This window comes from Prinia subflava, chromosome 34, assembly GCF_021018805.1.
Source record: "Prinia subflava isolate CZ2003 ecotype Zambia chromosome 34, Cam_Psub_1.2, whole genome shotgun sequence".
NCBI classification, from domain to species: Eukaryota; Metazoa; Chordata; class Aves; order Passeriformes; family Cisticolidae; genus Prinia; species Prinia subflava.
Window position 1 is genome coordinate 45,063 of NC_086280.1, and position 69,093 is coordinate 114,155.

The window sequence follows — 69,093 nt, forward strand, 5'->3', positions numbered from 1 at the left end:
CAGAACCTGTTTAATTAGCAGCTCTTACCTAAATATTTTAAGTGACCTTCGCAAGGGTTTAATCTGTTTATTTTGGAAGGGGGTCACTTCCTTTTGCTCTTTTCGCTGCCGTTCTCACTTTCTTTTTTTTTTAAAAACCCCAACTTTCGGTAAAAATAAAAAAAAATATAATAACAATAATAAAAATTAAAAATAAAGCGGCGCGCAGGGTTTAAAATAATAATAAATAATAATACAAATAATGCTCCCCACGGCTGCGGCTGCTGCTGCTGGCGGTAATCGAGGAACGCGGTCATAAAAAGTCAAAATTCCCCCCATTTCATAGGCCCATAAAGTTCATTTTACAGCCCCGGCTCGCCGGGGCTTTCCCGGGAGCTCTCCCGGAACCTGCGGAGCCGCCCCGGGGTTGATTTTTCATTTTAATATCTCCGGGATGACCCGCGGGCGTCACAAAAATTCGCATTTTTAGGGGTTTGTTTTTTATTTTTTGATTGTTTATTTTTAAAGGGGTTTTCGCGCCGCGCTGTCGGGGCCGCGGCTTTGGGGGATTTGGGATTTTTTGGGTTTTTTGGGGTTTTTTGGGGGGTTTTGGGTGTTCCTGGCTGCCTGGGGAGGTTTTTTCACCCCAAAATTTCCCATCCCGGGGGGACCGGGCAGAGCCGCGAGCGGAGCCCGGGGGTGTCACCCCCAAACCCCCGAAAGTGTCCCCAAAAAGGGCCCAAAATTGCCCCAAAAATGTCCCAAAAACGTCCCCAAGGGTCCCCAAGGGTCCCCAAATCGGCCCCAGCCTCCCCTCGGGGTTTTGGGGCGATTTCGGGCGATTTTGGCTCTTTCCGCAGCGCCGTTCCCTGCTCGCTGCCCCTGCCAGGGTTCGGGGTTTTGCTCATTCCTGCGTTGGGATTTTTGGGATTTTTGGGGTTTTTTGGGGTTTTTTGTAGGTTTTGGGTTGTTTTCCTCTTTAAGTTCCCTCCTCCCTCCTCCAGGGTCCTGCGCTCGCCGCCTGCTGCCCCAAAATCCCGATTTTCCTCCTCATTTCTGCCTTGCCCCTCTCTCTCTCCCCAGGCTCGCACCTTTCCCCTCATTCCCACGTGCAGGAGGAATTTTCATTTATTTATTATTTATTTTTTATTATTATTATTTTAGGAGAAGGTGGAGGGGCAGGAAATAATTCAGGAATAACCGCGCGGCCGGAGCTGTATATTGATTTTTGCAGGAGATAAAGGGGAGACTCTGGGTTCACCCCGAGAGTTCCCTTCCCTCCCTAAAAAAAATAAAAAATAAAAATAAAAAAGGAAGAAGGAAAAAAAAAACAAACCCAAATCCACCCCCGCACTGTCGCTCCCGGGCAATCCCGAACTCTGCCCTGTTCCTGGAAAGTGGGAATTTTTTTGGGAGCCAAAAGAGGCTTCTCCCTCTGCTTCACCCCCCCGCTTCTCGCACACGCACGCTCTTCCCTTGGAATTACTTTTAATTAATATTATAATAATTAATATTATTATTTTTGTTTAGTTTTCTCCACCGGTGGAGAGGGGAGGGGATCAAAGCAGCCCCTGAGCGGGATTTAAAAAATTTAAAAAATGGGGCAAAAAACCAGAGAAGAATAAATAGGTGGAGGGGGGTTTAAAAATAATTTAAAAATAATAAAAATAATTAAAATATAGTAATAAAAGAACCCAAAAGAGCCCGGAATAAAGTGAAAAAAAACCAAACCCAGAGCCTTCCAGCGGCTCTGGAGTTTTAGGGTCGCGCTCCTCTCCTCGCCTCTCCCCTCCAAGGTAATTCCATTTTATTGAGCGGGGTCCCGGCCAGCCTGCAACGCCTTCCGCGGTCGTAAAGAAGAGAATGACTGGGACTTACTGGGGTCTAATTCGAGCTTCTCCTCTTTGTGTTTGCCGCCGGCGGCCGCCTCGCACTCGGGGGAGGCCGCTCCGTTGTGCGCGCCGCGCTCCCGCAGCTCCCCGGGAGCCGCGTACACGAACTCGGCGAAGCCGCGCCCGTCCGGGGCCCCGCACTCCGCCCGCCCGCGGGCCCCGAAGGCGTCGGCGGCTTTGAGGCCGTAGGGCCGAGCCCCGAAAGCGGCGGCGGGGAAGGACACGGCCCCGGCCAGCGGCTCCAGCCAGCCCCGCACGTAGCGCGGGGGCTCCGCCGCCTGCGCGCCGTAGGGCGCGGGGCCGTGCGGGTGCGGGTGCGGGAAGCCCACCGGGGGCTGCGGGGCCACGGGCGCCCACGAGGCGGCGAACACGGCGGGTTTGGGGGCGAAACTGCACGAGGGGAAGTCGGAGCAGTCGGGGACGAGCGGCGCGGGGCGGGCGGCGGCGGCGCCGGCGAAGCGCGGGGCCAGCAGCTCCTCGGGGGTCTCGGGCCCGAGCAGGGAGTCCACGAAGTAGTTGGAGATGGGGCCCGACGCCGACATGGTGGGCTCGGCCCCTGTTTTGCATTCATCGGGGTTATTGTACGGAAGTGGATGTGTACTTTTTATCTGCTCATAGAACAATCAGGGCAGGTAATTATTTTTTTCGGCCGGCTCCCACCGCGCTATTGGCTGCGGGAGCCTCACGTGATTGTATTTACCCAAAAATATCGCCCGGATCAATCCGCAGCGCGGCTTTTTTTCTTTTTTTTTTCTTTTTTTTTTTGCTTTTTTTTTCCCTCCTATCCCCTTCTCTCTCTTTTTTTTTTTTCTATTTTCTTTTTTTTTTTTTTAATTTAATTTAATAACGCCGCCCGGCTTTTCCCTTAAAAATAAATAAATAAAAAATAAAAGCGGCTGGAAACGGGGGCGGAGATGAGGAGGAGGAGGAGGAGGAGGAGGAGGAGGAGAGGAGGAGGAGGAGGAGGAGGAGGATGCTCGGCTCGGCCGGGGATGCTCAGCCCCGCGGGCGGGGAGGGGGGAGATCCTCCCGCGGCTGCAGCGAGAGGCCGGGGAAGGTGAAGGGAACCGCGGAGGTGTTTTAGGAATTATTTCTGCCCTCGATTCATCTCCATCCTCCCCTCTCCTCTCAAAAAAAAACCCAATTTCGGCGGGACCCCCCTGCTCGCAGCAGCGGAGGGGGAGGAAGAGGAGCGAGGAGAAGGAAAGAGGAAAAAAAGGGGAAAAGCGGCTTTTGTCATCCTCGGCAGCGCCGCGTCCTCGCCGGGGCCGCCGCGGGTCCTGCTCCGAGCCAGCAGGAGAAAAAATCAAATTATGGCTCATTCCGGGCGGCTTCAGAAAAAACAGACGGGAGGGGAGATAATTGTAATAATAATAATATTAATACAAACAATAATAACAACCCCCCTGCTCTATCCCCCCCAAAAAATCACAAAAAACAACCAAAAAAAAAGAGAAAAAAATGAAAAATCCGCGGAGGGAAAGCTGAGCCTCTCCCGAGGCAGAGGCTGCGGCGCGGGGCGAGGAGGAGCCGGGGATGTTTTTTATGTCCTTCAATAAAATTTTTACGAGGATCATTTGATTGTTCATAAACGCGTCGTTCATTAAATAAAAAGCGCAGGACGGAGCTCGCAGCCCGGGGAGGGGGGACACGGAGGAGGCAGCACCGGGAGGATTCTGCGTTTATTTTTGCTTTTTAAAATTATTTTCTTTTCCTTTTTTTTTTCTTTTTTTTTTTTGGCGACTCTTGGAAACTTTATTTTTTATTTTTTTTATTATTATTATTTATTTGTTTTTATTTTTCTGCACCAGAGCGAGCGGAGGAGTTCAGAAATCCCCGGCTGCGTTTTGAGGGAATAACCCTGGTTTTGTAAGGCAGGTAGGTGAGGAGCTCCCGCCCAGAGCAGTCCCCTCAAAAAAAAGAAACTCGGGAGATTTATTTGGGAAAACAAATTAAAATAAAATTAAATCCCTAAAAAATCATCTCTCAGCATTTTGTTTTATTTATGACAGAATCTCCTTGAAAAAAAAAAAAGGATTTTCTGCGTTCTGCAACCCCTGGGGTTTCCCAAAGCCGGGAGGGAAATGGGGAAAATCGGGGAGGAAAAGGGAAAAATTCGGGGAGTCCCCAAAGGCACCGCTGAGAGCGGCGCTGCCGCAGCCCCGCACCCAAAACCCCGCGATTTTCACCCATTTCGGCCCCGCTTCGGGCAGCGCCGGAGCCGCGAGCAGCGCGAGGGGAGAGGGGAGAAAAATAAGGGGGGAAAAGGAACCCAAAATCGGCGGAAAAATCCCCAAAAAAAACCCAAATCTGCCCCAATCCCCGCGGAGAAACCAAAAAAAATAAAATTAAAGGAACGGGTGTCCCAGAGGCGCTGGAAAAACGGGAATTGCGGCCAAACCCGGGAATTCGTGTGGGGAAATTCCGGATTTTTTCCTTCCCCAAAATCCGCCCCGGCCTCGCTGCCCCCACGCCAGAATTTCTCCCTTTTCGGGGCTCCCGCGAGTCCTGAAAAAGGAAAATATTCCAAAATATTCCCGCGGTGCTCCTCGGCCTTTCCCAGCCGCGTTTACCGCTCCTCACCGGCCTCGCTCGCTGCTTTATTTTTTTTTGCGTGTGTCGACGAGAGGGTTAAAAAAATAAAAATAAAATAAACAAAAATAAAATAAAAATTAAAAAAATATTCCTCGTTATTCTTTCATTTATCCCCATTTCCCAAACGCTTCCTCGGCGGGGAGAAGAGGCGGGGAGGGGGATAAAAAAACAGCCTGGATTTATTTTAATTTTTTTTTTTTTAATTTTTGACCCCTCATTTTAATTAATTTTTTTTTTTTTGAGGAGGAATCCTCGCAAAAGCAGCTGGAAAAAGAAATTAAAAAAGGAAAAAGAAAAGGAAAAAAGGGTGAGAGGGGAGGAAAGGAGAGGAACAGGGAGGATTTTCCAGCGAAAAACCGGGAATTCTGCCGGGAAAGCCCCCGGGGAGGAGCGGGACCCAGGCAAGGTCACGGGACGGAGCCGGTGCCGCACAAAGGCGCGGATTCCTCGGAATTCCACGGGAAAAAAAAAAAACGGGATTTATCCACACCCCCCTCACCCTCCCCTCCCTCTCCCTCCTCCGGAGCGGGCCGGGAAAAAAAAAAAAAAAAAAAAAAAAAAAAAGGGAATTTTTTAAAGGAAAAAAATCCCCGGAGGAGCCGGCGGAGCGCGGGGGATGCCGAGGATGGAGCGCGCAAACCCCGCGGGGCCAAAGCCGCGGGTTTGGGGCAAAACCAGCGGGTTTGGGGCAAAAAAGGCAATTTGGGGTGAAAATCGGGGTTTTCGGGGTGAAAATCCGGGGGTTCCGGGCCAAGCACGCGCGGTTTGGGGTTAAAAATGGGGATTTCGGGTTAAAAATTGGGATTTTGGGGGCTGAACACGCGGGAGTTTGGGGTAAAAATTGGGGTTTGGGGGTTAAAAGCAGCGGTTTGGGGTTGGAAATTTGGGGTTAAAAATTGGGGTTTTGGGGATAAAAACTGGGTTTTCAAGGTAAAAACTCGGTTTGGGGTTAAAAGCACGGCCCAAGGCAGATTTTCCCCTGACGATGGGAACCACATAAAATTCAAACACCCCCCGAAAATCTCTCCCCATGAAAACCTTATAAAATTCCTATAGGCCCTAAAAAAATCCGAAAAAAAATCCTGATAAATTCCCGATAAAATCCCAATAAATTCACAATAAAATCCCAATAAATTCACAATAAAATCCCAATAAATTCACAATAAAATCCCAATAAATTCCCGATAAAATCCCAATAAAATCTCAATAAAATCCCAATAAATTCACAATAAAATCCCAATAAATTCCCGATAAAATCCCAATAAAATCCCAATAAAATCCGGTCCTTTTCCGCTCGCCGCGGTTTAGGGGGAGAAGTTCTGGGGGTCTCGGGGGGAGCAGCGAGCCCCGGGAAGGTTCCCCCTTTTCCCGGCGGGAATTCCGGCTCCGGGGTGGTTTTTGTTGCAGATTCCCTCGGAATCGAGGGTGAGACCGGCGGATCCCGGGATCCTTCCCTGCTCAGCTCCCCTCGGGGAAAAAAAAAATTTAAAAAATATAAAAAAGGATAGAGAGAAAAAAAATAAAAATAGAAAACTCCAACAGCGCCGAGCGAGCTCAGCCTGCGGGTTCGCAGATTTATTATTTCCTGGCGGAGATAAGAAATAAAAATTCGACTGTAAAAGAATAACAATAAATAATAATAGCAATAATAATAATAAAAACGAAGCAGGGAGCGGAGCAGCAAACGCAGCCTTTGTTCGAGCCCCGGCTCGGCCACTTCTGGAACATTTTGGGTGCTCAAATCCCGCCCTGGTCCCCCAAAAACGCTCCCGGGCCGGGCTCTGCCCCAAATCCTCCAGAAATTCAGGGATGGGGACAAAAAATTAACGCAAATAAGAAGTAATTTTAAAATAAAATTAAAATTAAATTAAATAAAGGGGAGGGGGAAAAGGCAGGAGGGAAAGGACGGGGAAACCAAAGGAACGAACGCGCTCGTTCTGCTGGATGAAGCCGCGGCTTTTGCGGGGACTTTTTTGCTTTTTTGGTTGTTTTGGGATTTTTTTTTTTAATTTTTATTTGATTTGATTTTGCGGGGAGTGGCGGCCGGGCAGAGGCAGCCGGAGCCGCCCGGGATTTTGGGGGGATTTTGGGATTTTTCCCGTTTTCCAGGCCCCGAGCGGGGTCCCCGAAACCCCCGGGGGGGTGGGAACAGCGCAGGGGGGGCGGGAAGGGAGAAAACCCCGAATCCTCAAATCGCGGTTCAATCCCCACAGTCAAGGTCGGGATTTGCCCGAAATCGGAATTTTGGCCGCTCCGGCCCCTCCGGGGAGGGGGAAACGCCCGGGGGGGCCCCGGGGCCGCTTTCGCTGCCCGAATCCCGAATTAAATTCGCTTTTTCCGCCGCTCTTTGTCCCTTTCCCGTCCCTTCCTCTCCTCTCTCCTGCCCAAGTTCTCGCTCGCTCCCTTTTGTTCCTCCTTCTCCCCCTTTTTTTCCTTTTAAAACCCCAAAATCCGGGAATATTCGCCCACAAAGGCGGCACAGCCCTGCGCTTATCTCGGGATTTTCTCTCGCAGCGAAGAAATTTTGGGGAAAAGGGAAAAAAAAAAAAAATCAATTCCAGGCCGTGCGCGGATCTCTGCCCTTCCTTCCCCACTAAAACCCCTCGGAACGCGGCACCAAAACACCCAAAATCGCGTTTATTCCACGGAAAAACCGAGAATTCCCCGCTGGAAACGGACACGGAGGTACCGAAAATTCCCTTTTTTATTGTTGTTGTTGTGTTGTGTTTGGGTTTTTTTTTAATTCCTCGGGGGGAGCTGTTTTGTTCTGTTTTGTTTTGTTTTGTTTTTATTTTTTTACCTGCTCTGGTGCCTCTTCCCCCCCTCCTCGGCTCCGAATTCCCGAATTCCTCCAGCGCTGGAGCTACCGCGGGCGCGCAATAAATTCCGAGCCGCAATTAAAGCCCCTGAACCATTTCTGGGCTCTTTTTCACCCCCGCCAGCAGCGCCAAAACACCCAAAATTTCCGAGGAGAGGCGCAAAATCCGCGCTTTTCCCTTCCCGAGGTTCTCCCGGGATTAAATCATTTTAAATTTCTATTATTTATTTATTTATCGAGTGCGGCGGGTCACGAGAAAAGGAGAAAAAAAATCATTACAAAACCCTAGAAATAAATAAAAAATAATTTAAAAAAGAGATAAAAAGCCCAAACAAAAAGCAGAGACAGCTGACAAATGAAGAGAGGAGGGGAACAAGCCCGGACCCGGCAGCGCCTGCAGAAACATTTTTCGCGTCCTTTCCGCCGCCGCCGTTTATTCATTTATTAGCCCCGCGCCAGACAGGCTGTAATTAGCGTAATTAGCATAGATAACCACGGGCGCGAGTTGTGTCTGCGCCACCGCATTGTCTGCGCACCCTGCCCGGCCCCGAAGGTGTTTGGGGCAGCGCCCGGAGACAAAACAACCCCAAAACAGCCCCAAATCCACCCAAAACAGCCCCAAATCCACCCAAAACTGCCCCAAAAACGGCGCCGGGGGAGGGCGGGGGAAGGGCCGGGCTCGGCAGCTCCGGCCTGCTCAGAGCCCGCTGCTTTCCTCCCCAAAAAAAGGGAAAAAATTCAATTTTTAAATGAATTTCCCACCCGGTATGGTGTTTTTTAAAATGAATTTTGCATTCAAAATAGGTTTTTTAATTAATTACCCACCCGGAGGTTTTTTTTTTTTTTAGGGATTTCCCACTCGAAATAGATTTTTAAAATGAATTTCCCACCCTGGGTGGGTTTTTTAAAAATGAATTTCTCACCAGAGATTTTTTTTTTTTTAGCCATTTTCACCCGATATGGGTTTATTTTTAAAAGATTTCCCACTCGGGAAATATTTGGGAATTTTTTTTAGGTATTTTTCCACCCGAGATTTTTTCATTATTATTATTTTAAGGATTTCCCATCCAGGATATTTTTGGGATTTTTTTAAAGCATTTTTCCACCCGAGTTTTTATTTTTATTTTCAGCGATTTCCCACCCAGGATGGGATTTTTTAAAATGAATTTTTCCACCCGATGCTGTGGCGTTTTTAGATATTTGCACCCGATATGAGCGGATTTTTTTAGGTATTTCCACCCGGCATGGGGTGGGTTTTTTTGGGTTTTCTTTTTGGTTTTTGGGGTTTTTTTTTTGGATTTCCCACCCGGGATTTTTTGGGGATTTTTTCTGGATTTTCCCACCCGGGATTTTTCCCATCCCCACAAATTTCTCCCGTCCCAGGTCGGTACCGGCGCGGATCCTGCGCGATTTTGGGTCATTCCCGCTGGACTTTCCCCACCATTCCCAGAATTTTCCAGCCCCTTTTCCCCCTCTTTTTTCCCTCTTTTTTCCCCTCTTTTTTCCCTCTTTTTTCCCTCTTTTTTCCCTCTTTTTTTCCCCTCTTTTTTCCCTCTTTTTTCCCTCTTTTTTCCCTCTTTTTTCCCTCTTTTTTCCCTCTTTTTTCCCCTCTTTTTTCCTTCCTTTTCCCCTCTTTTCTCCCCTCTTTTTTCCCTTTTTTCCCCTCTTTTTCCCGGCTCCTCTCCCCAAACTCCTCTCGGGGATTTTCCCCCCCGGGGAAGCCCCAGGAGGGTCGGGATTGATTCAATCCCCACAAACGGCCCCAAAACCGAACCTGAAACTCCTCAAAAATCCCCAAATCCCCCCAAAAGCGCCACCTGGGTGGGGTTTTCCTCGTTTTGGGATTTTTTGGAGGACAAATGTGGTTTTTTAAAGTGGTTTTTAACATTTTTTTCCTCTCTCAGAAAGGAGAAAATCGAGCCCGGGGCGAGAAAACCTCCAGGATTTTCGGATTTTGGGATTTTGGGATTTTGGGATTCCACCTGCCGGGAGCGCGCCGGGAAAAGCCGCCAGGAGAAAAATAAAAATAAAAATAATTTTTGAAAATCGGACAAAATCGGAGATATCGCCGAGATTTCAGCCCGAGAAAGCGGAACGAAGGCGGAGAACGGAGCCGGAAAAAACCAAAATAAATATAAATAAAGAGCAGCGTGGGGTCCCCCGAGCGCTCCCGTTTTCCATAAAAAATCGGGAAAATCCCCGAGCCATAAATCCGCCCTCCCCTCCCCCCCGCCCCTCCCGCCGCTCTTATTTCATAATTAAAAACCAGGGGGGGAGATTTTAACTTTTTTACGGCTTTTCTGGGCTTTTTTTTTGAGTTTAATTCAAAATACGCCGCTTTTTAGAATTTTAATTAATATTTTATTTTTTATTCCCTCTCCTCCCTCTCTTTCTCTCTCCAGGGGTGGCTCGGAAATAAAAATCAATCTTAATATGCAGAGAATAAAACTCGGTTTTTGTCTGGTTCCCGCTGTTCAGAAAGGGAAATAAAAAAAGGGGAGAAATCCGCGGATTGTTAATCCCGAGAAGGCGAAACTCGTCATAAATGTAATGAATCCTTTCAATCATTCAATTATCGCAGCGCTAATATCAAATAATTATGATTAAACCTACCAGTAATCAACCTTGTCCCTGCTGAAATATTAATTTAAAGCAGCGCGGGGTCGTTTGTTTCTTCTCTCCTTTTCTTTTGTGGTTTTTTTTCTTCTTTTTGACCTTTTTAGCGACTTTTGAATTCATTTTTTTGCCCCCCCGGAAGATGAAAATGCCCCAAAACAGCAAAATCAGCGACATTTCACTCATTTTCCTCCCGTTTTGAACACCAAACAGAGCGTAAAAAGCAAATATTCAACGATTCATTTTATTCTCCTTTGGCTCAAACCCCCAGCCCCGGTTTGAGGAGAAAAATCGCGATTTTGGCAATCGGAACCAACTCCTGCCGCAGCAGCCTCGCCTCAGGAGAAGCCAAAATCGGGGGAAAACCACAAAAAATCCAAATCCAGCAGCCAAAACAACACCAAAAATTCACAATTCCGAACCTCAACGCGCGCTGCCAAATCCCAAATATTCCCAAATTTGGGCTCCTCAACCCGACTCCAGCACAATCCGGATTTTTGGCATGTCCGGACGCACAAATCCACCAAAAACCAGCGGGAACAGCCCCCGAAATTCGCATTTTCCTTCCCAAATTCGCCTTCCCCTCCCGCATTTCCAGCCCTCCCTGTTCTCCCTTTCCCGGCGATTTTTGCTTTTGTTTCACTCCTCAATTTCCCCTTTTTTTTCCCTTTTTTTTTGCATTCCAACGCTTTTTGGCACAACTTTCCCAACTTTCCCAGCGCGTTTTAAGGAGAAAAAGGGGTAAAAAATTCACTTTTTCCCCCCTCCCTCTACTCGTGCTCCGTGAACTCCCGGTTTCCTCCAGCCCCAATCCCTGTTTTCTTTTTCTTTTTTTTTTTTTTCCGTGTTTTTATCCCAAAAGAATTCCCAATCCAGGCTCCACAGAGCAACCGGAAATCCACATCAAAATTTGGGATTTAGGTAAAATAAAGAAGGAATTTTAAATTTAATCCCAGCCTGGAGACCCGGGGCAGCAGGGGGAGGTGAAATCCCCCAAAATCTCCTTTTTTTCCCCTTTTTTGACCTCCCCTAAGCGCTGGGAATTTTGGGGTTTTTTAGGGAATCATCAGGAAAAGCGGGACCAGCACCAGCACAAACCCCCCAAAAACCCCAAATCGCCTTCAGAGCTCAAAAAAAAGAGATTTTAAAATAATTTCGGAATTCAGAAGCCGCCACGGGGAGGGAGGAGAAGGGGGTGATTTTTAACTTTTATTATTTTTGGTATTATTAATAATAATTTCCCATTTTCCCTCATTTTTAAAGGCATCGCCCCTCTCTGGGACTCTGCCGATCATCGCTGATAATTTGGGGTGAAAAAGCGCAAAAAAGGCGCTGCCTTTGTCCTCAAAATCCCAGCAACAAAAAGGGGGGAGGGAGGGGGGAAAGGGGCCAAAAAATGAAATAAAATGGGGCCAAAAATGAAATAAAATGGGGTCAAAAAATGAAATAAAATGGGGTGAAAAATGAAATAAATGGGGTGAAAAAATGAAATAAAATGGGGACAAAAATGAAATAAAATGGGGACAAAAATGAAATAAAATGGGGTCAAAAAATTAAATAAAAGGGGGTAAAACCCGAATAAAAAGGGGGCTAAAATGAAAGGAAAATGGGCAAAAAATGAAGGAAAAAGGGCAAAGCTCCCCGGGAGGGGCGCAGGTTTGAGTGGCGGTCCCGTCAGGACGGGGATTTTGGGGAGGGGGTTTCGGGGTGTGTGCGCTGCGGGTTTTGGGGTGTTTTTTTATTTGAAATAATTTTATTTTTAGGGCGCCCGGCGGAGCTGCGGGTGCTGCCCTTGATGAAGACGAACTGACGTAATTAAGGCAGTTTCTTGTTGCCGAGCCTAAAGCCCATCCCAACAACATGAAACTACCTAAACCACAGATCAGCTGCGCTGGCGTCCACGCGATTCTGGCGGAAAAGGGCAAAAAAAAAATCAAAAAAATGAAAATTTAAAAAAAAAAAAATTTAAAAAAAAATCACCGCAACAAACCCGGGCGGAGCGGAGGAGGAGGAGGAGGAGGGGAAATGGGGATGGGAGGAAGGCGGAGAGGGGGAAAATAATAATAAAAGGAGGGGGAAAAGGAGGAAAAAAGGAAAATAGGAGAGAAATTTCTCCCCTTTGTTGCTGTTCCTTGGCCGAAATTGGCAGCCCGGGGAATGTTTGGGAAGGGGATGGGGAAGGAGGGAAAATCTCCCCAAAATTCAAAATTCAGCGCCCCCCCCCCGCCCCGCAGCGGCGCTTTTGATGTGCGAGTTCTCTGGCGCGCTGCCGGATTTTGGGGAGAAATCGCCCGGAAAACGCGAAATTCTCGCTCCTTCCTTGCCAAAGGCGCCAGTCGCGACCGTCCCCGCCTCAAACCGCGCGGATTCAGCCCAAAAATTCCCAAAAATTCCGTCCCCGAGCGCGCGCGGCTCCGAAATCCGCACCCACTCCGGGCTCCGCATCCCCCGCGCCGCGGCGCGGGCACCGAATCCTCCGCAATTCGCCCCAAAATCCCCGATAGTCGCGATATCCCCGATATCCCCGCCACCCCCGCCTTCCGCCGAGCCCCGAGCTGCGGGGTTTGGAGGGAAAAGGCGAATTTGGGGCAGGAGAATCGGGGGGAAAATCAGCAATATCGGCGCTGCGGCAGCGCGGAAATCCCGCAGCGCGGAGCGGGGGAAAAACCCCAAAAACCCCGCGGGAAAAATCCGCAAAAAACCGCAAAAAATCACCCAGGAAAATCCATCAGGAATAAAGAAACCTCCGCTCTTACCTTGCGGCCGCCATCCCAAAATCCCGGGTTTTAATTCGGTGTATTCCAAAGCAGGGCGAGGCTTTTCCTCCTCCCCAAAATAAGGCGAAAAAAGGCAAAAAAAGGCAAAAAAAGCGGCGCAGCCCCGCGGAGGGAGCTGCGCATCCCAAGGTCGCCGCGCCGGCTCTGCCTCCTCTCCCTCCCGCACCGTCACCTTTAAATGCATCTCTTTTTTTTTTACTGCTGCGGCGCACATTATATTTGCAGATCATAAAATCCACCTCCGAGGCTGTCCTGACATCGCTGTTTTATGACCTTGACTTATTGTGGTCACCTGGATAATATTTAAATCAAACCGTTGTGGGGGGGCTCGAGCTTAAATATGAAAATAAAAAAATAAAATAATAAAATGAAATGAAATAAAAATCTCCCTCCCGTGATAGGAGAAAGATCGTGGAAGGACTGGAGAGGGTGAGACTTGAGGAGGGGGGAATAATAATAATAAAAAAATCACCTAAAATTTTATATAGAGAGAGGGGGAGGTGGGGAAGGAGCGACTCTTCACCCCCCCTCACCCACCCAACCCCCCCAACCTGGGGAAAAAATAAAATAAATAATTTAAATATTAAAAAAAGGGATTTTTTTACACTTTAAGGAACCCACTCGTCTGCACGGTTCTATGAAATTTATTATTTTGGCTCCGCAGAGGAAGATACATGCACAGGGTCACACGTACAGGAGGGATTTAAATACCACAGCCACGAGAAATTCACTTTTTTCCCCCTTTTTTCTTCCCTCCCCACCCCCCCATCACTCCTTGATTTTTTAATTATTTTTCCCCTTTTTTTTAACACCCTCTCCCCCCATTTTTTCCGTTCTCTATTCCCCTTAAGTGTTTTATTTTATTTTATTTTATTTTATGGATGGCATCGCTTTCCCTGGGAGGAGCTGGAGATGTCCCCACTGCAACTTGAATTTACAGACACCGACATCAAATCCATCTTTCTCCTTTTTCTCTTTTTTTTTTCTCTTTTTTTCTCTCTTTTCCGCCGTTTTTATTATACAATAGGCAAGCTACGCTAGGATTTGAGGGAAAAAAACCAACCCAAATTTTGGGATGCGTTTATTCCCTCCTAAACATAAAAAAAACCAAAAACCACACCTGGGGGAAAAGTCCTTCAGCTCGGAAATAACTTAAATATTTGATCAGGTCGTGATTTTGGGGCGTTTTCTGCGTTTTTAGCGACCGTCTCCACCTCTGCTTTTCCCTCCGGGAAACCGCGGGGTGCAAAAATCCCCTCGGGGCGCTCCGAGCGCCAAACCCACGCCAGGTCCTTTTATTTTATTTTATTTTGTTTTGTTTTGTTTTATTTTGTTTTATTTGTTTGGTTTTCTGGGATTTTTGCGGATTTTTGAAGGATTTGGGGGTTCGGAGGGGGCGGCGATCGGAACAAACCGAGCCGACAAAATAACGAGGAGAAAAAAAAAAAAAAATATATATATATATAAGAAATAAAGTGATGGAAACGAAATGATAAAGGTAAAATAATAAAAGTAAAAGAATAAAATAAGAGAAAAATAAAAAGGAAAAAATAAAAAGGAAAAACGATAAATAAGAAAAAATAAAAATAAAAATAAAAAATAAAAAAATAAAAATAAAATAATAAAAATAATAAAACCCGAAAGTATAAAAGTAAATTAATAGAAAATAAAAGAAAAATAATAAAATGTAAAAGAATGAAAATTAATTAAAACAAAATAATACCAAATAAAAATAAAAGGATAAAAAAAGAAAATAATAAAGAATAAAAGAAAAAATAAAATAACAAAAAGAATAAAAAATTAAAAATAATAAAAAATTAAAGAAAAAATAAAAGAAAATGTAATAAAAAGAAAAGAAAATATATCATAATAAAAGAAAAACAAGAAAAATAACAAAAATAAAGAAAAATAAAAGAAAATATAATAAAAAGGAAAGAAAACTAATAAAAATAAGAGAAAAATAATAAATAATAAAGAAAACTAATAAAAATTAAAGAAAATTAATAAAAATTAAAGAAAATGGTAAAAATTAAAGAAAATTAATAAAAATTAAGGAAAATGATAAAAATTAAAGAAAAATAATAAAAAATAAAGAAAAAATGATTAAAATGTAAAAAAAATTAAAAATAAAGAAAAATAATAAAAATTAAAGAAAAAATGATAAAAATTAAAGAAAAATGATAAAAATTAAAGAAAAAATAATAAAAATTAAAGAAAAATAATAAAAATTAAAGAAAAAATGATAAAAATTAAAGAAAAAAATTAAAGGAAAAATTAAAACAGTCAAACTAAGACTAAAACTAAATAATAAAAATAAAAACAACTAAAACAACAACAAAAATCCCAATTAAAAAGAGAAAAAAAACCCCAAAAAAATCAAAATCCTAGGTGGGGACAGCGGGGCGGTCCCGGGGGGGAGCGGAGGTTCCGCCCGCGCTCAGCTGAAGCCGAAGCCGGCGCTGAGGGCGCGGCCGCGGCTCTCGCGGTTCATCTTCTTGAGCTTCATGCGGCGGTTCTGGAACCAGATCTTGACCTGGCGGTCGCTGAGGGCGATGCTGCGGCTGATCTCGAGGCGGCGCTCGCGGGTCAGGTACATGTTGAACAGGAACTCCTTCTCCAGCTCCAGCGTCTGGTGCTTGGTGTAGGGACAGCGCTTCTTGCGCCCGCTGCGCGCCGTCAGCCACGTCCCGCCCGCGCCCCGCGCCGCCTCCGCTGCCGGGGAATACAGCGGGTCAGAGCCCCGAAACCGGGCTTAAACCGGGTTAAACCGGGTTAAACCAGCGCCCCAAAAATCCCGGGTGAAATCAGGTTAAATACGGTTAAATCAATCGGGAACACAGCGCCGTCAGCCACGTCCCGCCCGCGCCCCGCGCCGCCTCCGCTGCCGGGGAACACAGCGGGTCAGAGCCCCGAAACCGGGCTTAAACCGGGTTAAATCAGGGCCCCAAAAAAACCGGGTTAAACCGGGTTAAATTGGGAACACAGCGCCGTCAGCCACGTCCCGCCCGCGCCCCGCGCCGCCTCCGCTGCCGGGGAACGGGGTGAGATCAGTGCCCCGAGCCGGGCTTAAACCGGGTTAAATCAGAGACCCGAACCGGGCTTAAATCAGGTTAAATCAGAGCCCCAAAACCCGGGTTAAATCGGGAACACAGCGCCGTCAGCCACGTCCCGCCCGCGCCCCGCGCCGCCTCCGCTGCCGGGGAACGGGGTGAAATCAGTGCCCCGAACCGGGTTAAACCGGGTTAAATCAGAGACCCAAACCCGGAGTGTCCCGGGGTTAAATCGGGTTAAATACAGTTAAATCAATCGGGAACACAACACCGTCAGCCACGTCCCGCCCGCGCCCCGCGCCGCCTCCGCTGCCGGAGAACGGGGTGAAATCAGTGCCCCGAATGGGGCTTAAACCGGGTTAAACCGGGTTAAATCAGGACCCCAAACCCGGGTTAAACCGGGTTAAACCAGAGCCCCAAAACCCGGGGTGAAATGGGGTTAAATCAATCGGGAACACAGCGCCGTCAGCCACGTCCCGCCCGCGCCCCGCGCCGCCTCCGCTGCCGGAGAACACAGCCCAGTCAGACCCCCGAAACCGGGCTTAAACCGGGTTAAATCAGGGCCCCAAACCGGGCTTAAATCGGGTTAAATCAGCACCCCAAAAACCGGAGTGTTCAGTGTCAGCCACGTCCCGCCCGCGCCCCGCGCCGCCTCCGCTGCCGGAGAACACAGCGGGTCAGACCCCCGAAACCGGGCTTAAACCGGGTTAAACCGGGTTAAATCAGGGCCCCAAAAACCGGAGTGTTCCGGGGTTAAATCGGGTTAAATGGGGAACACAGCGCCGTCAGCCACGTCCCGCCCGCGCCCCGCGCCGCCTCCGCTGCCGGGGAATGGGGTGAGATCAGTGCCCCGAGCCGGGCTTAAACCGGGTTAAATCAGAGACCCGAACCGGGCTTAAACCGGGTTAAATCAGAGCCCCAAAACCCGCGGGGAAATGGGGTTAAATCGGGTTAAATCGGGTTAAATCAATCAGGAACACAGAGCAGTCAGCGCCCCAAAAACCGCGGGTTCCGGGAGGAAATCGGGTCAAACCGGGGGGTTTAGTGTTGGAAATCGGGGTTGGAATAAAGGTTTTTATTCTGTTCAGAAATCGGGTTAAATAAGGGGGTTTTAGCCTCGGAAATCGGGGTTCAAATAAAGGTTTATTCGCCTCGGAAATTTGGTTTTGTCAGGGTTTTTTTAATGCTCGGATATTGGGTTAAATAAGGGGGTTTTAGCCTCGGAAATGAGGGTTGAAATAAAGGTTTATTCGGCTCGGAATTCGGGTTAAATGAGATTTCTTTGGGGTCGAAAATAGGGTTGAAATAAAGGTTTATTCGGCTCGCAAAAGGGGATAAATGATTTTTTTTTTCCGCTCGGATATCTGGGTTAAATTAGGGAGGGTTTTTTGTACAAAAATCGTGTTAAATGAGGATTTTTTTTTTCGGGCCTGAATTCTGGTTAAAATAAAGATTTCTTCGGCTAGAAAATGGGGTTAAATTAGGGTTTTATCGGGCCGAAGATATGGTTGAAATATAGATTTATTCGGCTCCGAAAACGGGTTAAATGAGGGGGTTTTGCCTTGGAAATCAGGGTTAAAATAAAGCTTTATTCGGCCCGGAAATGGGGTTAAATAAGGGGTTTTTTTTCGGGTCTAAAATGGGGTTAAAATAAAGGTTAATTCGGCTCGGAAATGGGGATAAAAAGGGGTTTTTTTCGGGTCGAAAACCGGGTTGAAATAAAGGTTCATTCTGCTCCGAAATCGGGATTATATGAGGGTTTTTTTACCTCGGAAATCAGGGTTAAATACGGCTTTTTCGGCACAAAAATCGGGTTAAATGAGGTTTTTACCGGGTCGAAAATATGATTAAAATAAAGGTTTATTATATTATATATTATTATATTTAATTCACGGTTAAATCAGCGTTTTTTCGGCACGAAGATAGGGGTTAAATGATTTTTTTCCGGCACAAAGCTGGGGTTAAAATAAAGGGGTTTTAGCCACGGAAATAGAGTTGGAATAAAGGTTAATTCGGCACGGAAATCCGGGAGAAATGAGGGTTTATCGGCTCGAAAATAGGGGTTAAATAAGGGGTGTTTGACACCAAAATGATATTTGAATAACGGGGATTTCTGCCTCGAAAATAGGGTTAAAATAAAGATTTTTCCCCCCACGAAAATCGGGTTAAAAGAATCGGGATTTGGGCCCCAAATCGGGTTTTAATAAAGGTTTATTGGGCCTGAAATTCGGGTTTAAATACAGATTTATTCGGCCCAAAACGGAGTTTAAATGAAGGTTTATTGGGCCCGAAATTGGGGGTTAAATCAAGGCTTTTTCTGCCCAAAACTCGGGTTTAAATCAAGGCTTTTCCTCCCCAAAATTCGGTTTATTGAAGGCGTTGGGGCGGTGCTGGAGGCGTTTGGAGCTGCAGGGGTTAAAAAAAGATGCGAGGCTGCGGTTCCGAGAGGGGCAGGGGGGAAAAATCGGATTTTTTTGGGAAAAATCGGGGGTTTGGGGAGAGAAATCGGGATTTTGGGATGGGAATTGGGGTTTTGGGGAGAGAAATGGTGATTTTGGGGAAAAGAATCGAGTTTGGAGGAGATGACCCCGGGTTTGGGCGAGATAAAGGGGGGGTTTGGGGAGAGAAATTCGGATTTTGGGGAACGAAATGGGGTTTTGGGGAAAAGAGTTGAGTTTGGAGGAGAAAAATCGCGGGTTTGAGAAGAAAATGGGAATTTTTTGAAGGGAAATGGGATTTTTTTGGAGGAAAATGGGATTTTTTGGGGAGAAGCATCGAGTTTGGAGGACGAAAATCGGGGTTTGGGGAGGGAATTTGGATTACGGGGATAAGAACCGAGACTGGAGGAAGGAAATCTGGATTTTGGGGGAAATCATCGAGATTGGAAGAGGAAAATCGGGGTTTGGGGGATGGAAATCAGGATTTTGGGGAAAAGAATCGAGTTTGGAGGAGCTAAATCGGCTTTTGGGGAAAGAGAATCCGGGTTTGAGGAGAAGAACGGGGTTTGGAGGAGATAAATCAGGGTTTGGGGAGAGAAATGGGGATTTTGGGGAGGGAAATCAGATTTTTTGGGGGGTGAAGATTGGGGTTTGGAAGAGATGAATCAGGGTTTGGGGGGAAAAATGGGGATTTTGGGGAAAAGAACCGAGTTTGGAGGAGCCAAATCGGGATTTAGGGGACATAAATGGGGGTTTGGGGTGAAAAAAGGAGATTTTATTGACTCAATCGTGGAGCCCGCGAAGGATCTCCCGCCACCCCCAGGCCAATTAACGCCGCTAATTAAAACCCCCGCGAGGTCAGAGAGGAATTTGGGGTTCGCCGCAGCCCCGGGGGCTTCCCCAGATCCCCCCAAAAACCCCAAAACTTCCTCGGCGCTTCCAGGGCCCAAACCCGCGCGTTTGGGACATTTTGGGGTGAAATAAATCGATTTTCGCAGCCTTTCCCTCCCGCCAGCTGCCAGGGCACAAACTGGGGGGAATTGGGGGAAATTCGGGGAAAGGTTCGCAATCCCTGAATAAACCCAGGCGGAATCCTTGAATTTGGTCATGAGGAGGAAAAAAATCTGAGCTTCAATCTGGGGGAAAATCCGAGAGAATCGGAGCAAATCCCGGCCCCACATTTGGGGAAATTCCCTCAAAATTCGGGGTCGGCCCCCGAGCCTGGAGTGACCCCGAACCCGGGAGCGCTCAGCGCCCCAAACGCCGAAATTCCACCAGAAATTGAATTTTTAAATAAAAACCACCCCCAAACAACCAAAATTCGGGCTCGACTGAAACAAAAATCGCAGCTCGGAGAGGCCTGCGGGACCCGAATCCGCCCGAATCCGCCCCAAATCCGCTCCGAGAGCCCGAACCGAGACTTTTCTCCGAAAACCTCAAAAAAAAAAGCTCCAAAATCCGCTCAAAGCGGCGCTTCCGCCCCAAACCCGACCCGCGAGCGCCGAGACCTTTTTTATTTCTTGACATTTCCACTCTTTCCGCCCACAGAGCGAATCCTGCCCAAAATAACCTTTTTTTTTTTTTTTTTTTCTTTTTTTTTTTTTTGGGTTATCTCCCACCAAAACCTCTCCCGGCGCCGGCGTCGAATTTTGCGGGGTTTTGATAACCTTGACTTTGCTTTTTTTTCCGCTTTGTTTGGGTTGGGTTTGTTGTGGTTTGGGTTTTTTTTTGTGGGATTTTTTGGGTGTCATCGCGGCTCAGCCCTCAGATAAAATCATTTCCCCTCCGGCTGCCGAGCCAGAAACGCGAATTATTGCCAGAAATGCGAATTATTGCCAGAAATGCGAGATATTGCCAAAAATGTGAATTATTACACAAAATAAAGCGGAGATGGAGGGGAAAAAGGAGAATTTCGGGGTTCTGCTCCCCTCAGGGCCGGTTTTGGTGGGGAGAGGTTTTGTTGGGGATTTTTGGGGTCCGCAGGGGATGAAATTTTGGGATTTTTTAATCCCCGCAGCACAGGCAAAGCCAGGCTTAGATCTGAGCGTGATTTTGGGGGTTTTTTGGGGGTTTTTTACCCCAGAAAATCCAATCGATCCGTCCCCATCACCCCGCTGGCCGAATCCGCCCCTGGAATTGCCCGGTTTGGGGTTAAAAGGGGAATAAACCCCGAATATCCCGAATTTTCAGCCTCCCCGGAGCTTTCCGTGCGCGCCCGGCCTCGGGAACAAACCCCAAACCCAAAACATCTGCTCAGCACAACTGAAACGTTTTTGGTTTTTCGCCTCCTCAAACGAGACCTCGATTGGCCGGGAACAAAACAAATTAAAAAAAAAAAACTTCAATAGAAAAAATTAAAAAGCTTTTTTATTCTTTTCCCTCTCCCGGAGCCTCTTCCCAGCCCTGGAAGGAGCCGCAGTTCCCGCCTGGAGCTGCGGATTCCGCTTTCCATTTTTCATCATTTTCATTTTAATTCTGTCCTTTGTTATTTTTCTTTTTTTTTTTTCTTTTTTTTTTCTTTTTTTTTTCTTTTTTTTTTTTAATTTTTTTGAGCCCGAGCCAGCGCCAGACCAAACCAATTCTCGCCTTGGAAAACAAAAAAACAAAACCAAAACGGGGCGAAAATCGGGGTTCGCCCCTCCTGGGAAAAAACCAATCCAAGCAGCGCTCCCCGAATTTGGGGTTCCCCAAATCCCCGCGATTCCACAGCAAAACCGCGCCGCAAATTCCAATTTCCAGCCTTGTTCTGGCCCCGCGCTCCCTGCTCCATTTCCTCCCCACTCATCCCCACACATAAATACACATTTTTAACACCTCGATTTGAGGGAGAATTTGGCTTTTTTGGGTTGGTTTTGTCGTTTTTTATTCCCCACAGAGCGGCCGCGCTCCGGGTTCATTTTAACCCCGAATTTCCGCGGGGCAGGGAGCGCGGTGCCGACGATTCCCCGCCAATTTCCGCTTATTAATCATCAAAATTAATTAAAAATAAATGACAAAAAAAAGCGGCGGATCCTCCCCTACCTTTGGCCTCGCTGTCGGAGTTGTCGGTGCTGCCCGCGTCCGCGCTTTTCCCGCGCTCCTTCTCCGCCTCGGCTTTGCTTTTTTCCGTCTTGATCTCCCCCTCCTCCGCCGGCTGCTGCAGCTCCTGCAGCTCCTGCAGCTCCTGCAGCTCCTGCAGCTCCTGCTGCCGCTGCTGCTGCAGCTCCTGCAGCTCCTGCTGCCGCTGCTGCTCCGCGCCGCCGTTTTGGGGGAAATTCGCCCGGAATTGGGGCTCGGCGCTGCCGGGGAAGGGGAACTCAGCGGGCTCGGGGCTCCGCTCCAGGGCGGGGTAGCGGAAGAAGCCGGGCCCGGGGGGCTCGGGGGGCCCCGGGCAGGGCGGCGGCGGGAACGGGGCGCGCTCGGGGGAGCCCCCGGGGCGCTCCCCGGTACCGAACATGCAGCAGCCGCTCTCCTCCTTCACCGGGAACGCGCAGCTCGGCCGGCCCGCAACAGGTTGGTCCAGCCTAAAGGCGCCCTTAGGCTCGGCCCAGGCGTCCAGCGGGGCCAGGTAGGGCTGGAAGGAGCCCGGCCCGGCCGGGTCGCGCTTGGCCAGGCCCGGCACGGCCCCGCAGCTCCGCAGGGCCGCGAGTTCCGCGGGCTGCGGGAACAGCGCGGGCTCCATCGGGAAGGAGCCCGCGGCGGGCGGGACGGCCCGGCCCGGGGCTGACATCTCCTACATCTTCTGAGCGAGGGGGGAAGGACGAGACACAGAGAGAGAGAGAGAAAAATTAAAAACCCGCAGCGCCGTAATTGCCCGCGCGCCGCTTTCACCCCCCGCCCTCCGCCGGGGTTTTTTTTTTTAATTTTTCCCCCCTTTTTCTCTCTCTCTCTGTCTCTTTTTTATTTTTTTTTCCCTTTTTTGCCGTCCTTCGCCCCCCGCTCCCCACGTGACGCCCAGGCCAATGAGGAGTGAAAATGGCCTTGGTGATTCAGACGGCGCGGACGTCACGGGGGTCAAGGTGTCCCCCCGGGAGCGGCTCCGCGGAGCAACAGCGACCTCTGCCCGCGCCGCGCCGGGACCTTCACCCTGAACAAAGCCCCCGCCGCGGCTCTGAGGGGAAACCCAAAAAAAACCGCAGGAAAAAATTCCATTTCTTACCCCAAATTCGCCCCCCCGGGTGCGTCTTTATTGTCGTGATGAACGGGAGAAAATTTGATTAAAAAAATTTAAAAATTAAAATTTTCCTTCTGTTTTTTTCTTGTTTTTATTTTATTTTATTTTATTTTATTTTATTTTATTTTATTTTATTTTATTTTATTTTATTTTATTTTATTTTATTTTATTTTATTTTATTTTATTTTATTTTATTTTATTTTATTTTATTTTATTTTATTTTATTTTATCTTGCTTCGCTTTAATTTAATTTAATTTAATTTAACTTCGCTTTTATTTTATTTTACCTCAATTTTATTTAATTTAATTTTACTTCGCTTTTATTTTATTTTACCTCTATTTTATTTTATTTTATTTTATTTTATTTTATTTTATTTTATTTTATTTTATTTTATTTTATTTTATTTTATTTTATTTTATTTTATTTTATTTTATTTATTATTTTACTTTAGTTTTTTATATTTTTAGTTTATAAATTTTTCATTTATTTTATTTTTATTTTTATTTTATTTTGGTGGGTTTTCTTTTATTTTAATTTTTCATTTCATTTCATTTCATTTCATTTCATTTCATTTCATTTCATTTCATTTCATTTCTTGTTTTATTTTCCTCCTAATTCTGCCTGCCCTGCCTCGGTCAAAATTCCGCTTTTTGAGCTCCTAATTAGAGGGGGAGGTTTAATTATCGCTCCCAACTCCCCCCCTGCTCCTTCCCCTTCCTCCCTCGGCCGCTCCTTCCTCCTCCTCCCGAATATTTTGATTTTTATCCCGTTTATTCGGGGCTCCGCAGGGCCGGGGAGGTTTTGGGGACGCGCTGGGTTTTGACCCTTTAGGAAAAAAAAACCGGGACTGGGCTGGGGCAGAGAAATTTGGGGAAAAAATCCCAAAATTCCTCACCCGAGGATTGGATTTTCCCTCCTGAAGGAAAACGATAAAATCCCGATTTTTGTTTTATTTTCCCTTTTTTTCTGTTGTGTTTTTATCGAGTTTAAATCCTTTTTTATTTGTTTTTTTAATTCCCTTTCCCAGCCGCGCAGCAGCTTCGCCTCCCCCCTGCCCCTGCAGCTTTTTTTAATTATCCGCGCTCATTCCCGAACTCTCTGGAATTTCTGGGATAAAACCGCATCGGGGGAGGGAGGGGGGAAAAAATCCGGGTGGAGAGAGGGGAAAAAAGCCGAGATTTGGGAAAAAAAGGAGGAATTCGGAGCGCGCCAAGCGCGGGGCTCCGCTCCCGCTTTTTATCCGCAATTCTCCCATCAACAGGAAAAAAAAAATCTCTTTAAAGCCAAACTCTGCGGATTCGGGAAGGTTTTAATTTATTGAGTTTTCACTTTTCCCCTGTATTTTTTTAAATTGAGTTTTCCTTCTTTTCCCGCAGCGAATTACGGAGTAAAGTTGAAGTTTTGGGATTTTTTTCCTTCCTGATTTTTTTCCTCTCTGCTTTTTTTCCGTGGCGCGATTCTCATGGAGGGCAGCTCAAGCTGAGTTTTTAAAAATTTTAAATCTCCCAGAAAAGATTTAAAGCCTAAACCCGCCTGAATTGGAGTTTCCAACTTTATTTCCTTTATCATCCCTAAAATTGGGATCCAGGGGGTTTTCCATCGTTTGGGGGTTGGGAAAATGGGGAAAAAATGGGAAAAAATGGGGAAAAAATGGGAAAAAAATGGGAAAAAAATGGGAAATAGGCCGGGAATTTCAAGATCATTACGGGGGAGAAAGAGGCGGGTTCAGAGTCACTTCCAAGGGAAACAAAAAGAAATCGCAGCGCTCGATTTAAAAAGAAAACAAAACAAAAACCGGGGGAGAACAGGAAAAAATTGAGGAAAAAAAAAGAGATAAAGAAGAAAAGCGAGGAAAGGACAAAGAAAAAAAAGAAATGGAGGGAAAGAAAGAAAAAGAAATCGCGGGGGAAAGGGAAAAACAAAACCCCGAGGTGGAACTTGACCCTTTGGGGCGATTTGTGACGCTTTAGGGCAAAGCCGTTCCCACGGCCGGAGCTTTCCCAAGGATTCCCCAAATTCCCAAAGATTCCTCCAAAAATCCTCAAAAATCCCCAAAATCCGCGGCTCTGACCCCCCCCCGCCCGGAATGAGCCAAAATTGCGATTTTTAGGCCCAAAAGCGGCGATCGCGAGGGGCGGGAGGGCGAAGCTTTCCCGGGGCTGCGGCACCGTTTGGATCCCTCGGGAAAAAATGGGAAAAAAAGGGAAAAAAAGGGAAAAAAGGGGGAAAAAAGGGAAAAAAAGGGAAAAAAAGTAATAAAAAAAGGGAAAAAAGTTAAAAAAATAAGAAAATAAAAGCGATTTGGGCTTTATGGCCTCAATTTGCGGGCAGCTTTGACAGGAATCGTTCGTTTTTATGGGATCCGGGCAAAATTCCGGATTTTATCGGCGCGGGATAAAAGTTTAGAGCGCGCTCCTCCTTTATGGGCGATGAAACCAAACCCGGCCCGGGATTTGCTTTTATTCCGCTTTTTTTCCCCTTCCTGACCCCGCTTAATTTTATTTTTTCCCCGCTGTTTTAATTTTTATTTCATTTTCCCCCCGTTTAACTTTATTTTTTCCCCCTACTTCAATTTTTATTTCAGTTTTCCACCCCCTTTAATTTTATTTTTCCCCCCTGCTGATTTCATTTTTATTCTCATTTTTCCCCGTTTAATTTTATTTTTCCCTCTGCTTTAATTTTTATTTCATTTTTCCCACATTTAACTCTTTTCCCCCCCCCCCCAGCTTTAATTTTTATTTCCATTTCCACCCCCTTTAATTTAATTTTCCTCCTCCCGGACTCGTTTGATTTTTATTTTGATTTTTTAATTCTTCCCCCATTTTTTCCCACCCAAGAATTTCCGAGCCCAAATTTGACCCCGCGTTCTCTGCCTGGACCTTAAATTGAATTTTTTCCCCATTTTTTCGCTCTCTATCCCGGAGTTTTTCCCGGTTTTTTCCGTCCTCATCGCGGCTTGAGTGAAATATAAAAAAACCGCCCAGAGCGACTGAAATAATTTGAATTTTCTCCTCCTCGCGGGAGCATCCCGAGCAGAACTCCAGCAAAAAATGGGGGAAAAAAGTGCTGAAAACTTCATTTTTTAGGGAATAATTAAAGGGGATAAAAACCCGGATTTACAGCAGATTTTTGAGCAGATTTCCCCATTTTTGTGAAGGTTTTAAGGCCGCGATTCCCGATCGGCGTCTCCGGGCCAAGGAGCGAGGGATAAAAAATAATAAAAAATCAAATTATTGGGAAATTACGAGCTGGGAGTTCCTCGGGATTGGAATTTTTGGTGGAAAAAAAAAGAAAAAAGGGAGGGAGGGGAAATCCCCGCGAGAGGAAATCTTGATTAAAATCCCCAATAATTAAAAACTCTGATTAAAAAATGAGTCATTAATGAGGGGGAGAGGATAAAATTCATCAGCCTAAGTGGGACCCCCGTGGGGAAAACGCGGGAAATAAACCCGGGAAAATCCCAAAAAAGGAGCGCGGGAATCGCGGGGGGGTTTTTGGGAATTTCGGGATTTTCTGGGAATTCCGGCCCTTCCCAAACCTCGGACCCCGGCGGGATTTGGGGGCGGTTTTGGGACAAAAAAACGAAAAAAAATCTGTTTTTTTTCCCCCTTCTTCATCCCCCTGGAGACGCGGGGCGGTTTTGGGGCAGATTCCGGCGGGTTTGGGAAAAAAAAAAAAAGGGAAAAATGAGAATTTTCCCCTTCCTCGCCCCTCTGAGGTTGAGGAGAATTTTGGGGCCAATTCAGGGAGATTTTGCCAATAAATCCTGAAAAAAAATCGGATTTTTCCCTTCCTCACCCCCCTGCGTTCCGGGATAATTTTTGGGGCGATTTCAGGGACTTTTGGCCAACAAAGCCAGAAAAACAAATCGGGGATTTTTCCTTTCCTCTGAAACAATTTTGGGGCAGTTTCGGGGTTTTTTTTGGTCCCATGAACTCGGGGCATTAAAAATGGGAATTTTCCCTTTCTCGCCCTCATTTTGGGTCATTTCAGGACGATTTTGGTCCATCAGACCCTAAAAAAAAAGAGAATTTTCTTTCCCCTCCTCACCCCCAGGGCCGGGGCCACTTTTGGGGTCACTTCGGGACTTTTTGGGTCCTTTTAAAAAAAGGGAATTTCGCTTTTCCTCGTGCCCTTGGGGGTTGGGAACCCAATTTTGGGTCGATTTAGGACGAATTTGGGCCAAAAAAACCACAAAAAAATCAAGATTTGGCTTTTCCTCTCCCCCTTGGAGATGGGGCTCATTTTTGGGGCAGTTTGAGGCGGTTTTTGTCCAATTAACCTGGGGAAAAAAAGGATTTTTTTCCTTCCTCACCGTCCCTGAGACAAAAAAATCGGAATTTCCCCCCAAAAATTTTCTCATTATTGAACTCGGAATTATTTCCCGAGAGCTCTTTGGGTTTGTTTTTTTTCTCCGCCGATTTTCCCCGTTTTATTCTTATTTTTTAACGGCAAACTTTCATTATTTCCTCCGTTCTAGGCGGTGTTTGTGTGCCTTTAATAATCACATTAAATTCTGGGGTTTCCCCCCTTTTATTCTGATTTTTCACGGCAAACCTCCATTTCTAAGCAGTTCAAAAATCACATTAAATCCGCATTTTCCCCCCCAAAAAATCCCTTGATTTATTCTGATTTTTCTCCCGAATTTCCCCCGTTTTATTCCCATTTTTTAGTGGCAAAATTCCCTTTATTTCCCCCCTTTCTAGGAAGTTGTTCCGCGGATTTAACGATCACCTTAAATTTGTATTTATTTTTTTTTTTCCCCAGCACCGGAAATAATTCTGATTTACGACCCGGGGGGAGCGAAGAGAACAAAAACAGCGACGCCAAAAAATAAAAATAAAATTAAAAAAACCCTCAACGCCTTTTTTTTTTTTTTTAATTTTATTTGTTGGCTCAGAAACTGAAAACTCTCAGCACCAGAAATCCATCAAATTTTACAATCGCTCCTTCCTGCGCCGCCGGGAATCCCAAATCCCGGGAATTATGGATTGATTTTAATGGGATTTATTTGGATTTATTTGGATTTATTTGGGGTTTATTTGGGGTTTATTTGGGGTTATTTGTACCCCCCACCCTGCACTGGATCCCCGCGTTTATCCCCCCCAAAAAAGCGGATTTTTGGGGGGGTTTAATCCCGATTTTGCTGAAATAAATGAATTAAAATTTGATTTATTTTGGGGGTATTTTTACTCCCGATGGAGGTGGAGAAAGGCGGGCGGGCCCCGCGGGAATCGTTGGGAAATTCGGATTATTCGGGGGTTTTTGGGGATTTTATCGAGCTCAAAAATCATAAAATGGGAGGAAATCAAATAAAAACGGAGGCGACGAAAGGCAAAAAAACCCCGGGAACGACGAGGAAAATTCCCTGCCCTGGGAATTGAGGAAAACTCCAGAATTCCCATTTTTCCCCCGAATAAAATGATTTTTTGGGGGGTTCTTTTGGTTTTTTTTTTACCTTAAAATCCTCATTTTCGGTGCCAACCCCAATTTTGTGCCGAAATTCCCGAGACGCCCCAAAAACCCCTCGGAACGGGAAAAAAATCCCCAAAAAATGGAATTTTCCCACCTTTACCGGGCTTTGTTACCCCTCATCACTGCGATTTAATAATAATAAATAATTATATATATATATATAATATATATATATATTAATAAATAATAAGGCTGCGATTTAATGGGAATAAATTGAATTTCGGCCTTTTCAACGCGCGAAAAATCCCATTTGAAGGCAACATTTGATTTTTTTTTTTTTTTTTTTGAGTTTTGAAGGAGAAAATTGAATTTTTGAAGACGTAAATCTGATTTTTTTTTTAATTTAAGGGAGAAATACGATTTTTTTTAACATCTGAGGAAAAATTTGAATTTTCGAAGGGGGGATTTTTATTTTTTTTTAAGATTTGAGAGGAAAAATTTGAATTTCTTTTAAGATTTGAAGGGAATGATTGAATTTTTGGAGGTTTCAAGGGGATGATTGAACTATTTAAAGAAGATATTCCATTTTTATTTATATTTTAAATATCTTTTCCCCCTTCCCGAGGCTCCCCCGAGGTTTCCCTGCGCTCGCAGCCGGTTCCCATCAGGAACATCTTTGGAGCAGATTTTGGTATCAAAAGGCGGCGGGGAGGCCCCTTAAAAACCATTGAAAAATTCAAATAAATTCCGATTTTCCGCGCCCCTCGCGGCCCCCGCGTTCCCGCCGCCTCTCCCCGCTGTAATTTCATTTTTGGGGTTTTTTTTTGGCCCCAAAATTCGCTTTTTTTTGCTGGATTTTGCGGGGAATTCCCGATGAAAGCGCCCGGAGCATTCCAGGCGCATTCCCGCGGTTTTGGTGGAATTCGCATCTGCGGAGCATCCCCGGAGCTCCCGCGCCGCCATTTTGGGGTAAAACCCGCGGAAATTCGCATTTTTCACCCATTTTTAACCCCTTGTAAATGCCGCATTTCCCTCCCCAAAACCTCCTTCATTTCCTCTTCATAGTTCTTTAATTTTGGGGCTGTAAATTGATTTTTTGGGGGCCATAATTTCATTTTTTGGGGGGTGTATTTTGATTTTTTTTGGGTATATCTTTATTTTCCGGGCCTATTTTCTGGTTTTATTTTGTATTTTAAGAGGCGATTTCTCTTTTTATTTGAGGGGAATTCTTTCCTATTTATTTCTCTATTTATTTCCTATTTATTTCTCTATTTATTTCCTATTTACTTCTCTATTTATTTCTCTATTTAATTATCTATTTAATTCTCTATTTCTCTATTTAATTCTCTATTTCTCTATTTAATTCTCTATTTCTCTATTTAATTCCCTATTTCTCTCTATATTTATTTATTTCTCCATTTATTCATTGATTTCTCGACTTATTTCTTCTTTTTTCCCCCACCTATTTATTTTATTTTATTTACCTCTTCCTTTATTTAATTTTCCATTTATTCATTAATTTTCCACTCTCGCCTCTTTCTTCTCCAATTTTGAGTCGGATCATTTTTAATTGGGGTGAAAGCGCTTTAAAAATTGAATTTTGGAGTTTATTGAGCCCCAAATCCGGGATTTTCTTCCCCAAAAATTCCCTCTCTTCTCCTTTTATTAATATATTTTATTTTTAATTTTTTTTCCCGGTGGATTCCCAATATTCCAGCCGCGAATCTCCTCAAAAAAACCCAAATTCGCCGCGATTTCCCCCAAATTCCGAGGCCAAATTCCATTTATCCCCAAAATCCCCAAATCCCTCCCAGCTCCCCCAAATCCGGGAATTCCCGCAGGGATCCGCTCAAAAAAAGCGATTTTTTTTTCCCAGAAAAAGCGAATTCCGCCCCAAAAAAAGCCAATTTTTCTCAGAAAAAGCGATTTTTTTCCCCAGAAAAAGCCATTTTCCGCCCCCAAAAAAGGCATTTTTTCCCAGAAAAAGCGATTTTTTCCCAAAAAAGGGGAATTTTTTTCCCTTTTTTCGCCTTTGCCCCGTCCCAGCTCCGGCCGGGAAAGCTCCGAAAATCGGGAATTTTTAAATCCTGAATTTCCTTTTTTTTGAACCCAAACCTCCCCCGAATTATCCCAAAAAATTCAATTTAATTCCCCATTTTTCAACCCAAAATCTTCCCCCGGAGCCGCTCCCTCCCAGGAACTTTGGGGTGGAAAATCCCCGCGGATCGGGGCGGGAATTTAGCGGAATTAATTGATTATTAATTAATTAACGCGGGGTTAATTAACGCAGGGCCCAGGCCCAGGAGGGAGATTTTTGTTACGATGAGAAAAGGCCCAAAAATGCTCTGGGAAAGAGGGAAAAATAAATAGGAATTAAAAAATAAAGAGGATTTTTGAAAAATAGAAATTTTAAAAAACAGGAATTAAAATAACCGGGGTTTAAAAATAAAATAAAAATGGGAATTGAAAATAAATAGGACAAAAAACCCAAAGAAATTAAGAATAATAGGATTAAAAAGGATTTATAAAACGGGAATTTAAAAAGAGAGGGATGAAAATAGGAATAAAATATAGGAATAAAAAAGGGAATATTTAAAAAATAGGAATAGAAACAGGAATAAATAAGGAATAGAAAATTGAATTTAAAATTAATTTAAAAATAATAAAAATAAGAATAAAATAATAAAAAATAAGAATAAAAATAATAAAAAATAAGAATAAAATAATAAAACACAACAATAAAATAATAAAAATAATAATAAAAAAATAATAAAAATAACAAAAAGGGAATAAAACATGATTTTAAAATTAAGAATTTAAAATAATATTCAGAAAAAAAATAGAAATTAAATAAAATTTCAAACCTAGGAATAAACCTGTCAGGAATAATAATTAAAAATAATAATAAAAAAGCAGGGAAATCCCGAAATTGATAAAATTCGCCTGTAAAAGTTTTACACCGGCCCGAGCCATAAACGCGGTTTTATCCCCAACGCCGAGGTCAAGCCCGGGGGGGAATTTTGGGTGAAAAAAAAGCGAATTTGGGCCCCCCCGGCCGGGGCGGAGCCTCGGGGGTCAAAGGTGACGGACTTGACTCCCCTGAAGTTCAAAGACACCAAAATTCCAGTTTTTCCCACCCAGAATCGCGGGAATTCGGAGAAATTTGACGTATTTTGATTTTTTTTAATGTTTTTTTTTTCCTCTCTGCTCCCGCTTCTCCCCAGCCCGAATTCCCCTTTTTTCCCATTTTTCCCCATTTTTTTCCCATTTTTTCCTCATTTTTTCCCCTTTTTTTCCCCTTTTTTCCCCATTTTCCCATTTTTTCCCCTTTTGTCCCCCCATTTTTTCCCCATTTTCCCCATTTTCCCCATTTTCCCCTTTTTTTCCCATTTTTTTCCCATTTTTTTCCATTTTTCCCCATTTTTTCCCATTTCCCCCCTTTTTTTCCCCCCTTTTTTCCCATTTTTCCCCATTTTTTCCCATTTTTTTCCCATTTTTCCCCATTTTTTTCCCATTTTTCCCCATATTTCCCCTTTTTCCCCATTTTTCCCCCTTTTTTCCCATTTTTTTCCTCATTTTTCCCCATTCCCCCCATTTTTTCCCATTTTCCCCATTTTTTCCCATTTTCCCATTTTTTCCTCATTTTTTCCAATTTTTCCCCCTTTTTTTTCCCCATTTTTTCCCATTTTTCCCATTTTTTCCCATTTTTTCCCCATTTTTCCCTCCCTTTTTTCCCTGGAACATTAACGAGCCTCTTCCTACACGGAGCCCCACGCTCCATAAATTCGGATTTTACAGCCTTGGGGGGAAAAAAAACCCGAAATAAAATAAAATAAAATATAAAAAATAAAATAAAATAAAATAAAATATAAAAAATAAAATAAAATAAAATAAAATAAAATAAAATAAAATAAAATAAAATAAAATAAAATAAAATAAAATAAAATAAAATAAAATAAAATAACTTTGGGGCTGAGGTTTTATCGAGGGGGGAAACAGCGAGAAAAGGAGAAAAGGGGGGAAAATGGAAAAATTTGAATAAAAAGGGAAAAGAGGGGAGGAATTGGGGAAAAAGAGGGGGAAATTGAGAATAATGGGAAAATGGGGGGAAAGGAGGGAAATGGGAAAAAAAGGGGAAATTGGAAAAAAGAGGAGAGAAAAAAGGGGGAAAGGGAAAATAGAGGGAATGGGAAAATGAAAAAGAAATGAAAAAAAATGAAAAAAAAAAAAAGAAAAAAAAAGTAAAAAAATGAAAAAAAATGAAAAAAAGGGAAAAAAGGGAAATAAGGGGGGAAATGGGGAAGAAAGGGGGAGAAGGGGAAAAAAGGGGAAAAACCAGAAAATAAATGTGAATTAAAGGGGAAAGGGGGGAAAAACAGAAAATAAATGTGAATTAAAGGGGGAAAAAACCAGAAAATAAATGTGAGATAAAGGGGGAAATTGGAAAAAAGGGGGGAAAAAGAGAAAATAAATGTGAATTAAAGGGGGGAAAAGGGAAAAAGGGGAAAAAAGAGAAAATAAATGTGAATTAAAGGGGGGAAAAGGGGGAAAAAGGAGAAAATAAATGTGAAATAAAGGGGGAAATTGGAAAAAAAAGGGGGGAAAAGAGAAAATAAATGTGAAATAAAGGGGGAAAAGGGGAAAAAACAGAAAATAAATGTGAATTAAAGGGGGAAAAGGGGAAAAAACAGAAAATAAATGTGAATTAAAGGGGGAAAAGGGGAAAAAACAGAAAATAAATGTGAATTAAAGGGGGAAAAGGGGAAAAAACAGAAAATAAATGTGAATTAAAGGGGGAAAAAGGGGAAAAGAGAAAATCAATGTGAATTAAAGGGGCCGGGGCAGATGCGGAGGGCGGATGCAGACGGTGATTACCGAAATTCGCTTTAGGGCCCCTTTATGGCCGTGTCTAGACGGGGCGGGATCGTCCCGGATCCCGGGAAAAAACCGGGATTGGGGGGAAAAACCGGGATTGGGGAGCTCGGGATTTCATTCATTTTATTTATTTTCTTTGAGATTTTTTTTTTAAATTTTTTCCCGCTTTATTTTGCTTTATTTTGGTTTTTTTAAAGCTTTTTTTTTGGCTTTTATTTTGATTTTTCTGTGATTTCTCTGCTCTATTTTGGCCTTTTTTTTTTCTTTTTTTTTTTTCCTCTTTAAAAAAATTGGGGGGGTTCAAAATATTTGTTTGTTCTTTTTTATTATTATTATTATTATTATTATTATTCGCTTTTCTTTGGGGTTTTTTTGCTTTTTGCTTTTTATTTTTTTTGCATCCTCTGTGCTTTACTTTGCCTCTCAAAAAGTGCTGATTTTTGCTTTTCTTACCATTTTTTCTTCTAAAAAATTGCTATTTTCGGGCTTTCCCCCTTTTTTTTAGCTTTTAAAACATTTTTTTTAAATCCTTATTAAGTTTTTGGGCTTTATTTTGTTTTTGGCATTTCCCCCCGGGCCGCGGCCTCAGATCTGCGCCTTTATTTTCATTTTCCCCCTCCAAAAATCGCCCTCCCGGAGGCTAAAATCGAATTTTTTTTCAGGTTTTGGGTCCGGTAGAAGCGATAAAAACCAAGATAAATACAGATAAATACAGATAAATACAGATAATTAAACATAATTAAAGATAATTAAAGAAATAAAGAGAATTCGAGATAAATAAAGCCCAAAAATTCCTTTTTTTTTTCCTTTTTAATCAGAACCATCCCTGGCTGATCCCTCCGAGCTCTCGCTCGGAGCGCGCTTGGATTTCATTTGGGTTTAATTTGGATTTAATTTGGGTTTAATTGCCGTTTAATTGGGACGGGCGCGAACCCGGCGGATTTTTGTGGTTTTTTTTCTCCTCCATATTTTGTCCCATAAAATCCGAGGCCGCCATCAAAGGGGTTTTGTTGTTTTTTTGATTTTTTGGGGTTATTTTGGGGTTTTTTGTTGTTTTTTCCTGGTTTAACAGCGCCGCGCTTTTCAAGGGAGGCGAGAATTTTACAGGAACACGCGAAAAAAATGGAATAAATGGGATTTTTTTCTTTTTTTAGGGCTTTTCCTCCTCTTTTATCCCCCCTAAACTCCATAAAATCCTCACCAGCCCCGGAATTGGAGTTTTTTCCACCAAACCCGGAGCCTTTGTCCTCCCAAAAACAACAAAAAACTGCGAGAAAAACAACAAAAAGCGGGGGAAAAATTCACTTTGTGGCTGTGAACTTGTTTCGATTTCCGCGGGGAAAACTTGACTTTGCCTTTGGAGTTTGGGCATCCTTGACCGAGGTTCCGCCGATTTTTGGGTTGATTTCGGCCGTATTTTCAATTTTTAAAATATTTTTTTAAAGGAGAGAGAGGGCCTGGAAAGGTTTAAAAAAAAAAAAAAAAAAGAGGAGGGGGAATTTAATTCTAATTCTAAATTTAAACCTAATTTAATTTTAAAAAAATTAAAGAAGATGGAGGGAAAATGGGAGAGGAGTAGGGAGGCAAAAATACTGGGGAAAATAATAAAAAATTAATAATTATTGTTGTGATTGTAATAAAATGGGAATGGGAATGGGATAGAATAATAAGAATAATAAAAATAATAAGAATGATTAGAATAATGGGAATAATAATGAGAAGGATAAGGATAGGAATAATAATAATCATAATAAGGATAAGGATAAGAAGAGGAATAGGAATAATAATTTTTAAAATAATGATAATGAAAATAAAATAATAAAATCAAAAAGAAATAAAAAGAAAAAGAAAATAATAAAATAAAAAGAAATTAAAATAGAATAATGAAAAAATAAAAATAAAAATAAAATAAAATAAAATAAAATAAAATAAAATAAAATAAAATAAAATAAAATAAAATAAAATAAATTAAAATAAAATAAAATAAAATAAAATAAAATAAAATAAAATAAAATAAAATAAATAAAATAAAATAAAATAACTAAGACCAAAATAAATATAAAATTCAAAATAAAAATTAAAAAATAAAAAATAAAAACAGCATTTCAATTCAAATAAAATAAAAATAAATAACCAATAAATTCCCAGTGGCCGCCGCTCCCCAGGCCGAGCTCGGGGGCGGAAATTTGGGGCGAATCCCGGGGAATCCGGGCCGGGGAGGAGGAAATTCCTGAATTCAGGGAAGCCCCGGCCCACAAGGACCGCAGGGAGGCCTTAACGAGAGGGAATTCCTATAAAATGTCAAATAAAACCCTGATGGAGAACAGGCCCAACGTCTTTATTCCGCTTTACACACACACGAACGCCTTGCGTGCCTTTATTCACCTTTTCCGGGAGTTTTTAAACCTCTTCTCCCTCTCCTCTTCTTTTTCTTCGCCTCCCTTTTCCCGAAAAGCAACGACAATAAAATAAAATCAAATAAAATAAAATCAGAGCGGGGAATGAAAACGCGCCGGGATTTCTGCACAAACCCCGCGGGTTTGGCGGAATTGGGATTTTTCTGCCCCAAACCCCGGGCTGGGCACGCACAGAGGGGGATTCCTCTAAAAACGCGGAGATTTGGGGATTTTTGGGGACTAAAATTCTCATTTTTGGGTCCTGGGAGGCCCCAGATTTGGGGATTTGGCCCTGCAGGGGAATTTTTTGGGGTTTTTTGGGGTTTTTCAGTGAAACCCTCAGGGCAGCCCCGCGGCTGAGCCGAAATTCCCGTGTGCGCCTGAAGGAGAACAAAAAATAAAAATAAAAATAACAATATAATAATATAATATTATATATATACACATTCAAAAAGGATCCCAAGCTGTCCGGGGAGAGGAAAAAAAATAATAAAATGGTGGGGAAAAAAAAATAAAAATTAAATAAAGTCCGTAGAGTTCAAGTCCTTGAAAATAAGGAGGGGGAAAAAAACCACAAAAAAAATTGAGACAGCGACAAAAAAAAAAAAAAAAAAAAAAAAAAAAAAAAAAAAAAAAGGAAATTTCTTTTTCTTTGAGGTTTTCCCTCACAACAAGGGGTTCCCCGAGAAATACTGCAGGCGGTCCCGGCTGAGCTTTTTCTCCTTCATGCGCCGGTTCTGGAACCAGATTTTCACCTGGCGGTCGCTCAGGTTCAGCATCCGCGACAGCTGCAGCCGCTTCTCCTTGTTGATGTAAACGTTGAAGAAAAATTCCCGCTCCAGCTCGCGGATCTGGAATTTGGAGTAGGGGCAGCGCTTCTTCCGCGTCCTGGGGGCGCCTGGAGCGGGAAAAAACGGGGGGAGAGGGAGGGAAAGGGTTAATGGGGCTGGAATGGGGGTCCTGAAAGGGTTAATGGGGCTGGAGTGGGGGTCCTGAAAGGGTTAATGGGGCTGAAATGGGGGTCCTGAAAGGGTTAATGGGGCTGAAATGGGTGGGGAAGGTCCTGAAAGGGTTAATGGGGCTGGAATGGGGGTCCTGAAAGGGTTAATGGGGCTGGAATGGGGGTCCTGAAAGGGTTAATGGGGCTGGAATGGGGGTCCTGAAAGGGTTAATGGGGCTGAAATGGGGGTCCTGAAAGGGTTAATGGGGATGAAATGGGAGTCCTGAAAGGGTTAATGGGGCTGGAAAGGGGGGGAGAGTGGTCCTGAAAGGGTTAATGGGGCTGAAATGGGTGGGGGGTGGTCCTGAAAGGGTTAATGGGACTAGAAAGGGGTGGGGGAAGGTCCTGAAAGGGTTAACGGGGCTGGGAAAGGGGTGGGGGAAGGTCCTGAAAGGGTTAATGGGGATGAAATGGGTGTCCTGAAAGGGTTAATGGTGCTAGAAAGGTCCTGAAAGGGTTAATGGGACTAGAAAGGGGTGGGGGAAGGTCCTGAAAGGGTTAATGGGGCTGGAAGAGGGGAGGGGAAGGTCCTGAAAGGGTTAATGGGGCTAAAATGGGTGGGGGGTGGTCCTGAAAGGGTTAATGGGGCTGAAATGGGGGTCCTGAAAGGGTTAATAGGGCTAGAAAGGTCCTGAAAGGGTTAATGGGGCTAAAATGGGGGTCCTGAAAGGGTTAATGGGGCTGGGAAGGGGGGGAGAGTGGTCCTGAAAGGGTTAATGGGGCTGGAATGGGGGTCCTGAAAGGGTTAATGGGGCTGAAATGGGGGTCCTGAAAGGGTTAATGGGGCTGAAATGGGTGGGGGGTGGTCCTGAAAGGGTTAATGGAGCTGGGAAGGGGTGGGGGAAGGTCCTGAAAGGGTTAACGTTGTTGAAAAGGGTGGGAGAAAGGTCCTGAAAGGGTTAATGGGGCTGAAATGGGTGGGGGGTGGTCCTGAAAGGGTTAACGTTGTTGAAAAGGGTGGGGGAAGGTCCTGGAAGGGTTAACGGGGCTGGGAAAGGATGGGGAGCCTAAAAAAGGGAGAATTCTCCTTAAAAATGAATTATTTGTCTTAAAGGGAATGGGGTGGCCTGAAAAAGAGAGAATTATCCTGAAAAATTAATTGTTAAAAAATGTAAGAAGGGGGAAATGTCGTGAAATGATGAATAATTCCAAAAAGGGGTGGAAAACCTAGAAATGGAGAAATATCCCGAAAAAATGAATTATTCCAAAAGGGGTGGGGAGCACAAAAAAAGGAGAAATCTCCTGAAATGATGAATAATCCCAAAAAGGGGTGGAAAGCCTAGAAAGGGAGGAATATCCTGAAATAATTATTAATTCCAAAAGGGACGGATCGCCCCAAAATGGGATAATTATCCTGAAATAATTATTAATTCCAAAAGGAATGGATCGCCCCAAAATAGGATAATTATCCTGAAATAATTATTAATTCCAAAAGGAATGGATCGCCCCAAAATGGGATAATTATCCTGAAATCATTAATAATCCTAAAAAGGGTGGGGAGCCCCAAAAGGGAGAAATATCCCGAAATAATGAATTACCCCAAAAACGGTGGATGGCCCAGAAAAGGGATAATTATCCCGAAATAATTAATAATTCCTAAAGGGGATGGGGAGCCCGAAAAGGGAGAAAGGTCCTGAAATAAAGAATAAATCCCAAAAAAGGGATGGAGAACCCCAAAAGGAATAAACATCCCAAAAAGGAATAAATACCCCAAAAAGGAATAAATATCCTGAAATAAAGAATAAATCCCGAAAGGAATAAATACCCCAAAAAGGAATAAATGTCCTGAAATAAAGAATAAATCCCGAAAGGAATAAATACCCCAAAAAGGAATAAAGAAGAGGAAACCCCAAAAGGAATAATTAACCCCCAAAAGGAATAATTAACCCTCAAAAGGAATAATTAACCCCCAAAAGAAGTAAAGAATAATTAACCCCAAAATGAAAAATTAACCCCCAAAAGGAATAATTAACCCCAAAAGGAATAATTAACCCCCAAAAGGAATAATTAACCCCCAAAAGGAATAATTAACCCCAAAAAAGAATAATTAACCCCCAAAAATGAATAAATGTCCTGAAATAAAGAATAAATCCCGAAAAGGCTGGAGAACCCCAAAAGGAATAAACACCCCAAAAAGGAATAAAGAACAGGTAACCCCAAAATGAAAAATTAACCCCCAAAAGGAATAATTCACCCCAAAAGAATAATTAACCCCCAAAAGGAATAAATACCCCAAAAATGAATAATTAACCCCAAAAAGAATAATTAAAACCCCAAAAGGAACAAAGAATAGGCAACTCCAAAAGGAATAATTAACCCCCAAAAGGAATAATTAACCCCCCAAAGGAACAAATACCCCAAAAATGAATAATTAAAACCCCAAAAGGAATAAAGAATAGGCAACCCCAAAAGGAATAATTAACCCCAAAAAGAATAATTAACCCCAAAAAGGAACAAATACCCCAAAAATGAATAAACACCCCAAAAATGAACAAATATCCCGAGGGAATAAAAATCCCCCAATAGGAATAAAACCACGAAAAGGAAGAAATACCCAAAAATCGAATAAATATCCCCAAAATGAATCAACACCCCCCAAAGCCGCGGTGGGAGCGCGGAAAATTCGGATTTTTGGGCGGGCGCGGGGCGCTGTCAGAGCGGATTTTGGGGATTTTTCTCACCCCGGGCAGGGTTTAGGGCAGATTTGGGGTTTTTGGAGAAAAGCCGGGTTTGGGGGGTTTGAGCCGGGCTTAAGGAGGGAGCGGGGATCAAAGAGCTCCGCACGAGGCTTTGATTAAACCCAGCCCGCGCCACACACGCGAGGGAAGGAAGCGAAACCGGGGGGATCCGGGAGAGCCCAAAAACCTCCGAAAGTGCCCCAAAAGCGGCCCCGGTTCCCGGGATTTGGGAGCTCGAGAAGGGGGGGGAAGGCCAAAATAAAATAAAAATTAAAATTTTAAAAAATTTAAAGTATAAACATTTAAAAATATAAAAATAAAGGAAAATAAAATAAAGCAAAATAAAGCAAAATAAAGTAAATTAAATAAATAAAGCAAAATAAGATAAAGCAAAATAAAATAAAATAAATAAATAAAGCAAAATAAGATAAATAAAGCAAAATAAAATAAAGCAAAATAAGAAAAATACAGCAAAATAAAGCAAAAATAAAATAAAATAAATAAAGCAAAATAAAGCAAAATAAAGCTAAAATAAAATAAAATAAAATAAAATAAAATAAAATAAAATAAAATAAAATAAAATAAAATAAAATAAAATAAAATAAAATAAAATATAAATCCACGTTTGAGCCGACTCGGAGGAGCCGGGCATCCTCTCCTGACAAAAGCCCCGCTCGGGAGGGGAAGAATTCCAGGAAAATTCTCCTTTTCTGCCCCCGGTCCCGCCGGTTCCTCCCTCGGCCCCGCGCCCGCCCGGGGACAGGGGGCTCGCCAGAGAGTTTTAATTAAAAAATAATTAAGAAAAGAGCCCCGAACGGCGCGGGGGAAGCGCGGCGGCCCCGGCGCGTTCTGCCCAATTGCGTTTTACCCCCGGCAGCCGCGAGCCTTTAACACGCCCGTGTAAGTTCATGATCAAAGTTAATTTTTGTCACTCGGCCGCGCTTTTAAAATTTCACAGACTCCGCCGAGAGAGGGGGAGAGCAGCGGCCGCGCTCCGCGCCTCCAGTTTAGATTTTCTTTTCTTTTCTTTTTTTTTTTTTTTCGGTTCTCCCAGCTCTCTTTTATTTTTTTTTTTTCCGCCATCGTAAAAACAAAAAGAGGAGAAGAAGAAAGAGCTCCGGAGCTCCCCATAAAATCCCGGGCGCGCTTATAAAACCGCACATAAAAAAGCTCGACCCGGCAAAGCCCGGCCGGGCTGGGCCCCCCCTCGCTCCGAGGTTAAGCCCGGCTCTACCTCTCCCCTCGCTCCGAGGTTAAACCCGGCTCTGTCTCCATCCCACTCCGAGCTTAAACCCGGCTCTGCCTCTCCCCTCGCTCCGAGGTTAAACCCGGCTTTACCTCCCCACCCCGCTCCGAGGTTAAGCCCGGCTCTGCCTCCATCCCGCTCCGAGCTTAAACCCGGCTCTGTCTCCATCCCACTCCGAGCTTAAACCCGGCTCTGCCTCTCCCCTCGCTCCGAGGTTAAACCCGGCTTTACCTCCCCACCCCGCTCCGGGGTTAAGCCCGGCTCTGCCTCCCGACCCCGCTCCTGGGTTAAGCCCGGCTCTGTCTCCATCCCACTCCGAGGTTAAACCCGGCTCTGCCTCCCCACCCCGCTCCGGGGTTAAACCCGGCTCTGCCTCCCCACCCCGCTCCGGGGTTAAGCCCGGCTCTACCTACTCTGAGCGCCGCTCTTGGAGCCCTCCTTGGCCCCCGCCGCGGAGGACGCCGAGGCCGAGCCGGGCTTGGCGCTCTCCTCCTCCTCCTCTTCCTCCTCCTCCTCCTCCTCTCGCGCGTTCCCCTCCGCGCCCCGCGCCTCTCCCGCCCTGCCGGGCGCGCCCTCGCCCAGCGCGGCGTTCTCGAAGAATCGATCGAAGCCCTGCGGCAGCACCGAGCTCTTGCCCACGGCCGGGTAAAACCCCGCGGGCGGCGGCGGCGGCGGGGCCGCGGCGGCGCCGGGGCCGGGCGGGGGCTGCTGGTGGTGGTGATGATGATGATGGTGATGGTGGAAGGCGCCGTCGCCCTTGAGCAGCGCCTCGGCGGCGGGCGGGAGGCACTCGCGGTGCATCAGCTCCTCCGCGTAGCAGGGCGCGTAATTCCCGCGCCACTTCCCGGGGGGCTCCAGCGCGTACGGGGGCACCTCCCGGGGCACGGCGGGGTACGGGTAGCCCGGGATCTGCCGCGCCGGGGCGAACGGCGGCACCGCGGGGAACTCGGGCACGTAGTAGGCGCAGCCGGGCAGGTAAAGGTTGGAGCGCTCCGCGAAATCCCCGCCGGTGCCGCCGCCGCCGCCGCCGCCGCGCTCCTTGCGCGCCTGCGACGAGCAGAAGTTGCCCAGGTTCACCGAGTTGAACATCCCGGGGGCGGCTTTGGGGGGAAATGGGGCTTTTTTTCGAGGGGGTTTTGTTTTTTTATATGAAAGCCGCGCGCTGCTCGGGGTTGAGACGGGGTGGTTTTTTTTTTTTTTAATTTTTTTTCCTCCCTCTCTTCTCCTCTCTCTCTTTTTTTTTTTCCTTAAAAAAAAAAAAAAAAAAAAAAAAAGAGGAGGGGGAGGGTGGGGGGAGGGAAAAGCCGAGGCGAGGAGGGTGGGAAAGGGGAGAGAGAGAGAAAAAAAAAATAAATGAAATAAATTTTTGGGGAGGCGAAGATGACGCGGGCTCGCTCTCAGCCGCTGGGCGAGCGCCACGTGATGCCCGAGTAGAAAATGTCATTTATGGGCCGCGCTCGGGGACAGCGCCGGGGGTCCCGGCCCGGCCCCGCCGAACAAACCCGGCCGCGGATTTGGGGGCTCCCGGCCCCCTCCCCCCCTCGGGGGCTGCGGGCTCCGCTCCCTTTCCCCTTCTCGTGCGCTTTTCTCCTCTCTTTTCTCGCTCTTTTTCATTTTATTCCAAAATTTCCTTGTGTTTTCCCTCTCTTTCCCCTTCTCGTGCTCTTTTCTCCTCTCTTTTCTCACTCTTTCTTTTTATTCCAAATATTTCTTGTGTTTTTTCCTCTCTTTCCCCTTCTCGTGCGCTTTTCTCCTCTCTTTTCTCTCTCTTTTTAATTTTATTTCAAATATTTCTTGTGTTTTTTCCTCTCTTTCCCCTTCTCGTGCGCTTTTCTCCTCTCTTTCCTCTCTCTTTTTCTTTTTATTCCAAATATTTCTTGTGTTTTTTCCTCTCTTTCCCCTTCTCGTGCTCTTTCCCCCTCTCTTTTCTCGCTCTTTTTCATTTTATTCCAAATATTTCTTGTGTTTTCCCTCTCTTTCCCCTTCTCGTGCTCTTTTCCCTTCTCTTTTCTCACTCTTTTTCTTTTTATTCCAAATATTTATTTTTTTTCTCTCTCTCTCCCTTCTTGTTCTTTTTTCCTCTCTTCTCGTTCTTTTCTCTTCCAATTTTAATCTTATTTTTTCCCTCTTTCCCCTTTTCTTGTTCTTTTTCTTCTCTCTCCCCTCTCTTCTCGCACTTTTTCCTTTTCCTTCCTATTTTTTCTTGGTTTTTTCCCTCTTTCCCCGCTTTTTGCTCTTTTATTCCCTCTCCTCTCGCTCTTTCCCTTTTCTTCCAAAATTTTCTTGTTTTTTTCTCTCTTTTCCCCTTTCCTGTTTTTTTTTTCTTCTCTCTCCCCCTCTCTTCCCGCTCTTTTTCTTTTTATTCCAAATTTTTCTTGGTTTTTTCTCCTCTCCCTCTTTTCTTTCCTTCTCCCCTTTTTGCTCTTTTTTTTCCCTCTTTCTTCCTCTTTTTCTTTTTTTTCCCCATTTTTCCTCTTCCCTTTTCTAATTTTCTTTTTCCTTCCCTTTTTTCCTCCCTTTTTCCTTTTTATTCCTTCCCTTTCCTGTTTATTTTCCTTTTTCCTTCCCTTTTTCCCCATTTCTTTTCTTTCTCCTCTCTTTTCCTCCCCTCTTTTCTCCCCTTTTTTCCCCTCCAAAATCTGAAATTCCCTTTTTTATCAACATTTTATTTCCTCTGTTTATTCTCATTTCTCATCCCTGGAACAGCTCCGGGTTCGCTCCATAAAAACCTCGGGACTTTCGGGAGTTTTTTCCCCAATAATCGGGATTTCAGCGCTAATTAACAAGCCCCTAACAAACGCTAATTACTCCTTCTCCACATGCTTTTTATGGGGAAAAAAAGAAAATTTCCAGCTCGGCAGAGCGCGAAGTTTCCCCAACTTCAACCCCGGAGCAGGCCCGGGGTTCTTTAATTAATTTTAAAATTAATTTTAAAGTGAATTTATGAATGAATGTCTCGGTGAAAATTGTACTGAATTTTTAAACGAGGTTTTTTTGGGTGAATTTTGACGCGGAATTCGCGGTTTCTGCAGGAAAATAAAGGAATTAAATCGCTGCCTGATCAACATTCCGAACTTCCCCCTTCCCCCTGAAATATTTATCCCGGTATTGAATAATTGAATATTTCATGCGCGGGTTTATTGCCAATCGATGGCGGCGCTGCCCTCGTTTATGCCCGAATTAAAATTAAAATTAAAAATTAAAAATTAAAAAAAAAGAGAATTCTGATTAAAGTCGTTTGTCTCGCGCCTGGAACCCACCGCTATCCCCATCCCGCTGGAATTTATCCCAAAAAAACCACAAAAACCCGAATATTGGGAGGGTTCGCCGCAGAATCGCCCGAATTTAATTAAAAATAATAAAAAATTAGGGAAAAAAAACCCAAATCCCTCCGGAAATGGCGGGGAAAGGCGCGCACCTGGAAAAAGCCGAATTCCAGCGGTTCTGGGGAGCGAAATTCCCCGGGATAAATCGGGATAAATCGGGATAAATTTGGGATAAATCGGGATAAATCGGGATTTCACCCGCGCTGGGAATTCCGAGGAGGGGAAACTTTTCCGGCCGCTTTCATCTCCCGGTGGAAAAAAAAGAAAATCTCGGTGAATCCCGGAGGTTTTGGGTTTTAAAATTGTTTTTTAATATTTTTTTTTTAATTTCCAGGATGTCCCTCGGGAATTTTCGCCTCCCGCTCTCCCTTTTGAACCCCCGAAATAAAAAATAATAATTCAAAAAGGGAATTTTGGAATGGAATTGAGTAAAAAAATCGGAATTTGCCTCGGGTTTATCCCAGCCTGGGGTTTGGTGGGAAGAGATGAAAATTCCCAATAAAAACGGGAGGGAGGAGCGGATTTTTTTGAGGGGATTTTGTCCCAAATCGAGCGGGGAATTTAAGGGAAAAAAGGGAAAAAAGGGAAATCTCAGGAGCAGGAGAAGCCGCGGAGGCTGCCGGGGGTTGGCTCCGCTCGCTGACACAAAATATCCGCAGAAAATGAAAAATCTGCCTCAAAAAATGGGAATTTCACCCCCAAGTTCACCCCCAAACGACAAATCCGTCCCAAAAATGGGAATTTCACCCCAAAGAATGGGAATTTCACCACCGAATTCCCCGAATTTCACCCCGAAACATCAAATCCGCCCCAAATAAACCGAATTTCACCCCAAAATCACCCGAAGTTCACCCCAAAATAAAAAAACCTTCCCCGAGAAATCGGAATTTCAACCCCAATTCACCCCAAAGTATCAAATCCACCCCGAACAATCAGAATTTCGCCCCGAATAATCCGAATTTCGTCCCCAAATCCCCCGGATTTCACCCCAAAATATCAGATCTCTCCCCTCCACCCCTCAGCCGGGTTTGTGTTTTTTTGCCAAGGGGTTTTGCCGAATTCCTGGGAAAATGTGGGGAAATTTGGGAAGAAAAAACTTCCCTGGAGGAGCGGAGATGTCTAAAATATATAAAATATAATAAATATATAAAATATATTAAAATAAATATATTAAATATATTAAATAAATGATAATATCCCGGATTTCCGCAGCAATGCGGGGGGAAAATGGGGGAAAAGTTGAATTTTTATGGAGAAAAGAGCCCGAGATTCCCGAGGAAAAGAAAAAATCCAGGGAATTCCAGCGGCGCTTCCCAAACTCGCGGAATTTTGGTGTTTTTTGGGGGGATTTATTGGGAATTCCGGGAGTTTTCGCCTTCCTCACCCGCAGCCTCCCGACCCCCAAAATTCCCATTAAATTTGGGATTTCCCCTCCCTTTTCCTTCGGCTTTGTCCTCCCCATTCCCATAAAATCCTTTTTTTTTTTTTTTTACAAGGAACCGGGGCGGACTGAAACACAAATAAATATCCCAATTTTTTTTTTTCCCCCTGAAATGTCCCAATAAAAATCCAAATAAAACCCGAAATAAAACCAAATAAAACCCCCTCGCACTCCGAACAGGGATTTCTTTTTTTTTCCTCCCTGTTCCTAATCCGCTCTTTTTAAATTATTTTATTTTATTTTTATTTTTAATGGCGTTTTGGGGCAAAACTTTTAATTAAAGTGTCAGCGCTGCTTTAAGCGGGGTTTTTATGGGGCGATATTAATCCCGGAGTCCGAACTAACGATCTTCAGGGATTTTTTTATGGAATTATTATTTTTTAACACCTCTGGAGCAACTCCCTCTAAAACAGTGGGAAAAAATGGTTTAAAATCCGCTTTTTTGGGGATTTTTAGACCCCACGGAGCGCTCCGAGCGCGGGGGTTTGAGCCGGAGGGGGAATTTGAGCTCGTCCTAAAATCCTGAAAGCCCAAAAAACCCAAAAAACCAAAAAAAAAAACCTCAAAAAAACACCCAAAAAACCCCAAAATCGGAGCGAACCATTCGGGAGCGGGGAGAAGCGATGGAGTTTAGGGGGAAAATGGATTTAAAGTCGGGCCTAGGGTGGGGTTGGGGTTTAGAGCCGGGTTTGGAGGGGTTTAAAGCCGGGTTTGGGGGGGGGGTTTAGAGCCGGGTTTGGGGTTTAGAGCCGGGTTTGGAGGGGTTTAGAGCCGGGTTTGGGGTTAGAGCCGGGTTTGGGGGGGTTAAAGCCGGGTTTGGGGGGTTTAGAGCCGGGTTTGGGGGGTTTAAAGCCGGGTTTGGGGTTAGAGCCGGGTTTGGGGGGGGTTAAAGCCGGGTTTGGGGGGTTCAGAGCCGGGTTTGGGGGGGGGTTAGAGCCGGGTTTGGGGTTTAGAGCTGAGTTTGGGGGGGTTTAGAGCCGGGTTTGGGGTTCAGAGCCGGGTTTGGGGGGTTAGAGCCGGGTTTGGGGGGTTCAGAGCCGGGTTTGGGGGGTTAGAGCCGGGTTTGGGGGGGTTAGAGCCGGGTTTGGGGTTTAGAGCCGGGTTTGGGGGGTTCAGAGCCGGGTTTGGGGGGTTAGAGCCGGGTTTGGGGGGTTTAGAGCCGGGTTTGGGGTTTAGAGCCGGGTTTGGGGGGGTTTAGAGCCGGGTTTGGGGGGTTCAGAGCCGGGTTTGGGGGGTTAGAGCCGGGTTTGGGGGTTTAGAGCTGAGTTTGGGGGGTTCTGAGCCGGGTTTGGGGGGTTCAGAGCCGGGTTTGGGGGGGTTTAGAGCCGGGTTTCGGGGGTTTAGAGCCGGGTTTGGGGGGTTTAGAGCCGGGTTTGGGGGGGTTTAAATCCAGGTTTGAGGGTTTAATGCCGGGTTTGGGGGGTTCACAGCGGGGTTTTAGGCGAGGATTTGGGGTTTTAAAGTTGGGTTTTAGGATTTAAGGCCCGGTTTGAGGAGGGGATTTGGGGTTTTTAAGCCGCGTTTTGGGGTGCAAAGAGGATTTTTTTGGGTTTAAAGGCGGGGTTTGGGGGTTTGAGCAGGGTTGGGGAGTTTTAAAGACTGGTTTAGGGGTTTAAAGACGGGATTAAGGCGGGAATTTGGGGCCTAAAAGCGGAGTTTTGGGGTTTTAAAGGCGGGTTTGCACTTTGAAGCCGAATTTTGGAGGTTTAAAAGCCGAATTTTGGGGGTTCAAACCCCAAGTTTTTGGGTTTAAAACCTGAGTTTTGGGGTTTTAAAGGCGGGTTTCGGGTTTGAAGCCGGGTTTGGGGATTTAAAAGCCGAATTTTGGGGGTTTAAAACCCGAGTTTTTGGGTTTAAAACCCGAGTTTTTGAGTTTAAAAGCCGAGTTTGGGGTTTGAAGGCGGGTTTGGGGGTTTAAAAGCCGAATTTTGGGGTTTAAAATCCGCGGTTTGGGGGTTTAAAACCCGAGTTTTGGGGTTTAAAGGCGGGTTTCGGGTTTGAAGGTGGGTTTGGGGGTTTTAAAGACGAATTTGGGGTTTAAAAGCCGAATTTTGGGGTTTAAAACCCGAGTTTTTGGGTTTAAAACCCGAGTTTTTGAGTTTTAAAGTCGAGTTTTTGAGTTTAAAGCCGAGTTTGGCGTTTTACAGGCGGGTTTGGGGTTTTACGGGCGGGTTTCGGGTTTAAAGCCGGGCTTAGGGCGGGATTTGCCGCTTCCTGCGGGGCCCCAGCACTTGAATTTGACCACCAGAAGCGGCCGCCACAAAGCGGGGCCTGAAAAAAAACCGGGAGAGAAAAGAAAAAGGAAAAATCAACCCCAAAGTCAATAAAAATTCAGCCCCGGGAGCGGCTTAATCCCGGCTTTGCCAGGCCAGGACTCACTCCCAGCCTGGGGAAAAGGGAATAAAGCGAATAAAGCGAATAAAGCGAATAAATGGAATAAAAAACTCGGGAAAAGCGGGAAAAATCGGAATTTTCAGGGGTTTCAAAGCCATGGGTGGATCAAATTAAATTCCCCCATTCGGGAGGGGTTTTTGGGTTTTTATTTTCCGTTTTTTGGGATTTTTCGGTGCCGCGGGGATGGAATCGGAGGCGCCGCCGCTTCCCGGGGCCTTTTCCACAATTAAAGACCAAAATTCACTTTTTTTCTCCCCATTCCCCCAATCGGGGGCTTCTCCCCACCACAAAATTCCGGTGAAAATCCCTTTTTTTTTTTTACCTTCACTCCACCCAAAATGATCCGGAAATTCCCATTTTTCCCCGGTCCCACACCCGGGCGCTTCTCCTCGTCACTAATTCCTGCGAAATTCCCATTTTTTTCCCTCTGATTTTCCCCCTGGAGGCTCCTTCCAACCTCCAAATTTAGGAGAAATTCAATTTTTTTTCCCATTCCCACAACCGGGGGCTTCTCCCACCCCAAATTAATGGGAAATTCTCATTTTTTCCCCCTTTTCTCTACCCAAAATTAATGTGAAAATCCTCTATTTTCCCTTTTTACATACAAAATAAATGGAAAATTCCCATTTTTCCCTTCTCCCGCCCAAAATTAACGGGAAATTCCCATTTTCCCCCCCATTTCCACCACCGGGAGCTTCCCCCAATCCCAAAATTCCCCCCCAGGAAAACAAAACCCCCAAATCTGAGGGAAATCGCCCCAAATTCCCGCTTTGATCCCAGCAATTCCCACTTTTTTTAGCACCAAAAATATCAAATCTGAAAAGCCCCAAAATTCCGGAATTTGGGGATTTTCGGGGATGTTCGAAGGTCCCAAAACAAACCCAGAAACAGCCGAGCTTTATTCGGATTTCGGTTAAGCCTGGACTTGAACTTTTCCCAATAAATCTTCTTTATTTTCTCTTTATTTTCTCTTTATTTTTCTTTATTTTATCTTTATTTTTCTTTTTCCTCTTTTATTTTTTCCCAAAGAAAATTTGAATTTTTTATTTTTTTGCCCCGAGCCGGAGTTAAATCAATTTTTTCAGCCCCAAGTTCGCCTCGAGGAGTTTTTCTGTCGGCGTCGGAATAAAGGATTCTTTGTCGTGGTTCGTGTGGGGAGGAAAAAATAGGAAAAAAAAAATAAATAATGGGGTTTGGGGGAGTTTAAAGGGTAAAAAAATAATTTTAAATGGGGTTAAAGGGGATTTAAAGGGAAATTAAAATAACAAATGAGGGTGGGGGGGACTTAAAATCCCCCTAAAAAGCGAAATAAAAATCAAAGAAAAGATTTAGGATCGGCCTGACAAAAAATCCGATTTTAACTCGAAATTTCGCTGTTTGAGCGGGGTTTTTTGCCTCCCGTTTTGGGGGAAAAAAGGCGATTTTGGGTGGTGCGAATGAGCTGAGAGAGGGAGAAAAAAGGGATTTTTTAACGGGGGAAAAAAAAATAGAAATAAATTGAATCGATAATAAAAAAAAAAGAAATAAATAATTGAGGAATGAAATAAATAATAAAAAGAAGGGAAATGAATAATTGAAAATTAAATAAATATTGTAAAAAGGAAATAAATGAATTTAAAATGAAATCAATAATGAGAAAAGGAAATAAATAATGCAAAAAGGAGAGAGGTTATTTAAGAAATGGAACAATTGATGAAAGAATGGAAGAAATAAATTTAAAATCTTTTTTTAATTAAATAAACGCTGAGAAGATGGGATAAATAATAAATAAAATAGATTGAAAAGCAAAAAGAGAGGGAGAAAAGGAAAGAAATCCCCGGAATTCTTTGGAATTCCTTGGAAAGAAAAAAAAACCGGGATCGGCCCCAAATTAAATTCGGCTGCGAGATGGAAAAAAAAACCGCAACAAACTCAAATTTTCACCATTTATTCCCATTTTACACCATTTATTCTCATTTTTTCCATCATTTATTTCCATTTTTCCACCATTTATTCCGATTTTTCACCATTCATTCCCATTTTTTCCACCATTTATTCTCATTTTTCCACCATTTATTCCCATTTTACACCATTTATTCTCCTTTTCCACCATTTTTCTTCTTTATTTTATTTTTTTCACCGTTTATTCCCTTTTTTTCACCTTTATTTTCATTTTCCGCCCTTCGTCCTCGACTTTCCACCCCTTTGCCACCATTTATTTTCATTTTCCACCACTTTTCCACCTTTTATTCCCATTTCTCCACCCTTTATTTCCATTTTTCCATCTTTTATTCTCATATTTTCCTCATTTTTTCCCATTTTTTCCCCATTTTCCCTCATCCGAGGCCTCGGCAATTCCCGATTCCAGCTCATTCCCATTTTTTATTGAATTTTCCCGGCTCCAAAAATTGAAATTTTCGGGAATTCGGCTCCGATTCCCGGGAAATTCGGCTGGAAAAGAAACAAAGGAAAATTTCCCCCCCCCCAGCCCCAAACCCGCCGCTTTTAACCCCAAAAACCCCAAAGGAACCACGCGAAAATCCCTTTATTTTCCTTTATTTTCCTTTATTTTCCTTTATTTTCCTTTATTTTCCTTTATTTTCCTTTATTTATTTTCCTTTATTTTCCTTTATTTTCCTTTATTTATTTTCCTTTATTTTCCTTTATTTATTTTCCTTTATTTTCCTTTATTTTCCTTTATTTTCCTTTATTTATTTTCCTTTATTTTCCATTATGTTCCTTTATTTATTTTCCTTTATTTTCCATTATTCTCCTTTATTTCCCATTATTTTCCTTTATTTATTTTCCTTTATTTCCCTTTATTTCCCTTTATTTTCCTTTATTTTCCTTTATTTATTTTCCTTTATTCTCGGGAAAGCCTCAGCGGCGCCGCTAAAATGGGGAAAAATATTAAAAAATGGGAAATTGGGTGGGAAAAATGCGATTTTTTTACAATTCTGGGCGGAATCGCCCCAAAATGAAGATTTAGGAATAAAATCCGGGAGGTTCCGGGCGCGTCCTTAATCCCGAAAATCCGCAGGAAATCGTTCCCAAAATTCCGCTTTTTATTGGGATTTGTGTTTTTATTGTTTCCCTCAATTTTGGGGTTTTTTATTCACATTTTTCCCCGCCCTAATATTGGATTTCCATCGATCCCAAAGGGGTTTTTTGGGGAAAAATTCCCGGAATTCGGACATAAAAACACCCCAAATAATTTTTTCAAATAAAATTAAGATTTTATTGGCTTTTTTCCCCCCTCCTTTCATCTCATTTTAAATGGGAAAAAATAATTTTCCCTTTTTTCCCCTTCTTTTTTCCCCTCCTCTCTCTTTTCCTCATTTTTTCTCATTTTTATTAATAATAAAAAAGTGAATTTCTACCCCGAGCACCCCCGTTCAAACCCAAAACTCGTTGTTTTCACCCCAAAATTCACATTTTATTCCATTTCTCGCTGTTTCATCCCCATCCCGCTGAAATCCCGGGGGATTTCGACACGAAATTCCCTAAAAAAAATCGAATTAAGGACAAATTTCTGCAAAATGGAGATTTGTTTTTTTCCTCCCACCTCCTCCAAGGGTTTAATTCGGATTTTTATTATTTTATTTTATTTTATTTTATTTTATTTTATTTTATTTTATTTTATTTTATTTTATTTTATTTTATTTTATTTTTAGGTTTTTGAGTCACTCCAGGGGTGAGAATCGGGGTATAATTGGGATTTTTGGGGCGGAATTGGAATTTTTTCCCATTTTTTGGTGCCGAGGTTGGAAACAAAGGAAAAAAAAACCCCAAAAATAGGGAAAAAATCCCCAAAAATAGGAAAAAAAATCCCAAAAAAAGAGGAAAAAAATCACAAAGCCCCAAAACCAAAAAAGATCAAATGAAAACCCCCCAAAATCCTCAAAAAGGAGCAAAAAAAATCCCCCAAAAAAGCAAAATTTGGGTCAAAACCTCCAAATTTCCCTCCCGGCCGAGCTTTGTCCCGTTCCTTTCATTTTTGGGTTTTTTTCTCTTTATTTTGGGGGATTTGAGCTCCCCCACTCCATTTTAAAATTGATTTTTAAATTGAATTTTAAATGGATTTTAACTCCTTTTCCCGGATTTTTGGCTGAATTCAGCTCCGAGGGGAAGGGAGGGAGACGAGGAGGGTTTGGGGAGAATTTCGGAGAATTTGGGGAGAATTTCCAGGATTTTTTTCCCATTTTTCCCCTCTGGATTTTCCTTTTTTAACCCAAATCTTCCCCCCCCCCCCCCCCCCCCTTTTCTCCCGGAGCCAAAAACCCCCCAAAATCCGCTAAAAAATTCCCTTAAAATCCAAATTATTCCATTCCCTGCTCCACCCCAAAGATCCCAAAATCCCCCCCAAAAATCCCTTTTTTTTTAGGATCCGATTTTCCCCCTTTTTTTTGAGGGAAAATTCCCTTTTTTCGTCCCTCCGCCCCCTTCCCCCTCTCTTACCCAGCGAATTTTGTCCTTTTCGGGTTTTGAACCCAAATTTGGATTTTCCTGATGGGTTTTCATCCCCTCCGCGGCGAAAATTGGGGGAAAAAAGGGGAAAAAAAGGGAGGAAAAGGGAAAAAATGTGGGAAAAAAATTGATTCGAAGCTTTGTAGAGGGGAGAAAAAACCGAGGAAAAATCAGAATTTGGAGGGGAAAAAAATCCATAAAATCGCCCTGGAGGATTCGGGGGTGCAAAGGGGGGCGGGAAATGGGGATTAATTAAAATAAAAGGGGAAAAGAGCGGGGAAAATGAGGGAAAAATGGGGAAAAATGGGGAAAAAAGGGGAAAAAAGGGAGCGGGCGCAGCCGAGGCCGAGCTTAACTTGACCTTCACTTTGCCCGCCCACCCAGACGGAAAAATCCCGGCGGCTCCTCCCGCGGGCAGCGCGGAAATCCCGGGAAAAGGCGGCGGGAACGGCCGAAAATGGGAAAAAATCAAATTAAAACCAGCAGGATTGGGGAAAAACCCAAAAAGCCGCGGGAGGGGGCGAATCCCGAGGTCGAAACTGCGCCAAAATCGGAATTTTTTGTAATTTTGGGGTTTTTTTTTGAGGTTTTTTTCGGGTTTGGGGAAGGGGGGAAGGGAATTTATGGGTTAATTAAAATTTTGGGGTTTATCCCGGCAGATTCTTCCCTATTCTCTGAATTTTTCCCCAAAAAATCCGCTCTGATCCCTCCGATGAAGCACCGAGATTTTCCCCCAATTCTCCTTTTTTTTCCCCAAAAAAATCCTCCCTAAAATCCCCTAAAAAACAACAAAGCCCCGCTGACAAAAATCGGGATTTTTGCCTCTTTTTAGGTAAAAAAGAGGAGGAAAATCCCGTCAAAAATCCCAATTTTGGGGCGGCGAGGGTTTGGTTAAATTGAAGGAGAGCGCGGCCGGGTTGGGATCGATGGATTTGGGGAAAAAAGAGAGGAAAAAAGGGAATTTTGGGGCGGATGTGGAAATTCCCGGTTTTTAGGGAGGAGCGGATGTTTCATTTCAGCGGCGCCCCATAAAGAGAACCCGGAGCCATAAAAAGTCCCCGGCCCCAATTCCGGGAGGGGGAAAATCCCAATAAAAACGGGATCGGGGGGGCCTGGAAAAGCGGGAATTTGGGATTTGAGGTGGGAATTTGGGGTTGGAATTTGGGAATTTGGGGTGGGAATTTGGGGTTTGGAATTTGGGGTTCGGGGTTTGGGATTTGGGGTGGGAATTTGGGATTTGGGGTGGGAATTTGGGATTTGGAATTTCGGGATTTGGGGGTGGAATTTGGCGATTTGGGAATTTGAGGTTCGGAATTTGGGGTTCGGGATTTGGGGATTTGGGGGTGGAATTTGGGGTTTGGAATTTCGGGATTTGGAGGTGGAATTTGGGGATTTGGGGGTGGAATTTGGGGTTTGGAATTTCGGGATTTGGGGTTCGGAATGTAGGATTTGGGGTGGAATTTGGGAATTTGGGGTTCGGAATTTGGGGTTGGAATTTGGGGTTCGGAATTTGGGATTTGGGGTTTGGGAATTTCGGGATTTGGAATTTGGGGGTTTGGGGAGGGTTTTTGGGAATTTGGGGTTCGGAATTTGAGGATTTGTGGGTTTGGGAATTTGGGCTTTGAGGGATTTGGGGTTTTGGGAATTTGGGGATTGGGGGTCTGAGATTTGGGGAGGGGGAGGGGAAAGGAGGGAAGGGGGGGTTAAAGGGGAAAAAAAGGGGGGGGGGTCCCCCAAAAAGGGTCCTGGGGGCGCTTTGGACCCCAGAAACGGAGCCGGGGTCACTTCAGGACCCCAGAATTGTCCGCGGTCACTTCGGGAGCCCCAAAATGCCTCGAAAAGGCCCCAAAAAGGCCCCGAAAAGGCCCAAAAAATGGTCCCAGGCCCCTTCAGGGACCCCAAAATCCCCCCCGGTCCCTCCGGAACCCCAAACCCGCCCCGCGACCCCAAAAATGAATCCAGGGTCCCTCAAAAACCCCCAAAAATGGAACCGAGGTCTCTAAAAAAAACCCCAAAATTGATCCAAGGTCCTTAAAAACCCCCAAAATGGATCCGAGGTTCCTTCAGGAGTGGGAAAAGGGGAGAAAAAGGGGAATAAAAAGGATGGGAAAAAGGGGAAAATGGCAAAAATTGGGAATTAAAGGGGAAAAGGGGGGAAAAAAGGGGGAAAAGAGAATTTTAAAAAGAGGGGCAAAAGGGGAAAAGTGGGGAAAAACCGGGGAAAGTGGGGGGAGAAAAAAGGCGAATGAAAAAGGAGGAAAAAAAGGGGGAGGAAGGGGGGAAAAGGGGAATAAAAAAGGCAAAAAAGGAAAAATTCCCAGCTCCAGGAACAATCCCGAGGCTTTTCCCGAGCGGGTTTTTCTCTTTTATTTCAGATTTTTTCTCTTTTATTTCGGGTTTTTTCCTCTTTTATTCCGGTTTTTCTCTTTTATTTCAGATTTTTTCTCTTTTATTTCGGATTTTTTATCATTTATCTCGGGTTTTTTCTCCTTTATTTCGGTTTTTCTCTCCTTTATTTCGGTTTTTCTCTTCATTCCCGCCCTCGTCACCGCGGCCGGGCCTTCATCCATCTCCCTCCAACGAGCTCCATTCATTAATTAATGAATTAATCCCCGCGCTCATTAAAACCCCGCCGGGCTCCTCGCGGCCCAGCGAGCCAGAAAAATAAAGCGATTTTTTTCCCCTGGTTTTTCCTCGTTTTCTCCTCTTTTCCCTGCAGGTCCCCGCTGGAATTGATGCTCTGAAAATTCAAATTATTCCCGATTTTTGGGCCCCGGCTGCTCCTTCCCTTCCCAGGGACAAAAGGATCCCGAATTCCCAAAATACCCCGGCCCTCATCCCGGATTTTTTCCCCTAAAAAAAAAAGAATTCCAGCCCCTTTTTCCCACAAAAAACTTGAAAAAAATCCGGGTTTTTTTCCCTAAAAATCGAAATTCCAGTGCTTTTTCCCCCCAAAAAATTGAATTCCATTTTTTTCTCCCCTATAAATGGAAATTCCAGCTCCTCCTCCCCCCAAATTCCCGATTTGGGCCCGAATTTTCCTCCCGATTCGAGCCCAATTCCCGCTTTTTGTTTCCCGGGATTTTCCCCATTTTTCCCCGGGATATTCTGAATTTCTCAGCGGATTTTACTTCAGCGCCTTTTTGCAATTTTCGCCCTCCAAAAATGAAAGAAACCCTCGGATATTTGGATTTTTTTCCGCTCCTTTTTGATGAACTTCAGGCACGATTTTTCATTTTAATCGGGGAACAATAATAATTATTAATAATAATGAAAATAAATAATAAATTAAGATATAAGTGTAATAACAGAAATAAAAACAGAAATTCAAAAAAAACAGAAATGGAAATGGAAAAATAAAATAAAATAAAATAAAATAAAATAAAATAAAATAAAATAAAATAAAATAAAATAAAATAAAATAAAATAAAATAAAATAAAATAAAATAAAATAAAATAAAATAAAATAAAATAAAATAAAATAAATAAAGGACCACGGCGCGGCTTTGGGCTGAGTTTTTTATTCTTCTCCTCAGAAATGACAGCAGAACGTTCATTAATTAATCCATTCATTAATTAATCCATTCATTAATTAATCCATTGATGAATTCACCATTAATTACAAACATTGGACAGACATTGCGGAGGACGAGGCCCCTCGGATCCGCTTTGCTCGCTAATTACCGCCGCTAATTAACGCCGCTCATTAATTAACGCGGCCCGCGCGCCGCTCGGGGATTGGGCACAAATTCCCATTTTTCGGCATTTCCGAAAGGGAACTCGAATTCACTTTTATTCTCATTTTATTCCCATTTTATTTTGATTTTTTCCATTTCACTTCCTTCCATTTTCCGTTTTATTTCCATTTCATTTTCATTTCTTTCGTTTCGTTCTCATTTCGGTTTCACTTTTTCCTTTCATTTTCATTTTATTCCCATTTTATTCTCAATTTATTCCCATTTTATTCTCGATTTATTTCCATTTTATTCTCGATTTATTCCCATTTTATTCTCGATTTATTCCCATTTTATTCTCCTTTTCTTTCATTTCATTCGGATTTTCCCGGCGTTTGAGGGGGGACAGGAAGGACCCGGCTCCGTTTGGATTTTTTGGGATAAATCCCCAAAATTCCCCAAATTCCCGCCCTCCTCCCTCCCCGCCAGGACCCAAAACTCAGCAAAATTTGGGTTTTTTGGGATGATTTTCCCACCCCCGGGAGGTGAAACGGCCCCAAAATCTCCTCGGAGGCGCCCGAACCCCAAAATTCCCCCCGAAAATCGGAATTTCCCCATTGCACGTGGAGCGAAAGTGCCCAAAAAAGGGGATTTGGAGCCAATTTCGGGTTTTATTGCACGGCCCCGAGGCGGCTCGGGAAGGGAAAAAACGGGAAAAAAAGGGGAAAAACGGGAAAAAAAGGGGAAAAAAGGGGAAAAAAAGGGGAAAAAGGGGGAAAAAAGGGGAAAAAAGGGGGAAAAAAGGGGAAAAAAAGGGGGGAAAAAAGGGGAAAAAAGGGAAAAAAAAGGAAAAAAGGGGGAAAAAAAAGGAAAAAAAGGGGGAAAAAAAGGGGAAAAAAAGGGGGGGAAATGGAATGGAAATGGGGAAGAAATTGGGAAAAATTGGAAAAAATGAGGGGGGAAAGGAAAAAAGGGGGCGGAAAAGGGAAGGGAAATGGGAAAAAAATTGGGGGAAAATGGGAAAAAATGGGGAAAAGGAGAGAAAAAGGGAATAAAGAGGGGGAAAAGGGAGAAGAAATGGGAGAAAAAAGGGGAAAATAGGGAAAATCCAGAGAGAAAAAGGGGAAAAAAAGAGAAAATGGGATTTTTATCCCAAACCAGGGGTTGAGGGAAGGGTTTGGTTTTTTTTTTTTTCCGGGCTAAAAAACCTCGGGAAGGGAATAAAAATGGGAATAATTGCGGCGGGAATGGGGAAAAATGGGAAAAAGAGGGAAAATGGGAAAAAGGGGGAAAAGAGGAGGGGAAAAGGGAAATAAAAGAGATGGAAAAAAGGGGGGCAAAAAGGAAATTATGCAAAAAATGAGGGGGAAAGAAGGGGAAAAAAAGAAAAAAAAGAAAAGGGGGGAAAATTGGAAAAAATGAGGAGGGAAAAAAGGTGGGAAAAGCGGGAAAATTGGAAAAGTGACGGGGAAAAAAAAGGAAAAAAGGAGGAAAATGAGAAGGCGAGAGGAGGAGGAAAAGCCCCGGGGAAATCGGGAGCGGCTCCTTCCCGCGGGGTTTTTTGGGCTTTTTCCCGGTTTTTTGGGGTTTTTTGGGGTTTTTTGGGTTTTTTGGGTTTTTTTGGAGTTTTTTGGGGTTTTTTTCGGGATTCGTCCATAAAAGCGGCCCCGGCCGTGACCGTGACCGGCGGCGCGCGGGAATATCCCGAATTTTCCCCAGGAAAACGCCGCTTTCCCATGGAATTATCCCCAAAATAAACCCGCCCTTGCTCCGCTGGAAAATCCCATTTTTCCCCGAATTTTCCCGATTTTTTCTCTCTTTTTTTTCCCCCCCCAAAATCGCGATTTTCAGGCAGGAAAATTCCCCCTTTCCCCAAATCCCGAAATTCCCGAAAGTGCCAAATTGAGGCGGGAATCACCAAAATCGAGGAGTTTTAACCCAGGAATTCCGAGCACGAAGAATTCCCGGCTCTGCTGCGCCGGGAGGGAAAAAACCTTGGGAAAAGCTTCAGGATGGCCGAAAATGCCAAAAATCGGGATTTTTCGGGAGGAAAATTTGTCATTTTTCCTGAAACCCGCGCGGTTCTGAGCTGGCTTCAATTTCCTTCCAATAAAAGGAAAATTCTCCCGATTTGGGGGCGTTTAAATCGGTTTTTAGGGAGAAAAAGCGCCCGGGGATATCCCGAGTTTCGCCGGGATTCGGGATTAACCAGCTCGGAATTCCTGGAAAAAATGAATTTTATTTTTCCTGCCCAATTTCCAGCGTTTCCACCTCAAACCCCTCATCCTCGCACCATAAAAAATAAAAATAATAATAATAATAATAAAGGATTTTTGGAAAGAGGGAATGCGGAATATCGGGACACTGCAAAGGAACGCTGGAAAAATCGGGAGAGAGGGAGGAGAAAATTCAAATTTGAATTGTCGTGGAAAAAAATCCGATTTTTGTTTTTTTTTTTTCTCCCCGTGGTGCCGGAGACGCCGCAGAATTCCGGGGATAAATCCAAATTCACACCCGGGCCCCGCGATCTTCCGCAAATTCCTTCATTTCAACACCAAAATTCCCATTTTTCCACCCAAACCGAAGCCGGCCTCTCCTTTCGGACACAAATTTCCCCCAAAATTCTGAATTTTCGCTGCTTTTCCCTCCCCGAATCCCGGGATCCGCTCCCGGCCCGGATTTGGGGGAAAATCCGGGAATTCCCGCGCTGCTCCTGCCCGAGCCGGGCCTCGGAAAATCTCCCCCAAATCCCCAAAAATCCCCAAAAAATCCCCCCAAAATCCCCAAAAAATCCCCAAAAAATCCCCAAAAAATCCCCAAAAAAATCCCCAAAAAATCCCCCAAAAATCCCCAAAAAATCCCCAAAATCCCAAATCCCAGCGCCGCCTCCACTCTCCTCCCCACCCGCCGCGATTTTTCCTATTATTTCCTATTATTTCCTATTATTTCCTATTATTTACAATTTTTTCCTCTTTTCCGCTGCCGGTTTCCTTTAATTTATTATTTTGTTTTTCCTATTTTAAGCGCTTTTTTCCCCTCTTTTTTTCCCTTTTCCCCGATTTCTCAGGGCGGGACCCGGAGTCTCGGTGCGTGTGTGGAGGGGAGGGCTTAAATTCGGATTATTTTTTTCATTTTTCTTTATTTTTTTTCCTTTTATTTTCGATTTTTTCTGAGATTTTTGGGGGGGACCGTTTTTTTCTCGCCGATTTTTCCGAACCGCGACAAACCTGCCCTGATTTTAATTATAATTAAATTTTTTAATCTTTTTTTTCCCCCTTTTCTCACCGATTTTTCTCACCGCGACAAAACTGCCCTGATTTTAATTATAATTACATTTTTTTATCTTTTTTTCCCCCTTTTCTCACCGATTTTTCTCACCGCGACAAAACTGCCCTCATTTTAATTATAATTAAATTTTTTTTATCTTTTTTTCCCCCTTTTCTCACCGATTTTTCTCACCGCGACAAACCTACGCTCATTTTAATTATAATTCCATTTTTTAACCTTTTTTTTTTTTTTCCCTTTTTTCTCACCGATTTTCCCAACCACAACAAACCCGCGCTCATTTTAATCATAATTAAATTCTTTTTTAACTTTTTATTCCCCCTTTTTTCTCATCGATTTTCCCAACCACAACAAACCCGCGCTCATTTTAATCATAATTAAATTTTTTTACCTTTTTTTTCCCCCTTTTTCTCGCCGATATTTCCGAACCGCGCCAAACCCGCGGTCATTTTAATTATAATTAAACTTTATTTTTACCTTTTTTTTTCCCCCTTTTCTCGCCGATTTCCCAACCGCTTCAAAGCTGCGCTCATTTTAATTATAATTAATTTTTTTTACCCCTTTTTCTCGCCGATTTTCCCAACCACAACAAACCCGCGCTCATTTTAACCATAATTCCATTTTTTCCCCCTTTTCCCCCACCAATTCTCCCAAACCGCAACGCTTTTAACTACAATTTTTTTTTTTTTTTCTTTTTTTTTGTTATTTTTCCTCCTTTAAAAGAAGGAGAGCGCCTGCTCCCTGAGGAGGAGTCTTTTCTTTTTCATGCGCCGGTTCTGGAACCAAATCTTCACCTGCTGATCGCTGAGGTTCAGGCGGTCCGAGAGCTCCCGGCGCCGCTGCCGCGTGATGAATTCGTTCACCAAAAATTCCCCCTCCAGCTCCGCCAGCTGCAGCTTCGAGTAGGGCTTGCGCTTCTTGCGGGACCGCGTGTGCATCGGGTACCACGGGGCGCCTGCAAAAAAACAGCCGGGACAACTAAAATCCGCTTTTTTCCCCGAAAAAATACGTCCTGGAAAGGTTTTTTCTATTTTTTTCCCCGAAAAAAAGCTGATTTTTCCCTTTTTTCCCTTAAAAAAGCACCCCTAAAATGGCGCTTTTCCATTTTTCCCTTTAAAAAAAGCGCCCCGCAAAGCCTTTTCATCTTTTTTTTCCCGAAAAAAAACTCATTTTCCTTTTTTTCCCCTAAAAAAAAAACCCTAAAAGCGTCCCAGAAAGCCTTTTCCTCTTTTTCACCTAAAAACCCTCCATTTTCCCTTTTTCCCCTAAAAAACACCCTTAAAATGGCGTTTTTTTCATTTTTTCTTTTAAAATGCGCCCCCGCAATGCCCTTTTCCTTTTCTTTCCCCCCGAAAAAAAATCTCAATTTTCCTTTTTCCCCTAAAAAAAGCACCCCTAAAATGCCGCTTTTCCATTTTTCCCTTAAAAAAAAAATCCCTGCAACGCCTTTTCCACTTTTTCCCTTAAAAAAAGCTCCCCGAAATGCTCTTTTCCCCTAAAAACTCCCCAAAATGCTCCTTTTCCTCTTTTTTTCCCCTAAAAAGAGCCCCTAAAATGCCTTTTTCTTCCATTGTTCCCTTAAAAAAGCGACCCCTGCAACGCCATTTTCCTTCTTTTTTCCCCGAAATGTTTTTTCCCTAAAAAATTCCCCAAATCCCCTTTTTTCCCCTTTAAAAAAACTCCCCGGAATTCTCATTGTTCCTTTAAAAAAACTCCCCGGAATTCTCATTGTTCCTTTTTACCCTAAAAAAAAAACCCCAAAATCCAATTTTCCCTGTATCCCCCAAAAATCCCATCCTGAAAAAAATCATTCCCGCAACGCCTTTTTTACCTTTTCCCCCCAAAACCTCCCGAAAAATCCGATTTTTCCTTTTTTTTTCCCCATTTCACCCCCAGCGCGTGACCCCAAAACCGCTCCCGGAGGGGTTTTTTTTAAATTATTTTTTCCCCTTTTTCCCCTTTTTTCTCCCATTTCCCCTCAGACTTCCACCCCCTACCCCCAAAACCGTCCCGGATTTTTTTTTTTTCTCTAAAAATCCCATTTTTCCCTCTTTTCCTTCCGGCCACTCCTCGGTCGTGACCCCAAACCCGCCCCGGGTTGGGTTTTTTTTTTGGATTTTCCTTTTTTTCCCCATTTTCCCTTTCCCGTGACCCCAAAGCCGCGCCCTGGGCGTTTCTTTTTTTTAGGGATTTTTCCTTTTTTTTCCCTTTTTTCCTCCCCTCCCGGTCCCCGCTCCCTCCGCTGCCTCCTCCCGTTGTTTTTTTGGGTTTTTTTATGGGATATTTACATGTTTATGACCTTTTTCTTTTTAAAGCGGCGGCACCCAATAAAACATTCGGGATTTCGCTGCTACCCCTAGCGGCCTGAGCCCACACCGAGGGACCCCGAATTTCACCCCAAACCCCCTCCAAAAAAAAACCCCAAAAAACCCAAAATTCCCCCCAAAAATCCCATTCCAGGGACCGACCCCCGCCGAGCCCCAAATTCCCCGGGAAAACCCTTCCAAAACACCCCCAAAACCAAGGAAAAAACCCTCAAAACCCATTAAAAACCCCAAAAATCTTTTTTTTTTTGGGCCGTTTTCCATCGCTGCCGAGGTTCAGGGGTGGCACCGACCCCGCTGAACCCCAAATTTCTTTCGGAATTTTTTCCAAAAATCCCCAAAATCGCGGGTTTGGGGAAGGGTCCGGCCCCTGCGGACCCCGAAATCCCGGGGGAAACCTTTCCAGAACACCCCAAAACCTTTCAAAAAAAACCCAAAACCCCTCCAAAATAACCCAAAACCTTCTCCAAAACACCCCAAAAAACCGTCAAAGCACCCCAAAAAACCCTCCAAAACACCCCAAAACACCCCAAAAACCCTCAATTCCTCCAAGCCTCTCCAAAAACAAACAAAAACCCCCAAAAATCCTCCCCACAAAAAAAACAATCCCCAAAAAAATCCTTAAAATTCCCCAAAAAAACCCTCCCAAACATCCCCAAACCCCAAAGGAAAAGAACCTCCAAACCCCTCAAATCCCCTTTTTAGAACCCGCCCGCCGCTGTCGGGGTTCAGGGGTGCCGAACCCCAAATTCCCAGGGAAACCCTTCCAAAACCACCCCAAAAGGCCCCCAAAACCCTCCAAAAAACCCCAAAACCCCCCAAAATTCCCTTTTTAGAACCTGCGCACTGCCAGGCTTTGGGGGTGACACCACCCCCGCTGCGCCCCCTTTATTCCCAGGGAAAATCCTTCCAACACCCCCTAAAACCCCTCGGAACCCCAAAACCCTCCCGAAACACCCCAAAAACCCCAAGAAACGCCCCAAAACCCCAAACCCCGAACCCCGAACCCGCCGATTTCAGAACCTGCCCGGGGCTGACCCCAACCCTCATCCCCAGGGACACACCCCAAAAACGCCCTTCAGACCCCCCCTCAAAACCCCTCCACCCCCCCAAACCGCCCTAAAACCCCCCCAAAAAACCCAAATTCCCCAAAATCCCAATTTTCGGGACCCCAGCACCGCCGCCCGCGTTCAGGGCTGACACCAACCCCGGCGAACCCCAAATTCGCAGGGAAATCCTCCCAAAATCCCTCCCGTGCCCACCGCCAACCCCTCTGAGACCCCTCCAAAACCCCCAAAAAACCCCAAACCACCCCAAAATCACCCCAAACCCCTCTAAAACCCCCTCCAAACCCCCCCAAAAAAACCCAAAACCGCCCCAAAACCGCCCCAAACCCACCCCAACCCCCAATTTCCAGGCTCTGACCGCCAGCGCTCAGGGGCAGCCTCGACTCCAGGGAAAACCCTTCCAAAAAACTCTAAAATAACCCTATAACCCCCCCAAACCATTCCAAAACATCCCCAAAAACACCTCCAAACCCTCAAAACCACCCCAAAAATCCCCAAACCACCCCAAAATTCCCAATTTTCAGGCTCTCAGCGCCGCTCTCTGCGCCCAGGGGTGACACCAGCCCCGCTGCGTCCCCTTCGCCCCTAGGGAAACCTTTCCAACCCCTCCAATAACCCCACAAAACCCCTCCAAACCCCCAAAATTCCCCCCAAAACCCCAAAACCACCCCCAAAAACCCCAAAACCACCCCCAAAAACCCCAAAACCTCATTTCCACCCCGTCACCACCTCCGGCAGCCTTCAAGGGTGACACCAACTCCGCCGCGTCCCCTTCACTCCCGGGAGAACCCTTCCAGCACCCCTTAAAAAAAACCTCTAAACCTCCCCCAAACCATTCCAAAACACCCCAAAAACCCCGAAACCAACCCCAAAAAATCTCATTTCCCTGTGACCAGCGGTCACAGCGGTCAGGGGTGACACCAGTCCCGCCGTGTCCTCTTCACTCCCGGGGAAAACCCTTCCAACACCCCCCACAAAACCCCACAAAAAACAACAATAACAACAAAAAAAAAACCCTAAAAGCACCCCAGGAACCCCCCAAAACCCTAAAAGCACCCCAGAAAAATCCCAAACCTCAAACCCCGGCTCTCACCGCCTCCTGCAGCTTTCAGGGGCAACACCAAACCCCACTGTGTCCCCTTCATTCCCGGGGAAGACCCCTCTAAAACCCACCAAAAAAACCCTCTAAAACCCCACAAACCCCCCAAAAAACCTAAAAGCACCCCCAAAAAAACCCCAAACCCACCCTAAACCCCAATTTCCGAGTTCTCACCGCCTCCTGCAGCGTTCGGGGGCGACACCAAACCCACTGCGTCCCCTTCATTCCCGGGGAAATCCCCTCCAAAACCCACTAAAATAAACCTCTAAAACCCCACAAAACCCCAAAAAAACCTAAAAGCACCCCAAAAAAAAAAACCCCAAACCCGCCCCAAACCCAAACCCCGGCTCTCACCGCCTCCTGCAGCGTTCGGGGGCGACACCAGCCCCGCCGCGTCCCCTTCATTCCCCGGGAAATCCCCTCCAAAACCCACCACAAAACCCCTCTAAAACCCCACAAACCCCCCAAAAAACCCCAAACCGCCCCCAAAAAACCCCAAACCCACCCAAAACCCCAATTTCCGAGTTCTCACCGCCTCCTGCAGCGTTCGGCGACACCAGCCCCGCCGCGTCCCCTTTTCCTCTCGGGCAAAAACCCCTCTAAAACCCCACAAAACCCCAAAAAAACCTAGAAGCACCCCAAAAAAAACCCCCAAACCCGCCCTAAACCCCAATTTCCGAGTTCTCACCGCCTCCTGCAGCTTTCAGGGGCAACACCAAACCCACTGCGTCCCCTTCATTCCCGGGGATATCCCCTCCAAAACCCACTAAAATAAACCTCTAAAACCCCACAAAACCCCAAAAAAACCTAAAAGCACCCCAGAAAAAAACCCCAAACCCGCCCCAAACCCCAAACCCCGGCTCTCACCGCCTCCTGCAGCGTTCGGGGGCGACACCAGCCCCGCCGCGTCCCCTTCATTCCCCGGGAAACCCCTCCAAAACCCACCACAAAACCTCTCTAAAACCCCACAAAACCCCAAAAAAACCTAAAAGCACCCAAAAAAAACCCCCAAACCCGCCCCAAACCCAAACCCCGGCTCTCATCGCCTCCTGTAGCGTTCGGGGCCGACACCAGCCCCGCCGCGTCCCCTTCATTCCCGGGGAAAAAACCCTCCAAAACCCACTAAAATCAACCTCTAAAACCCCACAAAACCCCAAAAAACCCAAACCCGCCCTCCAAAAACCCAAAACCCACCCTAAACCCCAATTTCCGAGTTCTCACCGCCTCCTGCAGCGTTCGGGGGAGACACCAGCCCCGCCGCATTTCCTTCTTTCCCATGGAAAACTCTTCCATAACCCACCAAAAAAAACCCTCTAAAACCCCACAAAACCCCCCAAAAAACCCCAAACCCACCCAAAACCCCAATTTCCGAGTTCTCACCGCCTCCTGCAGCGTTCAGCGGCGACACCAGCCCCGCCGCGTCCCCTTTTCCTCCCTCTCCGAGCAGCGGCGAGCCCGAGTCCGACTCCAGGCTCTGGCAGGCCGGCGGCTCCTGCGCCGCTCCCTCGGCCCCGCCGTACTCGAACTTTCCGAACCCTCCCAAAGTGCCCAAATTCCCCGCGTGGTTCCCCGCGGCGGGCGCGGCTGCGGGCAGCGGCTCCAGCGCCAGCAACGCGCCGTCCCTTCCCCTGTCGCTTTTATCGGCGGCGCTGTCGCGATAGTAGCACTTGCCCTCTTCGCGGGGCAGCTCGCAGGCGCGCCCGAAGCCCAGGTAGGGCTGCGCGTAGGGCGCGCAGGGCTCCGCGGGCGCCCAGGCGGGCAGGGAGCCGAAGTTGTCCCGCCGGGGGTAGGGCAGGGACGGCAGCGCGGGGATCTGCGCGCCCGCCCCGCGGAAATTGGGGAAATAAAAAGCGTCTCCGGTGTGGATGTTGACGAGCGGCCCCACGAAGCCGGGGTTCAGCAGGTTGTGCTCGCCCATGCTCCGCGGGGCCGGGAGCGGCGGCTCCCGCTCGGGCTTGGCGGAGCGCGGCCGCCCCGGCCATGGAGCGCCGCCGTTAAAAGGCGCGGCCCCGGCGCGGCGCCGCCGCCGTCACGGGCAGCGAGGGGCGCGGGGTGTCCCCTGCGCGTCCCCTCCCCCGCTCCGGGTCCCCTCCCCCGCTCCGGGTCCCCTCCCCCGCTCCGCGTCCCCTCCCCTTTGTCCCCTCCCCTCCGCAGCGCGGACAAAACCGCGCCGGGTTCCGCCTGTTTTCCGCTCCTTTTTCTCCCTTTTTTTTTCCGCTTTGTTCCCCTTTTTTTCCTCTCTTTCTTCCTCCTGTTTTCCCCCTTTTCCTCCCTTTTTTCTGCTTTATTCCCCCTTTTTTTCTTCCATTTGCCCTCCTGTTTCCCCCCTTTTTTTCTGCTTTATTCCCTCTTTTTTTCCTCCTTTTTGCCCTGCTGTTTTCCCCCTTTCCCCCCCTTTTTTCTGCTTTATTCCCCCTTTTTTCTTCCATTTTGCCCTGCTGTTTTCCCCCTTTTCCTCCCTTTTTTTCTGCTTTATTCCCTCTTTTTTTCCTCCTTTTTGCGCTGCTGTTTTCCGCTCCTTTTTCTCCTTTTTTTTCCCGCTTTATTCCCTCTTTTTTCTTCCCTTTTGCCCTTCTATTTCCCCCCCTTTTTCCTCCTTTTTTTTCTGCTTTATTTCCCCCTTTTCTCCTGCTGTTTTCCCCCTTTTCTCCCTTTTTTCCGCTTTGTTCCTTCTTTTTTTTCTTCCCTTCTGCCCTCCTGTTTTCCCCCTTTTCCTCCCTTTTTTCTGCTTTATTTCCCCTTTTTTATTCCCTTTGCCCTCCTGTTTCCCCTCTTTTTTTCTGCTTTATTCCCCCTTTTTTCCTCCTTTTTGCCCTGCTGTTTTCCCCCTTTTCCTCCCTTTTTTTCCGCTTTGTTCCCCTTTTTTCCTTCCCTTTTGCCCTCCTATTTCCCCCCTTTTTTCCTCCTTTTTTTCCTCTTTATTCCCCCTTTTTTTCTTCCCTTTTGCCCTGCTTTTTACTCCACTTTACCCCCCTTTTTCCTTCCTTTTTTCCGCTTTTTCCCCTTCCCCCATTTCCCCTTTTTTCCTCTCCTTTTCCGCTTTTTCCCCCTTTTTTCCTCCCTTTTTCTGATTTCCCCCCTTTTTTACTCCCTTTTTCCGCTTTCCCCCGCTTTCCCCCCATTTTCCCCTTTTTTCCCTCCTTTTCTGCCTTTTCCCTTCTTTTCCTCCCTTTCCCTCCCCTCTCCCTTTTTTCCTCCCCTTTTCCTCCTTTTCTCCCCTCTTTTTCTCCCTTCTTCCTCCTTTTTATCTCCTTTTTATTTCCTTTTTTTCTCCGTTTTGCTCTCTTTCCTCCCTTTTTGCCATTTTCCCCTCTTTTTTCCTATTTTTTCCTCATTTTCTTTTTCCCTCCCTTTCTCCCCTCCTTTATTCCTCCCCTTTCCGTCTCTCTTTCCTCACTTTCCCCCTTTTTTTCCCTCTTTTTGCCCCTTTTTTTCTCCTTCCCCCTCTCCCTCCCCACTCAAAAAATAAAATAAAATCATTAAATCCCCCAAACCCCTTCGGATTTAATTCCTTTTTTTCCCTGCTGCTTTTGGCGCTGCTGAACCGCCCCGAAAACGCCAAATTTCACCCCAAATATTCGGAATTTTCACACCAAACCCGCCCAGAGGGGAAGGGGGAGGGGGGAGCGAGCGGCGCGGGGGCCGCTCATTAATTAATTAATTGATTAATCCTTTATTAACTAAAAGCGCGGCTCTCCAGCCCGAGCCCAAATCCGCTTTTTCAGAGCATTCTCATCTTTTTAAATAATTTTTAATCATTTTTGGTCGTTTTTATCAATTTTCAGCCAATTTAAATCTATTTTTTTGCCATTTCTTATCATTTTTCACAGTTGTTTTATCGCTTTCTATCATTTTTAAATAATTTTATGTTCATTTTATATCACCCTTTTCCGATTTTTTGTTTTAAATAAATAACAATTAATTTAAAATAAATAATAACTAATTTTAATTTTTAATTTTAGATGATATTTCTGGTAATTTAAAAATCATTTTAACCATTGTTTTATCTTTTCTTATCAGTACTGGGGCATTTTAAAACCTTTTTATTTTCTGGTCATTTTATATCATTTTTTGGTAATTTTTTGTCTTATTTTTGTCATTTTAAATCCTTTTTTTATCATTTTTGATGGTTATTTTCATTTTCCCCTCCTCTTCTCGGTCTCTCCGGGGTTTTTTTCGGGACAATTCATCGCTTTTATCGAGGAGCGGCTCCGTTTTCCTTCCTCTATTCCCTAACCCTAAAAATCGGATTTTTTCCCCCATTTTTCCCTGGGAAAAAACCCCAAAATTCCCTTTTTTCCCTGCCCATCCCCACCCCTTGCACAGGGGGGGTTTAATTCCATTTATTTCTCCCTCCCGCCCTTCCCTTTCTCCGGAGGAAAACCAGGAAAAAAATTAAATTATAATAAAAAATATCGATACTGGCTCCTTCCAAATAAACTCAAAAAAATCCCGAAAAAAACAAAACCAAAATCCTGAAAGGGGAAAAAAAATTAATCCTGGAATAAAATAATAAATGCTGGAACAAAATAATAAATGCTGGAATAAAATAATAAATGCTGAAATAAAATAAAAAATGCTGGAATAAAATAATAAACCCTGGAATAAAATATTAAATCCTAGAATAAAATAATGAACGCTGTAATAAAATAATAAACCCTGGAATAAAATAATCAATGTTGGCAGAGCAGCTTTGACCTGCGGAGGGTTCGGGGTGGAATTTTCCCTTTTTTGTGGTTTTTAATCCCTTTTTTTTCGCCTTTCCCATTTTTATTTCGCCTCTGGAGCAGCCCCGGTCCCTCCCCCTCGCTGGAATTTCGCTTTTTCTTCCCCAAAATCCCGGGAATTCTCCCCAATTCCCGTTTCCCCTCCCCCCTGCTCAATTTTAGGCCTTTTTTCCTCAAAATAAACTCCTTTTTTTTCTTTTTTTTTCCCCTCCCGGAGGCTTCCAAACCCTTGAAGAACCCTCACAAAAAAACCCGAATAAATCAGGTGCGGCTCCTCCTTTTCCGCCGGGGTGGAAAAACCCGAATTTCCACTTTTCGCAGCATTTTTGAATCTCGGAAATCTCCGCCCGCCCCTTTCCCTGCGGAGGAACCAAAACATCCGAGAGAAATATTCAATTTAAACGCCAAAAAATCACTTTTTTTTTGGTTTTTTTGTCTTTTTTGGGTCTTTTTTCCCCTTATTTTTGTGGGATTTTTTTTCTTCTTTTAGGGGATTTTTTTCTTTATATTTTTTTATTATTTCCTCCTTTTTTGGGCGTTTTTCAAGCCCTGCCAAGGAATTTTTCCCCCTCCAGGTGCGAATAAAAAGCTGCTCCCGGTTCCTGGCGGGACGAGAGGGGAATAATTGGAATAAATTCCCCGCGGAGCCGCCGCTCCTGGCTTTGTTCCCTCTTCATTTTTTATATTTTTTGGGGAAAAAAAAAATAAAATTCCTTTTCCCCTACGCCCAAAAATTCCTGTCCCGGCTCCTCCCGGGCTTTGTTCCCTGCTGGGGAAAAATAAAGGGAATTTCCGCTTCAAAATCCTGATTTTTGGGTTATATTTTCCCTCTTGGTTACTGAAAATTTCGCTGTCAAAAATAAAATTAAAATCTCATTTTGGGGGCGGCGGGTGCGGGGTTAAGCGGGGGGATTGGGAGTGAGAAAAGCGAATTATTTTGGGTCTTTTTGGGGGTTTTTGGGGTTTTTTCCCGGTTTTCCAAGCCGGGAAAAGCCCCGGAATATTCGGAGCGTGGCCTGGAATGGGCAGCGAGGAGCGGCTCCAAACCAGGAATAAAAACCCCAAATCCAAATGGGAAGGGAAATAAAAATAAAAATAAAAATAAAAATAAACCCTAAAACCGCCCCGGCGGCGCTCCCGCCTCTCCAGAGGGGATTTTTCTCTTTTTTCCCATTAAAATCTCATTTTGCAGCTCGGGGAGCGCTCAAAAAAATGACTTTAAAAACCCCCGGGACCAAAAGAAAAAATCCCAATTCCCGCTTAAATCGCTTGGAAAACCCCCTCAGCTTCGTGATTCCCCCTTTTAATTATTTTATTTTAATTTTAACTCAAGAAATCCCAGGAAAAACTAAAAAATCGCCTTTTCCCCGATTTTCCAGGC

The 69,093-nt window shown here is 44.7% G+C and overlaps 4 protein-coding genes across 4 annotated transcripts in view; all 4 read right to left on the reverse strand.

Annotated features, from left to right (window-relative positions):
• Positions 1-5,044, reverse strand: part of HOXC9 (homeobox C9) — a 7,290-nt gene extending 2,246 nt beyond the window's left edge. Inside the window, exon 1 of the mRNA XM_063420967.1 lies at positions 1,858-5,044. Within this exon, the coding sequence (XP_063277037.1) occupies positions 1,858-2,413 (556 nt within the window). The 5' untranslated portion in view covers positions 2,414-5,044. The remainder of the gene's footprint in view (positions 1-1,857) is intronic.
• A 9,879-nt stretch (positions 5,045-14,923) lies between these two features.
• On the reverse strand, positions 14,924-22,388 carry HOXC10 (homeobox C10). The gene is made up of 2 exons (XM_063421014.1): positions 21,187-22,388; positions 14,924-15,389 (listed from the first exon to the last, which is right to left on the reverse strand). The coding sequence occupies exons 1-2, from the start codon at positions 21,872-21,874 to the stop codon at positions 15,115-15,117; spliced, it is 963 nt and encodes a 320-aa protein (XP_063277084.1). The 5' UTR covers positions 21,875-22,388; the 3' UTR covers positions 14,924-15,114.
• A 12,237-nt stretch (positions 22,389-34,625) lies between these two features.
• On the reverse strand, positions 34,626-41,180 carry HOXC11 (homeobox C11). Its single transcript, XM_063421018.1, has 2 exons — positions 40,343-41,180; positions 34,626-35,903 (listed from the first exon to the last, which is right to left on the reverse strand). Exons 1-2 carry the CDS (start codon positions 41,016-41,018, stop codon positions 35,671-35,673), a joined length of 909 nt encoding a protein of 302 aa, XP_063277088.1. The 5' UTR covers positions 41,019-41,180; the 3' UTR covers positions 34,626-35,670.
• Positions 41,181-59,152: 17,972 nt separating this feature from the next.
• On the reverse strand, positions 59,153-65,192 carry HOXC12 (homeobox C12). Its single transcript, XM_063421019.1, has 2 exons — positions 64,366-65,192; positions 59,153-59,450 (listed from the first exon to the last, which is right to left on the reverse strand). The coding sequence occupies exons 1-2, from the start codon at positions 64,901-64,903 to the stop codon at positions 59,212-59,214; spliced, it is 777 nt and encodes a 258-aa protein (XP_063277089.1). The 5' UTR covers positions 64,904-65,192; the 3' UTR covers positions 59,153-59,211.
• Positions 65,193-69,093: the final 3,901 nt, after the last annotated feature.

Coding starts and splice junctions, on each gene's coding strand:
- HOXC12 (XM_063421019.1), bottom strand. CDS start 64,903: ATGGGCGAGCACAACCTGCTGAACCCCGGCTTCGTGGGGCCGCTCGTC. Junction 59,451..64,365: donor GCTGAACGCTGCAGGAGGCG/GTGAGAACTCGG, acceptor GTTTTTTTGCAG/GCGCCCCGTGGTACCCGATG.
- HOXC10 (XM_063421014.1), bottom strand. CDS start 21,874: ATGTCAGCCCCGGGCCGGGCCGTCCCGCCCGCCGCGGGCTCCTTCCCG. Junction 15,390..21,186: donor CTCCGACAGCGAGGCCAAAG/GTAGGGGAGGAT, acceptor ATTCCCCGGCAG/CGGAGGCGGCGCGGGGCGCG.
- HOXC11 (XM_063421018.1), bottom strand. CDS start 41,018: ATGTTCAACTCGGTGAACCTGGGCAACTTCTGCTCGTCGCAGGCGCGC. Junction 35,904..40,342: donor CTCCAAGAGCGGCGCTCAGA/GTAGGTAGAGCC, acceptor TTCCCGCTCCAG/GCGCCCCCAGGACGCGGAAG.